This window comes from Brachyhypopomus gauderio, chromosome 18, assembly GCF_052324685.1.
Source record: "Brachyhypopomus gauderio isolate BG-103 chromosome 18, BGAUD_0.2, whole genome shotgun sequence".
NCBI classification, from domain to species: Eukaryota; Metazoa; Chordata; class Actinopteri; order Gymnotiformes; family Hypopomidae; genus Brachyhypopomus; species Brachyhypopomus gauderio.
The window spans coordinates 356,443-412,180 of NC_135228.1; the positions used below are offsets into that span (position 1 = coordinate 356,443).

Below are 55,738 nucleotides of genomic sequence, written 5' to 3' on the forward strand. Positions count from 1 at the left end.
TACTATCTATCTATCTATCTATCTATCTATCTATCTATCTATATTTGTGTTAGAAGCATTTGATAGAAGCATTTGTGTTTCTGCTTGTTTGTGATCTAAACAGCAGGCTTGAATCTTGCTCTTTGTACATTTCTTATACTATCTATCTATCTATATTTGTGTTAGAAGCATTTGATAGAAGCATTTGTGTTTCTGCTTGTTTGTGATCTAAACAGCAGGCTTGAATCTTGCTCTTTGTACATTTCTTATACTATCTATCTATCTATCTATATTTGTGTTAGAAGCATTTGATAGAAGCATTTGTGTTTCTGCTTGTTTGTGATCTAAACAGCAGGCTTGAATCTTGCTCTTTGTACATTTCTTATACTATCTATCTATCTATCTATCTATCTATCTATCTATCTATCTATCTATCTATCTATCTATCTATCTATCTATCTATATTTGTGTTAGAAGCATTTGATAGAATCCCATCTCTATCTAGCGTATATTGAATAAGTTTTGTTCCCCACCTCAAATTAAGTTACATTTATGTAGTGAACTTGAGAATAAACCTCCACCGCTGTGGTTAATGTTCATGCACTGTTTGAACAATATTTATTAATTACAGCCAGGTTTTGGAGGTTGTAGAACACAGCTACAGGCCAACAACGGGTGCATCCCGTCTCTCTTTAGCGTATATTGCATAAGTTTCGTTCACCACCTCAAATTAAGTTCCCTTTGTTTTGATTTGTGTGTCAGCTTCACACAACTCAACATTCAAAACACAGCTTAGGTGCAGTCTTTGCACATTTGCCACAGACCAGTCGCTTACATGTCTGGCAGATGTCATACGTTTTGTTCCCTGAACATCTGCCGACTTGGCATTGTTTTCTTTTTGAGGGCGGGCAAGGAGCTTCAGGTAAAATTCGCTTTTGTGCCACTGCCCTAGCCGCTTTCGCCATTTTCTGCTGTGCACACAGCTCCTTTACCAACTCGAGAATAAACCTTCGTCTGCTCAGGTTAACGTTCATGCACTGTTTGAACAATATATGTGCATTTATTGCAGCCAGGTCTAGGAGGTTGTAGAAAACCGCGACAGGCCAACGACGGGTGCCTCCCTTCACCGAATACAGTCGTGCCATTTGATCCATAACATCAACGCCACATTTAGTCGTGTTGTAATATGAAACAGTTTCAGGCAGTTTCTTTGCGCCATTATCAATTGAAACTGTCTGATGCATTGAGCTCAGGATGCATACATTTTTTTTAGGTTTTGCCTGGTAAATCGTTAGTTATTTTTCCAGCCCGCAACACCTTGGTGGAAAATCTTTCAGACTGTGCCTGTGTACATGGGGGCATCTCACGTCTCATTTTATTCATCGTACCAACAATAGTGGTTTTGTTCGCCAAAAGGGTGTTTGCAAGTGCCAATGAAGTGAAGAAATTGTCAGTCGTTACATTTCTTCCTTTACCCGTGAAAGGCTCCATCAAACGCAACACAATATTTTCAGACAACCGTTGACCAGCCGGCCTGCTTTCATCTTTTCCTAGATAGGGAATGGCGTTCAACATATATTTTGTTTCAACATCAGCGGCCACCCAGAACTTAATCCCAAATTTATCGGGTTTATTGACCATGTACTGAGTGAAACGACAGCGAGCTTTAGTTGGGAACAGTTGCTCATCAACAGTTATGTTCTCACCGGGCGTGTAAGAAGCAATAGGCCTACTGTTTTTCACAAATTTATCAAATATCTCCGAGATCATAGCAAATTTATCAGTCGCAAGGCGGGCAGCCCTTGTGCTCTTGTCATCAAAGCGCAGATAGCGCATGATATCTCTGAATGTCTGTCTAGACATTGTCTCTTTGAAAATGGGATTTCCTAAGTCAGCAGACCAGTATTCATCAAGTTTCATGCTTTTACCGGCTGTTATACCTCTCAAATAAACGAGACCCACAAATGCTTTCAATTCGTCAGCTGTTAGTTTGAACTGAGCATTATTTCGTTCAGCCTCTGCCTCTGTGTATTTCAGAATTTCGCCCCACATTTCTGTGTCAATCAAACACAGTAAGCTGGTCAGTGGACTTTTAATTTTGTCCTTGGCATAACACGTAGGCCCTGGGGTTTCTCTCACAATATTGCACTCTTGTGCTCTACCCCGAGGTTTGCCAGCAGTTTCAAACCACACCGTACCGTCTTTGGCCTGAAATGAGTCACCACCACACTCAGTTTCAGAGTCCGATTCTGAATCAGATTCAAGATTCAGATCCATTTCACTTTCGCCCTCTCCATCCGACACCTCACATTGTTCGCCCTCCGATTCCATCTCATCAATATTGCACAGCATGTCCAGCACTTGCTTTGGGGTGTACATGATTCTCTGTGCCATTTTTATAATGCACTATGCAACCTTTCAAACGCCCAAACCGAGGAGTCACGCAAACTGTGTTGCTGTTCGATCACACAAACCGAGCTTTCAAGCAAACTGTGTTGCTGTTCAATCACCCAAACCGAGCTTTCAAGCAAACTGTGTTGCTGTTCGATCACCCAAACCGAGCTTTCAAGCAAACTGTGTTGCTGTTCAAACGCCCAAACCGAGGAGTCACGCAAACTATGTTGCTGTTCAAACGCCAAAACCGAGCTTTCAAGCAAACTGTGTTGCTGTTCGATCGCCCAAACCGAGCTTTCAAGCAAACTGTGTTGCTGTTCAAACGCCCAAACCAAGGAGTCACGCAAAGTATGTTGCTGTTCAAACGCCAAAACCGAGCTTTCAAGCAAACTGTGTTGCTGTTCGATCGCCCAAACCGAGCTTTCAAGCAAACTGTGTTGCTGTTCAAACGCCCAAACCAAGGAGTCACGCAAAGTATGTTGCTGTTCAAACGCCAAAACCGAGCTTTCAAGCAAACTGTGTTGCTGTTCGATCGCCCAAACCGAGCTTTCAAGCAAACTGTGTAGCCGCGTCCCGACGAATTTATAGCTCACGTTGCCTCATGAATGCTATTGTTAATAAAGTGTTCATAACAGCACCGCCCATGCCATCATCTCAGTTTCGCTCGCAAAGGTATGCATTTACATACGTAACTTGCATTCTGCTTAATTCTTTTGTAATGCCAGTGTGTCAAAAGCAGCCATACATAATGTATGTATCTAACAGCTAGCCCTGGCGAAGAGGGATTATACCCGAGAGATCATTTCTTTGAGATATTGACTTGATAAGTAGGCTAATTACCATTCGCAGAATTCCTGCAAACTACTAAAGCATTTATTAGGCAAAGCAAGACGCTCTCACGGTTTGAAAACCATTGATGTAAACTTATATATAGTATATTAAATAATATTAATAAATAAAGTATATATTTTAAGACTTTGGAAAGTGAAACACTTTCACTTTCGTTCAACGGACGAATTCCGTTTTGTCTTTACACAATAATCAGTTTGAACTTTGAATAATTTAGTTTTGAAAACTATTGATCTTTATTTAGTTATACTAAATATTAAATGACATACGAATCTTTGCGACACCCGCTGGCAGAAAAGAGAATCACAGTCTTGAAGTGTAGGCGACGACGACAATATTACAGAGATACGAGCGAAATCGATTGAAACTAGCATGTGCAGGGTTTCTTTTAACAATGTAAAAATACTAGTTTATTAAAAGGACAATTCTGGGAAAAGTCATGAAAGGAGGGTTCTGAAATGTTTTTCTTTTCTTTTCTGAGCTGCAGATTTCTGTATTTACTTTAACTATCCACCACTGTTTTTCCCGCTGTTGGGCGGGTACCAGCCGGTTACGGTCGCTGGATCAAATCATTTTTCGGTGGGAGGTGGGGGTGTATGCACTTAATGGAAAATATGCAGATAGTTAAAAAACATATATATATTTTAGCCATTGAGCTTATTTTGAGTACAGAATTTTATATTAATGAAAGATTTCAAGATTATTTAAAAATTATAGACTTCAAATAAAAAATAAATTGCTGGGCTCTTTGATGCCCCCCCCCTGGCCCTGGGGCCCGGGACAACAGACCCGGTTGTCCCCCCCTGTCGACGGGGCTGGTAGTCACATATAAGAATGGCTAATCATCTGATATTTGTTTGTGGCGTTTAGATGTGAAAATGTGGTTTTGGAAAGAGTTGCAAGAGTTTTGGATGAAGTGTGTGCTTTTTCCAAAAGTGTGAGATGTTTTGCCTGTTGTGTGTGTTGCATTGGCTTCTGTGTGTTAAGTTTCGACAAAAGAGCCACAGTTTCAGAAATTGGGTCTTAGCGTCTGCAAAAAAACTAACATTATTACTGGTTTAAATTTGCCTGTGTCAAATATGGGGCACAATTATCTCTAGATCTCTAACTTCTCTGAGGTTGATAAGCTTAGCTTGTATGCTGACTTGGTAAAACACACATGTACAAACGCACAAGCACACTCTCATAGTCCAGATGGAGATTAAGATTTTCCTCTTCTGGTACCACGCAAACTCAAAAACTCATACTTGTGGGAAGTATGAAAGACAAAGGAAAGATGAATGAAGAGACATAGAAAGAATATGTAGTATCTATGTGAAATGTTTTTGGTTCCACTAACCTGGTATAAGAGACAGAAAACAGTTGATAGGTTGCTATAAACAACCTCCAAAAGTCAATAATTACCTCATATTACCATGCACAAATACCGTTTGAGTAGTGTGAGTAACAACTTATCACCTCCAAAAATCAAGTTGTCACTTTCACCATATTCGCACACACACAAACATGCACACACACACACACACACACACACACACACACACACACACACACACACACACACACACACTACTACACTACCCCTTGCTGGGGGACAAAGACAGCTATCCACCTTGGAAAGAGACCATTGTCAATATGGAAAGAGCAAACAGTAGCATACATTTCTGAATACAACAGCATATTATTACTGACAACATCACTATCAGCAACATTCATTCAGTGTGTCTATCCGCACTGGCCCGTGACTGCCACTGTGCTATGAATTTGCACAAGTATGCTCTGCTATCCACTCACTGATACTTTAGTCCAGTGCCCCATGCCACACAGCATTGACAACTTTATGCCTATTTCATACTGTCATACAGTACCAGTGATGGCTTAGTTACCTTGAAAATGTAATCCGATTACTGATTACTCCTTTAAAAAGTAACTAAGTTACGTTACATATTAATTGATTTTAAAAGTAACTACATTCGATTACAAATTACTTTAGCACATACATTCAGCAGCAAAATGAGTTTTTCCAATACTCCTTTTATTGGAAGTACATTTTTAACAGTAACAATGTATCTCCTGACATTTAAGTAATGTATCTCCTGACATTATGTTTGTGTCACTGCACGGTATTATTTGTAAATGTATTTGTAAACGTAATACAAGCGAACTATTCAGTCAGACAGCTATTTGTTGTGAAACTAAATACCATTTCAATTTCAAGCATTTTTAAGTACGTTAGCCAAAATTCCAGAACTTTTCAAACCTTGAACACAATGCAATATTAAAATTTGTCAGGTAAATGTTCCTTCCCCTGTTTTGAGGGGTGTTTGTTTACACTACCACATATCGTTACGGAGAACACTGCACAGAATGACGTGAATGCGCTCGCACTCTCACAGGTTTGCGCGCAGCGTGTGGATTCGAACGCTATGGTCAGACGCAAAAGTATAACTAAGCCAAGAATAAAGAAAAAAATCTGTATTTTTACTAAGGGAAATTAAGTAACTTTAATCTGATTACTAGACTGGAAATAGTAACTCGTTATATTACTCGTTACTGAAAAAAGTGGTAAGATTAGAGTAACACGTTACTAAGTAAAGTGTTACTGACATCACTGTACAGTACTGTAATGAACATCACAGCAACATCACAATATGTGCATCCATTTTCCAGATTGGTGTTCATCATCATATCTCTCTTGGTTCCTACAACACTGCCCACATCATCACTTTCCTCAACACAGAGCACAACTCACTCATTCTCCATCACTAGGGGGATGAACCAGAACTTGGTTCTGTTATTTAGTTCCTGTTTCATCTTGTAGTAGTTGTCCACTTGAGTTCTGTCTCATATTTACTTCCTGTCTTTGTGTTTTTACTTCTCATTTTAATTTCTTACACCTATGATTTTGTGCTACACCTGTCTTGTATCGTCTGTACATCCATGTCTCCTAGTGTTTTTCTCACCAATCTATGTTCTACTCCATTCTCCTCCCTCTCTTCATCTGTGCCCTTGTCATAAGGTGCCTGTGTTTATTGGTTATATTAAAGATGCTTTGTTCAAATTATCCCTGCCTGTTGTGTCTGCATTTAGGTATTCCTGCGTCGCCACCCTGAAAACCTGACAGTACGTGTGACAAAGTGTCAAACATGCTGCAAATACTAAATAAATGTTTGGCTCCACTCACTACTAAAGTAACTGTGACAGGGTGACAGCAGCAGCAGACACAGGAAACGGTGCCGTGGTTTCTTTAGTTTTTTGTAGCTGCTAAGGCACAAAAAGTCGTCCAATATTAACACTGAAAACCATGTGTTTCTTTTGGAAATTACTGCCACGCAACTGCTACACCCACCTACCAAAATCCATACCCAGTCCTCACAGGTTACAACACTTCTAGCTAATTTTTGCAAATCTTCAGACATCAAAGCCTAATCTCTATAAAGAGGCCACGAGTTGCAAATCTTGGTTTGCACATCAATGGAGTCGAATACTGGGTCAGTGACAGTGTAAAACAACTGCGCTATGAATTTACCACTCATCATAATGTCACTCTTGGCCCCTAAAACACTGTGCACATCATCACCTTCTTCAACACAGAGCAGAACATGATGCAGGGGCTTTGCTTAGGCTACTGCCCCCGTGCCCCGAACCCGGATAAAACGGATGACAATGGATGGATGGATGGATGGATGGATGATGCAGGGGGCTCGGACATAGATGCTGGTGTTGCTCTTTTATTGTGAAATAACGAACACAACACGTATGCGGCTACAGATGCTCCATTTATACATAAATGAACATGCCGCTATAGATGCTTCAGTTATACTGTATATAAATGTCACTTAAGCACTGTCAGAGCATTATTGAGATTATGTATACCGTTCTAGCAGCGAAGAAGAGCATGTGTTAACCTCAGCCTCTCACTCTAGACTCCACCGATTTCCCCTTCTCTCCTACAAGAGGTGTTGCACAATACATGGTTCTTAGTTTTTGCAGAGGCTAAGACCCAATTTCTGAAACTATGTCTCTTTTGTTGAAACGTAACACACAGTAGGTAATGCTACACACAAAACAGGCAAAACATCTCATACTTTTAGAAAAAGCACACACTTCAACCAAAACTCTTGCAACTCTTGCCAAAACCATATTATTGCATCTAAACACCACACACAAATATCAGATGATTAGCCTTTCATATATGTGACTACACACTGAAGTGACAAATGAAAAACACTACTACCATGTGTTTGAGTGTTCCATTTGTAGTCTGCTGTGAAAGTCTGTCAGAGGTCTCATATATACATGAATATTCACAAATATTGAGGTTATTTCTGCATATTCAGTACATTTACACCATAAAGTAAACCACAATTACAAGGGGAAGGTTGTTTTTTTATTTATTTGCATGACCACTACAGCAACACATGCTGTATATACTGTACTGTAAACACATCGACTACAAAAACAACAAAAAAAGAAAAACAAAAAGACAAAATAACCTCAAGCTTCCTCCATCACCTGCTGAATGTATTTGTACCGGTGGTGTACCTGATGTCACTGCAGTATGTGTCACCCCCCAAACACAAGCCCAGTAAAACAGGAAAAGGAATTTGTTTCATAAACATGTGGATCACATCACATTTTCCAGTCAATGCAACTGTTATATACAGTACTGTACTTGGCTTACTTGACACTTATGAAAACACAGTATATTTGCACCATCTTCTGGCAAATTATAGAACTGCGTATTGAAAGTGTGACGGACAGGGAATGCGAAAAAAAAGGAACTTCAGACCAACATTCAGTTCTGTTTGTCTAACATTTGACCACCAATAGAAACCAAGTCATACGTATCTCTAAATATAATCCCTAGTTGACAATGAGCCATAAATTGAAAAGATAGCCAGGAAGCTATAAAGGCTTTATAGATTCAGTTGAACAATGTTAAATTTGATATGTGTTGACCTTCTGAATGTTATAAGCGATCGTGGAAGCGATCACGCCAAGTCTCATGGAAAAATTATGGTTTAATTGTCATTTCTGGAGTGAGAGAAGTTCAGAGTTTGTGATCGTCAAATATAAAACATCTGTTTTAAAACAACATCAAGCTCATTTTAGCATACGTTGGTAATCTTAATACTACAACTACAGCTCCCTGTAACGTTCTGCGCTGGGCAGAACAGGGAGGCGGACAAACGCTGAGGAGAGCAAGATTTATTAAAGGAAATTCCAGAGGCAGAGTTGAAGTCGCGGGCATGGGTCATAATGGGCAGGCAGTCCAGACATGAAATACGAACAGACATGGCAACGGGCACGGGAAACAACAAGGCAGACTAATAACGGGAGAACAGGCAAAACACACGGAAGACAAATAACACGGAGGCGTAAACTTACGAGCAGGCATAAACAAAAAGACCGATACGGACATGGGAGACACAGGGACTTTTATACACAGGACTAGACAAGGATCAGGTGCAAACAATGACGACAGGGGCGTGGTAACAAACGAGGAATCAGAGACAAACAAGCAGGGCGGGATAAACAAGCAGGGAATACGGACATGAGGGAACCCAGAGTGACAGCTACGAGAGGGGGCGTAGCCCTACGTGACACTCCCCAATTTATTTTATACTATTTTATACCTAATAGGTATGAGAGAGGACAGACAGAAATTATCTTGGCGATCTTTACTCTATATTTTCAATTTGGCCATTTTTTATCTCACATTAAGATTATAAATAGATTCTTTTGTACATATTCAGATTGGATTATGCCCCTTAACATTGTCTTTTGTACATAACGTTGTCACGTTATGGCCCCTGATCCCTCCCTTTTGGGCGTGTGTTTATGCCGTCTACGTCTAGTCTTCTGCGTCTGTGGATCTTCGTGTGTGCGGTTATGTCTGAATGTGTTCATCCATCTCACCTGTGGCTTGTCTCGTCATCACTCGGGGCTTATGTGGTTTGTCTATTTAATGTGCGTTCGCGCAGTGTCCCGTGCTCGTCTTTGTTTGAGTCAATTCACGTTGTATGTCTTCATGTTATTTGTTCGCTATCTGCGAGATTGGACTCTAGTGTCTGCGAGATTGGACTCATGCCTCGTCCTTCTCGCCGCACCGCACGTCACAAAATTTCTTGGTACATGTGTTAATAAACTCATCGTGGTATGTCACAGTCTTGCATTCATTCATTCTTCTTGTTTACTTTGTTTTGTAATGTCCCATTTGGCCATGCAAATCTCACCTTTATCTGTTTTACCTGTTTGTAGTGTTGTTTTGTTAAACACGTGATAGTGGTAACCGCCAGAGGTGGAAAGTAACTAATTACATTTACTCACATTACTGTAATTGAGTACTTTTTATGAGTAATTTGTAATTTTCTGAGTAGTTTTTGAAATATGTATCTTTTACTTTTACTTGAGTACATTTTGACCCAAGTAGTTTTACTTCACTACATTTGAACGACCTCACATTACTGAGTAAAAAAATATTGATGGTGAAAAATTAAATGGGGGCAGAAATTTAAACTTCTGAGTCCCAGAACTGAAGGCCAATTGCATGGCCTTGCCTTGCGCGCCCCCTTTCCATTGTCTCATAATCAGGTCATAATCTGGTGCACTTTTTTTCCAAAAGGATGAGATTGTTCTATCTCTAAACCTTCTATCAGGTTCTGTGGGATCCTGTGGACATTTTATTGTGAAAAGTGGAATCCTGTGGGCACTGTATTTTGAATAGTTGGATCCTGTGAGCGTTTTAAATAGTGGAATCCTGTGCGCATTTTGTTTTATGTTGAGATGTGGGATCCTGTGGTCATTTTATATTTTATTTTGAGTTGTGGCAACCTGTGGGCATTTTATTGTGAATAGTGGGATCCAGTGGGCACTGTATTTTGAATAGTTGGATCCTGTGAGCACATACTTTTAAATTGTGGGATCCTATGAGCATTTTTTAATTTTTGATGTGGGATCCTGTGGGCATTTTATTGTGAGTAGTGGAATCCTGTTGCATTTTAGTTTGTGGCATCTTGTGGGCACTTAATTTTGAGTGCATTTTGTTTTTTTAATAATTTGTAGTTTAAATTTCTTTATTCTTATCATAGTGTTGTCCGTTGGACAATAGGACTGAAAATTGTTTGCACTTTATGGTACATGTTGTGACTGTCCTTGTACTGTGAGGAAGTATGTTCCTGAGCCCAGCTGATCTTTTTGCAAGTGTGGATGTGCACTTAAATACGCTTTGAAATCGATTTAAACAACTTGTACTGAATTTGGTTCATGATTCATCCATGCATTAAATAACAAAGTAACTAAGTAACTTTTTTACTCAAAATACATTTTAAAAGTAATTTTGTACTTTTACTCAAGTAAATTTTGATATGGATAATTTTTAGTGGTGGGACTTTAACGCGTTAATTTCGATTAATTAATTACAGGAAAATTAACGCACTAAAAAAATTAACGCATTTAACGCATGAGACACTTTTGCACCGTGGAATGTTTCTCAGTGCACGAGTTCCAAACATACAGATATGGACGCACAATAAGATAAGCATGATGGAGATGACTGAAGAGGCTACGCTGGTGGATGGGAAATTTAAATATAAGAAACTTCCAGATGGAAGTACAAAAATAGTGTTATTTACACTTTATGTAGGAAGGAGTTCGCTTATCACAGGAGCACTTCCACCCTTCGTTACCACCTCAATGCAAAACATGTTGGGGCTAACGCGCAGGTCAGTAATGATAACTTAGCTGATAAATGTATTCCTAGTACGATGTGAAGTGAGGAAATGAGTACGAAGTGAGGAAATGTCCTGGTTTTTAAATGACCTTCATTGGACCATTAAGACTGGATTAAACTTTCGCGAGTGGCCGTAGCGCGCGACTCCGCACGCGTTTATACATGACGCGTCACATTATTTACAGAGTTGTTCGCTCTCTGTGGTCGAAGATAAAGGCTTACAAGAAGCGCTGCACATCGTGTCAACTGATGCAAGTTACAAACTACCGTCCAGAAAGACAATGTCGAAGAAAATTCAGCAGCTGTATGATGAGGAAAGGGAAGTAAAACAGGTTATTGTGAAGAGTGCCACAAATGTGGCTCTGACTGGGAATCACTGGACCTCTGTTAGCAACAAGAATTATCTTGGTGTGACAGCTCATATTATAGATGATGAATCTATAGATGATGAAGATCCAGTCATTTGCTTTGAGCATGCAGAAGACCACTTCTAGGCACTATGGAGATGTCTGGGACAGAGGCCTGGGAAATTAAAGAAAAATATACCATCTAAAATGGTATTAAAAACATCTTCTGATTTACTTCAATTCTTCCAATATCCTGAGCAAAACTCCCAAAATTAAACAACATTTTTGGTCAGAATTTCCAGTGTTCTGAACTGTTTTCTGCACTCATCTATTGATCTGTGTAGTTTGAAGTTTATGCTTATGTTCATTGATTCATTAATCATTCAAACTTAAATTAATATTTCTCATGTTAAATACTGAAATGCGATTAAAATGCGATTAATTTAGATTAATTAATTACAAAGCTTCGGATTAATCCGATTAATTTTTTTAATCGCGTCCCACCCCTAGTAATTTTATTTTTACTCTGAGTAGATTTTAGGCAAAGTAATGATACTTTTACTCAATTACAATTTTTCAGTACTCTTTCCACCTCTGGTAACCGCCTGCCCAGCAGATGTAAATATGTCTGAAGCAGTTATTATACTCTGCTCAGCATATATTGTATTGTAGTTTCTTGGTCAAGTTTGTTTGTCGCCTTTCCAGGTTATTGGTCTACATGACATTTGTTTCAGTTTTGTTGCCTTGGATTTATTGTCTATGTTCTGTTTTCCAGTGATCTCATATTTTGTGTTAGTTTAAAACCTTTATTAAAACATCTTCCGCGATTGCGTCCTGTGCACCAACTCGTTTGTGACTCAACACCCAGAATTCCCAGCAACAGCTACCTACAGTTGTGATAAAATTTATTCAACCCCCACTGAAATAAAGTGTTTTGGCCAGTTTGACATTGATTTTGATCATTTCAGTCATCTTATTTACAATTATATCAAAGAGGCACTTATAAATTAGACAAACATAACATAATATTTATGATGGAATAACCACAAATGTCTTTACTGTGCTCACATCATTATCAGTTTTATTCAACCCCCTAGTGACATTATTTTTTAGTACTTAGTACAACATCCTTTTCCAGTTATGACAGCTTTCAAGCGTGAAGCATAGCTTGACACAAGTGTCTTGCAGCGACCTATGGGTATCTTAGCCCATTCTTCATGGGCAAAAGCCTCCAGTTCAGTCACATTCTTAGGCTTGCGCACTGCAACTGCCTTCTTTAGGTCCCACCAGAGGTTCTCAATTGGATTTAAGTCTGGTGATTGCGATGGCCACTCTAGAATGTTCCAGCCTTTCATGTTCAACCATGCTCTAGTGGACTTGGATGTGTGCTTCGGATCATTGTCCTGTTGGAAGGTCCAACGTCTCCCAAGCCGCAGGTTTGTGACTGACTCCATCATATTTTCCTCCAAGATCTCCTGGTACTGAAGGGAATTCATGGTACCCTGCACACGTTGAAGCTTTCCTGTACCATTAGAAGCAAAACAGCCCCAAAGCATAATTGACCCCCCGCCATGCTTCACAGTAGGCAAGGTGTTCTTTTGTTCATAAGCCTGGTTCTTCCTTCTCCAAACATAGCGCTGGTCCATTGTCCCAAACAGTTCTAATTTAGTTTCATCTGACCACAGTACACTGTCCCAAAACCTTTGTGGCTTGTCCACATGACTTTTGGCATACTGCAGTCGACTTTTCTTGTTCTTTGGAGTCAGCAAGGGGGTGCGTCTGGGCGTTCTGGCATGGAGGTCTTCGTTATGCAGTGCGCGCCTTATTGTCTGAGCTGAAACTTCAGTGCCCACATCTGACAGGTCTTTTTTCAGTTCCTTAGCAGTCACGCGGGGATTTTTCTCCACATTACGCTTCAGGTAGCGCACAGCAGTCGCGGTCAGGATCTTCTTTCTGCCACGACCAGGTAACGTTTCCACTGTGCCCTTTAACTTGAACTTGCGAATGATACTTCCGATAGTGTCTCTTGGAATATTTAACAACTTCGCAATCTTTTTATATCCATTGCCATTCTTGTGAAGAGCAATAACATCTTCTCTTGTCTTCTGGGACCATTCTCTTGCCTTCACCATGCTTGGAAACACACCAGTAGATGTCTAGAAGGAGCTGAGTATCACAGTCCTTTTAAATCTGCCTAATTGGTGCTTATCATGCTTGATTGCTGCTCGTTGACATCCACAGATGTTTTCAATACCTGATGGAAAACACTGGAATGAACCTCTGTTCTTAGGAGTGGTAGTCGTAAAGGGGTTGAATAATTGTGTCAATGAAGAACTCACAAAAAGGCCATTTAATACTTTATGACAAAAAAAATTGATGCTATCTTAGTTGCATTTAGTTCTTTAACAAGTCCTTGTAAGATTTCATTATGAACACAATTACAAATGTGCACTGAATTCCATAAAACCCTTCGCAGCATTGGGGGTTGAATAAATTTGATCACAACTGTAGATCCTCCTCTCCTAATTACTGAGACACCTGTTCACCATTTATCACCCTTTTAAATACTAACTACAAACATTCAGTCATTGAGATATTCCCCACACATATGATTCCAAACACTGATCTTCAGCATCAATTATTTCCGTGATTGCTTTCTGTTCTCCCCTGTTATACGCGTTGAGTATTTCCGCGATTACTTTCAGTTCTCCCTCGGCATCGGCACTGAATATTCAGCGCGACGTAGCTTTGTTTTCTCATGTTTGTAACAATGCTTGGTGCACGGACAAGGCGCTTGGGGCCGCTACCTTAAGAAATCCGCGGGGGATTTCGTCTCCTACATCCCCCGCTCTGACATTGAATTGCCATCCTTTATGTTATTATTTGGCTTACTGAATAAATATATAACTAAACAATAATGTCTCTATTTATTACATGCTGGTAGCATAATACAAATGTCTAAAGAGAAGAAAATAATATTATAAAGATATCTCTGATTGGTTAGCTCTGATTTTGCGGCTTTTACTATCAGTTGTACACTGCACTGAGGTCAAAGGTCAGTGCTGAACTCCTGAAAAGGACAAACAGAAGGTTGTATAATGTAATACCACTGACATCCAGAAAGGGCATCTTTGTTCAGTTCACAAAACCTGCAGTTACTACTGATCACTCATCATTATGGACCTCTGTTTCAAACAGTAAAATCTGTGTAGAAGCAATACAGTGCAAATGGCCCAAAACATTTTGCAATACCCATCAACATTTATGATACAATATATTTTCATTTTCGAGGGCCCTCCATTTTAAGGATCCTCTGACTATTAGGGACTTTGACCCCAGGGCCTCTTGGGGGCCCATGCCATGATTTTGGGCCATAGCCATATTTTTGGGTCCCTTATGAAATTGGATGAGTTGTTGTGGCACTGCTCTGACTTTGATTTCTTATCATGCATGACAATATGTCTGTCATGTAGGGCTCCGCACCCCCCTGCTAGCTGTCACTCCCTGTCGTCCTGTTCCGTGTGTCAGTGTTTTTCCATGCCTGTTAGTCACGCCTTGTTTTCTGTTACCATGGTTCCCCTTCTGTCTGTCACGCCCCTGTCATCACCTGTGTCCACGTTAGTTTCTGTGTATTTAATCCCTGCTGTATTTCACCTCCGTGTCGGTCATTGTTCTCTGTTCATCTTTCCTGCTTGGTCCTGCTCCTTCACTCTCAGGTATTTTGGGTGAGATCCCTCTCCCTTATTCTGGTATGTTTTGGTTATTCTATGTTCCCTCCGATAACCCTGCATCCTTGTTCAAGGTTAAGATACAATACAGATCATTCATAACAGAAAAATAAAAATGTCTTAGTAAAATGCTCAAAACCATGATACATTTGAATTTACCTTCAGCCTTACCAAATAGCATTTACTTTTTTTGACCATGCCAGCGTCTGCGTCTTCTCTTATACCCGTCACAGATGTCACACTGTGTTGACTGGTGTGGTCTGGTTTCTACTGTATTTCTGCTATGTGGGTTCAGCTGTGTAGGAGGGGGGAGTGTTGGGGGTGTGATAAGGGACTTTTAGAGGTGACACATAGTGACCTCTTTTTCCTGTTCCTGATAGTCAAGCATGTTTAGTATTACACAATCAGAATATACATAATCGAATTTCAAATCAATGCACAGACACACATACAAATATTAATGTTGATTTGTACCTCATTAGTACCATGTATTTGTGTCTGTTTAACCCATTGACATACAGAGTCATTTGTGTCCAAAAAGTTATTTCAGCCTAAAACAGCCACAAAATGTTTAAAGTTTATTTTGAATTTCTTAGGTTACAGTATTGAAGCATTTATATCTTATTGGTTGAATGATGAGAACTGGATACCAGAACATGGTGTGTGTCCCTGTGTGCCCCACAAATCGAGTATGAAAATCTTACTTTTGGTCTAGATTTCTTTTGGAGGTTATTCATAGCAATGTAGCGACTGCTTTCAGTTTCATTTCACACAGATAGTAAATGCTCTTTCTATGTCTTGTATTTTGCCTCTTCTTTTTATTTCCTACTTTCCACAAGGGCTGTGTTGAGCTTGTGTGATACCAGAGTGGATAAATCTAACTCCATATCTGGATATGTGTCTTTTGTTTGGTTGTGTGTGTGTGTGTGTGTGTGTGTGTGTGTGTTTGTGAATGCATGTACATGTGTGTGTAAAGAGGGAATAAGCATAAAAGCTAAGGTTATCAATCACAGAAAGATTTAGAGAGAATTTTAGAAATTTAGAGAGATTTGTGCCCCATTGTTGACACGGACAACGGTAAACCAGTCATAACATAGTGTAATTTTACTACTTGGTCTGGGTACATAGGAAAGACAGTGGAGATAATAAATATAAAGTGGAAACACTCCACTAGATTCTCTCTCTCTCTGTCTCTCTACATCTTTGCTTTTCAAATGCTTTCTTTCTCTCTCTCTCTCTCTCTCTCTCTCTCTCTCTCTCTCTCTCTCTCTCAAAGATGTGCTAGAACTGTGATAACACAGGAAGTCTAATGCAAAATGTGCTAGTCTGTCTTTCATGTTACTGAGGTAGACCTTGCACCAGTTCTCTCTACGTTTTGCTCTCCACTTCATTTCAGACTTGTTTTATTTTGTTTCTTCTCTCTCTTTTACGGGTTTCTGCTGTCAGAGTTGCGTGTTCCAGCTGTTTTGTTGTCAGAAGCACCTCTTCCTGCTCCACTGTTCCTGCTATATTTACATCCTTCTGCTGAGCTGTCAGTGGTGATTAGTGTTGTTTGTTGTCGATGATGAGCTTTGAGTTGTTACTCATAGAAACACTGGCAGTTATTGTGTTTTCTATATTTTACAGCAGTGAAAGGATACATATTTTAATTTCAATGGGAGCTATGTCTCATGTTCCCACTGGGTGAAATATATTTTATACATTATAATATATTAAATATATTATTGTGTTTTGTTCAGTCAGAGAAGATGCATCATCGGAGCACATTCACATTCTGTTTCAGGTGTCTTTCCTTCTGAGATCAAAACGTTATGTTGCTGGTATCAAATTCTACACTAAACATTGTTGGTAGAGTTTGGTATGGAGATCAAGAACTGTATGTTGTGGGGTGGTAGGGCGATCATGGTGATCATGGTCTCAGTCATTGGCCAAACCTCCACCTTTGTTAGGAAATATTGTAGTTTTGCATTTTGAGCTATGCAAGTTAACTGGCAGAGTAGCCAGGTCCTGTCTCTGAGCTGGTAGCTCCTTCCTCTTTAACTGCAAGAATACAGGAAGTATTGAGAATTTAACACTGGCAGTTGATCAGTCAGTCAGTCATTACTTGGACAGTATGGAGCTCAGTCTAGTCCTTGAGATGCTCTGTGAGTAAATGTTATCTTTCTCCTTATGTGTATGTGTGTGTGTGTATATATGTATGTATATATATATATATATATATATATATATATTAGAGGTGTCCAACTAAGGATTTTCATAGTCGAATCTGATTCGTCAGATTTTCCCTTTAGTTGACTAATAGTCGAATCAGGGTATTTTTTTTATCTAGAGCACCTTAAACGGGATCTCGTTCTCATTCAGGACTTTTTTCCACTTCAAAGTAAAAACCTAAAACACTCAGATAAATGAATAAACATGGTAGGTTGGCTTTATTCAGCTTTTATTTATTTTTAATGAAACATTCCCAGCAGGCATTTCAACGTTGAATCAACGTCAAATGTGATGGTTGAATCAACGTTGGATTTTGTGTTGATTTTGAAAGGTGAATCAACGTTGATATGCCAACGTCGTTTCAACGTCATACATTCAACCTTGAATAAACCATAAAATTCACGTTCATGATGCTCAAAATTGCATGGGAGAGAGGAAAAAAACAACTGTATGCTATAATGAAAAAAGAACAATTTTATTCTATCTGTAAATTTCTTCTCTGAGAACCACCACACAATCAGGCACCTCGGTCATGGCCTCAAGTCTGGGAATCGAACCCACAACCCTCCGGTCACAAGACCAGTTCCCTAACCGCCAGGCCACGACTGCCCTGCCCTACTCTATTTGAACTTGTTGATTTCAAACATTTCAAACTGTTTCATTGCCTGATGTTGTCTTCCTGGTTAATACATGCCTGTTTTTGACGACATTTTTGGACGAATTAATAAATAAAAATTATATTATTATTATTATTATTATTATTATTATTATTACTACTACTACTACTACTACTAATAATAATAATAATAATAATAATAATAATTAATACCTCTTTCAAAACCCTCAGCCAATGCCAAAGAGTTGTTTGTACTTTTTTATTGTATTGTGTTTTTTGAACTTGAAATGGTAATACAAAGGCAGGTTGAAGATATTACGTTGATTCACCATTAATAGTTCAACGTTTGCGCAATTATTTAACATTAAACGTTGATTCAACGTTGTTTCAACGTTGAAACAACAACAGACAGTATTTCAACTATATTTCAACGACATTTCAACGTTGAAGGTCGGTCGTGTGCCAGCTGGGTTAGAGTGTGACGTTCGTGGGTCAACGAAGGACGAGTCACGGAATCCTCCTTATGACAGACGTCACTTTTATTTTACTTAACATATAGCGCGTAAAGCGCACGGAGAACATGAAACAATCATAGAGACGTGTAAACTTTAGACAACGACGAGCACAGGACACTGCGCGAGCGCACATTAAATAGACAAACTACATCAGCTCCATGTGATGATGAGACGAGCCACAGGTGAGATAGATTATCACAGGACGAAACCACAACCACGTAGATCCACTGACGTAGACGAATAGACGCGGACGACGTAAACACATGCCCAAAAGGGAGGGGCCGTGGTCCTCAACGTGACATAGAGAACATTAACAAAAAAGTCACCGTCAGTGCGCAGTGCGCATATCGAACTGTCAGACAGGCACTGTGCAAAATGTCCAAAATATTTTAAATAAAATGCCTGCCTGAAAATATAAAAAAAAATTGCCACACAACAGCAAAAAAATTTATAAGTAAAGATTCAAGTAACGGGGTTTTAAAAGCAAGCAACTAAAAATGTTTATAGGCCTAATTGCCGAGACGCACCACGATGAGACGAGACGACACAATCAAAACAAAGTAGACATTCATTTGACATCTGTTACATGTCATTTGATCTATTATCAGTTTAAAGTGTTATTTGTTTGTATTAATAATTTAATGTTGATTGTTTGCATGAGCTTTTACAGTGCCAAGACAAGTTGGGGCATGTGCAGTAAAGACTTTCTTCTTTTTGTGAAGAAATTCTTTTGGGACTGCTGGCGTTTCATTAAACATGGAAAATTACATACATCTAAATAATTTACATAACTAATTAAATGAACATTACACACTGCAGCAGGCCCATCCCAATGACCATAAAGGAGGGGCATTGCTTATCTCCTGATAGCCTAGTCTCTTTTTGTGTATGAGCTGAATTACTGTATCTATGCCTACACATACCTGCATGATGGTCTTATGCCTTATTGCTACGTGTTTTACTTCTATTTTCAGCTTGTCTGGTGTGTGTGTTTTTTACAAAAATAAATTGTTCATTACATGTTGTTATGTACCTTTTTCCCTTATTTTTAGTACTGAGTTCACTTCTTCGAGTTTGGCCAGCTGAAGGTGACTTCTACTTGTTTACTACAAGTCTACTACTCAAGCTTTTTGTTGTCTGTGCGAATTTAAATAATATAGATGTTTTCATGCATGGATAATGAAATTTTATCACACCTGTGGAGGGTCAAACAAACACCTGAATTAGAGGAGAAGATGGTTGTCTCCACGAAGTGTTGTGTAAATAATGTTCAGATGAGGATGGATTTACACACTTATGATCATTACGAAACGCCACGTATTTTGAAGACGTGCAGTGTCCTCAACAAATACTGACTGTGGTAAATGTTACGCTTCCTTGCTATAGATGCCCACCTACTTCCGAATCTTTTCACAGTGTCCGTTTCCTCATTAGCTCCAGCTGTTCCTCTTTTGTTTATAGTCTGTTTTCCTGTTTAATCCTCGAGATCCCGTTTCATTTTTGCTGGTTATCATTTTGTTTTTTCTCTCGCATTTAATTTCTTCCTGCTTCCTTTATTTGTGTCACGGTGAGGCGGCCCCCTACCGGTCGCCTCCGTCCACAGCGGCTGTTGTTGTTTTGTTACGTCGTGTGTGTCCCTCAGGTGGGCGGAGCCCGTGATCCGTCTCACCTGAGGGTCGTTTGTTTGCCTATATATGTCTTGACTTTGTACCAGTTGACCGCTGGTCATTATATCCTTCATTTGGAACTATGTCACGGGTTTTTGGTTTGCGCACTTTCAATTAAACCATCCTTTTTCCCTGAGACTTGGCGTGATCGCTTCCTTTTTATTCGCTCACCCTGCCCGTCACAATTTGGTTCCTAGTTGTTTGAGCAGAACACAACAACAGCTACAATCTGATACTGGCTCGGCAAGAATCCAGAATCACAGCGTACTATGTTCATGGTCACTTGCCCCAACTGCCAAGTACTCAGACCACAACACCGCCCTGGACAGACCTTCACGCAAAGTAACAGCGACGCCCACAACCACTTGCAAGCTCTTCACTGGGGTCATCAGGTGGGCACCTCCCTTTGTCGGTGTTTCATTGATTTGAGCCCACAACACCTCAAGGAGGCTCAACGGTGAGGGCTGGCGTCCCAGCCGTACCCCCCTCAAAGCTTGCTGTTCACGTCTCACCCATAAGACCAGACAAGCCACCTTTATGGGACATGACCCCACGTAGTCTGTGCCCTCTTAATCCACAGCCATTGGCTAGATCTTTCAGCTACCACTGACAGCTCCTTCACAGCTGATCTTAACTTTCTCCCTCTAAGGCACAAAACCCCTAGCACCTACTTCTACTGGTCTTATGTGCGCCTGCCATCCGCGTTCTCGCACATTGGCCACCAAGTCAGCGTATTTCAACTTTTTCCTCTCAAATGCTTCATCAACCGCATCTTCAAACGGAACCGTTAATTCGATAAAGTAAACAATCCGTTTACTTTCCGAGTACAACACCATATCGGGCCTCAGTGAAGTTACTGCTATGCACTCTGGAACCTGTAGTTTTCTCCCTATATCTACTAGTTTCCAATCTCGTGCTTCACCCCACCTGCCAACATTAACGGCACAATCGCGTTCTCCTGCACATTGACCCTCCCTCACAAACCTACTTGCGTACCAATTACCAACACTAGTCAATGCATTAACCTCTAAGCACTTCTTATCAAATAAACACGCTAGCACACTTAGAACTTGATTATGCCTCCATGTATATCGCCCCTGTGACAAACTAACATGGCATGCGAACAAAATGTGCTTTAGCGAGCCAACTCCCGTGCACAACTTACATTTAGGATCTTCACCTACCCACTGTGCGAGGTTTTGAGGAGTTGGAAGGACGTCATATGTTGATCCAAGTAGATCAGTATTTAGGGGGACACTGTAATTACAATGTTTTGACACACAAAGCCTGAAGTAGGCTGAAACCTATCAGGGGGTGATTTAGCACCTCTTCGGTGTATTAATATTAATACTGTATGTATTATTAATACTATTCTGCAAAAGACCCATTATTATTTGGCTTTTGTGAACACAGCCACACAAAGATTGATATAAAGTTATATATAAGCAAGAGAAGTGACTCCCAGAGCTTTGTGATATCCATCACTTTACTCATTAATGAAGGCCAGGTTAATGTGTTGTTCAATTGTGTATGAGTGAATTTACAGACTCAGCATTTGTTTTACAGAGAGAACCCAGACAGTACTAAGTGTGTCTCCACAGAGCTGGGTGACTGAAGGAGTCTCAGTGACTCTAAGCTGTGAGGTCAGAGACTCCTCTACAGGATGGACATTCAGCTGGTACAGAGCTGTTCCCTACAGAGATGACTTAACTCCAGTAAAAGACACTAGAGGCTATATGATGTACAGTGTAGATCTTCTCTCAGACAGCAGCAGAGGAGCTGGAGGCTCCTACACTCTCAGTCCTGCTGCTCTTCATCACACAGGAGTTTATGTGTGTAGAGCAGAGAGAGGAGAACCAGCCTATCGGACACAGTACAGCAACCTACAGCCACTATGGATCACTGGTGAGGAAATACAACAGTAATATGGGGCGGACTGTAATGTGTATGTGAAAAGTCAGAACAAACTAAATACAACCGAGGAGCAATTTATTATATATTTATTAATCTATAACAAATATAAATATATTTGTTATTTGTTGTGACTTGTGTATTCATCTGTAAAGTTTGGTAATTTGTGTGTTAACAGGCCGCCCAATGGGGGATGGGTTCCCTTTTGAGTCTTGGTCCTCCCAAGGTTTCATCCTAATCCTGTCACGTTGTGGGGGGGCCCCTGCCGGTCGCCCCCGTTTACAGCAGCAGATGTTCTGTTTTTGGTCACGTGATGTTCGTCCCTCAGGTGGGCGGGACCCGTGATCCGTCTCACCTGAGGGTCGTTTGTTCGTCTATATATGTCTTGTCTTTGTACCAGTTGACTGCTGGTTATTATTTCCTTAATCTGGATCTATGTCACGGGTATTTGGTTTGTGCACTTTCTATTAAACCATCCTCTTTCCCTGAGACTTGGCATGATCACTTCCTTTTTAGTTGCTCACACTGCCCGTCACAAATCCCCACCATCATAGGGAGTTTTTCCTTGTGTAGGGGTTTCACCTACTAATCCTTTAAAGTAGATATAATTTGTTTTACCTTAATTATTAATCAGTCTCATTAATTTTAGAATCAGTCTCATATTCTAATTATACCAGAACCACAAGTTTAGTTATCAACTAAAGGTAATGAATGGTTTGGTATCTGAAGGATTTAACAATGAATTCTTTGGAGGTTTTGGCAACAACCACTTTTGAATGACATCAACACAGACAATTTGTTGAAAATAAATGATACATTTATTTAAAACCAACTATTCTAAAACACAAAGAGCATCAACATGGATCAGTATATTTACAGTGAAGACTCAGCATCTAGTGTGTGTGTGTGTGTGTGTGTGTGTGTGTGTGTGTAAAAAAAAGGGGAGGAGTAAGTGTGCGCGCTTGTGCGCGTGTGAGGAGGCGGAGTTGTAATCTCAGTTCTCCTATGGAGAACAAAGCAACTAAAATGGCGCCGACTTTAAACAGTAGAGCAGCGCAACTATGTTAATGAGCTCAGCTGGTTTATTCCAACGTGGTCAGAACAAAGAGTAATGGCGCTGGCTTACTAACCAAAAATTAATGTAGTGTGTCTGAGAATGGGAACTACAAGTTGTCAAATATTCAGAAGATAAAACATGGAGATTGCATGCCAGGTGGAGAACTTGTGTGTACAAATCTTAACGAAGTTTATGACAAAGTTAAACATTCAGAATGTATTAACAGAAAACTTGGTTAACTCTGCAGTTCAAGTAACTTTGCCCTTCTATAAACTATGCCCAGCGGTAAGAGTCTCACGTGTTGAGTGTTTTGGGTGGTTTCCTCGTCCTCCCTGAATTCTCCTGGAATTCTCTCACCGCCAACTCCTCGTTGATTAAAAGCGATGTCGTCCAGGTGTGCTGGGGAATCGTCCAGGAATGAGAGTCTCGTTCACGGTTTAACAACAGGGAATTGATCGCCTTTGTTTCAGTCTGTGTGGCCGCGTTAGCAAGCTTGATTGAAGTAGTTAGGTGAATCTGTTGTCGCGGTACCGTTGATCGGTTACTGGTTAGATTGCACCGTAACTCGGGCTCGTTAATTAAGTAGTACGACTTTCAGCTGTTTGCTGTTAGTCGTTGCAAAGTTCGCGTGTTCTCAAAGAAAACCGGAGAGAGAGAGAAGTGGCGGAGCCTCTCTTTAATAGGTCTAACCTCGGTGTCAGTCAAACCAGAGAGAGAGGGAGATATTACGGAGCCTCTCTTTAATAGGTCTAACCTATGTGTCGGTCAAACCAGAGAGAGAGAGATGAATGGCTGTTCAGGGTATTTAAACACCTGAACTGTAGACACACCCTTACTTCCATCAAAGCAAGCTTGTTCCATGTGTTGCCAGTGGTACTGCCACCTGCTGGTTTAGCATGGTACCTACATTCCCCCCTTGGTCTTCAGACTGGGGCTGATGTCACAGTCCTGAAGAGCACAAAAGGTTATCCATGCAGTCCATGTTCCCTGTAGCATCCACTGGAAGGTGATCAATTCCATGAGTCAAGTTGTCCATCCTGCTCATAGCATAATCCATGAGATGGCTGGGAGACGCTGTAGACACACATCTGGGCAACAAGTTCACTACTGGGCAGTTCTTGAACAGTAACTAAGGTTAACCAAATCAAGAAAAACAATGAAAGGATACTAATGCATGGCTTAGATTTCTCTTGGCTTTACAATAAGAAAACAAGGTCACATGCAGGGTTAAATGCCTTTGATGGAAAAGAGGAAATACATCAGGCATGGAGAAAGGTGTGGAGTTAGCACATGTTGGTGTTAGTCTGTTGGCTGAAACAAACCTAACAATGCTTTAAAGGAAAGATCTTGCTGGACTAAAACATTTGGGTTAATGTCCAGTTAGAGTGTGGCTTCTTGTGAGATCTAGTAAAATGTAAATGGGGGTTTAACTGAGGTGTAATGCCTCATCCTATCCTGTGGTAGACAAGTATTTAAGTATCTCACACTTGCTATACTGGTAGAGGAGCGAATAAGATCTGTGTGAGGGGTAAAATGTAGAAGTTAGGAGGTAACGCCGGGTACACCCCCCTTAGTAAAGAACCTATTGCATTGAGAATGCAGAACTGTGAGCGGAGATGATGCCAGGAACATCTCCCTTTAAAGGGTTAGAGATCTGGAAACATAGCTACATGTTTACAGGCTGAAGGTTTACATGTAACTTCGTATAAAGTCAGTTCTACCTCCTCCTGGCTCAGGCTGGAGGTCCACTAACTGATCTTTATCTATGGCTGTCCCCCCTTCCACTGGTTCTGCCTCTCTTTCCACCTCTTGGCTCTGTCCCTGTGGCGAGAGTAGTGAGAGGGGCCTGCAGAAAGAACAGTGTCTGAATTTACAGGGAAATCATAGGGAGGATCTTGGAGCTCTTTGGAGTCTCCTTCAAGCATACTGGGCTGCACAACAGTCTCCCAAACTGTCTGCATGGTCTTTCTGATCTCACGCATCGACAGGTCACCTTGGCGTGCTAAAAGTGTGACATGGGTTCTCACACAAGGGTGGAGATTGTGCAAAAATAGGGATTTGAAGGTTCGGTCTTCTGTGAGACCTGGTCCATTTCTTCTCTGGAAAAATGTTTGTTTCAAGCGATTAAAGTAATCCCTGGGATGCTCTGAACGCTTGTGCTTAATTTTAATGGCTGACATGAATGCTGACGCTTCGTCAAAATAAGGGGAATACTCCTCAGCGAGGGCTTTGCATAGCTGAGTGTAACTGTCCCTAATGGAAAACGGCTGTGATTCTATGAATGTGCGAACTGATCTAGAGGTGGTTTTCCAAATTAGCTTCACTTTCTCTCGTTCTGTTGCATAAGGCAAGTCAGAGAGGCTACACTCATTTTCTTTGAGGTAGTCTTCAACATGGTAGATTGACCTTGCTGGGTCGAATGGCTCCATGTCCTTGGCTAGTGAATCTAGTAACTTTAACCGAGGGAAATGTTCAAGGACATGTCTATTAGAATAGGAAGGTGGACCTTCACTATCCAAGTGTTGTAACTCTTGGTCAATATGATGCCTACTGCCTCCTGTCTCTCTGTGCCTAGGTGGCAGTAATGAGCCTTTATGCATCTCAAGTTGAGAAATATCTGTATTTCTCCTTGAGGAAAAAGCTGTAGCATGTACGTCACTGTGCCAGCCTGTGCGTGGGTCAGTGGAATGATGCTCAGCGTTTAAGTAAGGCCTGTTATCTGCTCTATCTGGTGAGACGTCCCTTGTCTGTACGTTCTGCCGGTGGTGTACATCAGCATGCCTCCTGCCGACCTGCTCTGTGTGCATAGGGGGCAACAGTGAGCCTTTGTGCATCTCAAGTTGGGAAATTTCTGCATTTCCTCTTGAGGAAATAGCTGGAGCATGTACATCACTGTGCCAGCCTGTGCGTGGGTCAGTGGAATGATGCTCAGCGTTCATACAAGGCTTCCTAACTGTGGTACCTAATGAGATGTCCCTGGTCTGGACATCGCACAGAGGATAATGATCACCAGCATGCTTTCTACCTTCCTGGTCTCTGTCCATAGGGGGCAACAGTGAGCCTTTGTGCATCTCAAGTTGAGAAATATCTGCATTTCTCCTTGAGGAAGAAGCTGGAACATGTACGTCACTGCGCCAGCCTGTGCGTGGGTCAGTGGAATGATGCTCAGCATTTAAGTAAGGCTTCCTAGCTGTTGTACCTGACGGGATGTCTCTGGTCTGGACATCATGCAGAGAATAAGGAGGGCCAAAAGACATAGCAGGATTAGTATTACTCTTTTTGTTACTCAAGAGTAAGGGGGCAGAAGCTAGGGACGAGTATGAGGGCTCTGCTGACTCGTAGCAAGAGGATGCAGACAGAGCATCTGCTCTAGGAGGGTGATTCTCCACAGAGGCTTCACTTTGAGCTTCAGAAGCTGAACAGTCAGTAGTATCATATGGATACTCTGAGGAAGAACTAGTTACATCTAACCTAAGACTCGTGGGGACTGGAGCCGGGGCCTTAGGATGTACGACAGGTGTATCATCACCTGTGGAGTGCTGACTATATTGGCTTTCTACTGTAACTAATAAAGAAGGTCTAGAGGTGCCAGATCTAGTTGCAAGGAAATCTTGCGCACTCGCACGAGCAAGCTCACTCTCCCTTTGGAGGCGGGCAGTTTCTGTTAAGCCCGTGTGACGTTCACTTACGGTGAGCACGTCATTCAGCGCATGAGTGGTCAGTTGGAGGTTGTGGCGAAGGCTCTCAACCTCAGAACTGAGCTTAGCAGTATCCTGTTTGAGGAGTCTATTTTCCTTGCGTAGTGCCTCTACTTCTAAGCGAGCCTGCTGCTGACATAGAAGGAACATTTTAAAAACATCTGGAACGGTAGGGGTCTCCTCAAAGTAGTCCTTTAGAGGTTTGTCAACATCCTTCCTACCTGGTTCAAGCATCTGAAGGAGCTGAAGCAAAGATTGACAAGTATTCTGTTTTAGAAAAGCCATGGTTAGTCTAAATGTACTTATAGACTAGCTCAAAAAAAAGGGACAAAATCAAGTCAGCTTCAGTACAATCTGGCTTAGCTATTGTGCCAGGACCTTGTGTCTGGGCAGGTAAAAAGGGTAATTACCTAGGTAGACAAGCCAAATTGAAACTGGTGTAAAAAGAATTGTGCCAAAGGTGATTATGGTCTCTGAAACTAAACACTAGCACACTGGACCAAAGACTGCAACAGTGAAGTTATACAAAGACAGTGAAGTCTGATAACTGTGCTAAATAATTATCCCAATACTTCTGCAGTACAGGGGAAATCAGTGAGATGCCACACAAGTTAAAGCAACTGAATTACTATTGAAGTAATCAGAAATTAAATGAGTAAAATAAATATACTGATCTTCAGTTGATTGCTCAATGAATGTGAATAGTAACCAAATGGTAAACAAATTAGAACAAGATATCACCAAACTAAAGTTACCAAGTATTAGCTTTCCTCTATAGGAAGACTTGGGAAGCGCTCTGGCGCCCTCTTCTGGCGAATTTGGAGATGGTCCTATTCTAATGGCTTGAAAGCCTATGATATGAAATTATGGTTGATATCAAACAAATATGGTTGAGCCAGAAATCTCCCTCACACGGGGCACCAGTTATGTAGGGGTTTCACCTACTAATCCTTTAAAGTAGATATAATTTGTTTTACCTTAATTATTAATCAGTCTCATTAATATTAGAATCAGTCTCATATTCTAATTATACCAGAACCACAAGTTTAGTTATCAACTAAAGGTAATGAATGGTTTGGTATCTGAAGGATTTAACAATGAATTCTTTGGAGGTTTTGGCAACAACCACTTTTGAATGACATCAACACAGACAATTTGTTGAAAATAAATGATACATTTATTTAAAACCAACTATTCTAAAACACAAAGAGCATCAACATGGATCAGTATATTTACAGTGAAGACTCAGCATCTAGTGTGTGTGTGTGTGTGTGTGTGTGTGTAAAAAAAAGGGGAGGAGTAAGTGTGCGCGCTTGTGCGCGTGTGAGGAGGCGGAGTTGTAATCTCAGTTCTCCTATGGAGAACAAAGCAACTAAAATGGCGCCGACTTTAAACAGTAGAGCAGCGCGACTATGTTAATGAGCTCAGCTGGTTTATTCCAACGTGGTCAGAACAAAGAGTAATGGCGCTGGCTTACTAACCAAAAATTAATGTAGTGTGTCTGAGAATGGGAACTACAAGTTGTCAAATATTCAGAAGATAAAACATGGAGATTGCATGCCAGGTGGAGAACTTGTGTGTACAAATCTTAACGAAGTTTATGACAAAGTTAAACATTCAGAATGTATTAACAGAAAACTTGGTTAACTCTGCAGTTCAAGTAACTTTGCCCTTCTATAAACTATGCCCAGCGGTAAGAGTCTCACGTGTTGAGTGTTTTGGGTGGTTTCCTCGTCCTCCCTGAATTCTCCTGGAATTCTCTCACCGCCAACTCCTCGTTGATTAAAAGCGATGTCGTCCAGGTGTGCTGGGGAATCGTCCAGGAATGAGAGTCTCGTTCACGGTTTAACAACAGGGAATTGATCGCCTTTGTTTCAGTCTGTGTGGCCGCGTTAGCAAGCTTGATTGAAGTAGTTAGGTGAATCTGTTGTCGCGGTACCGTTGATCGGTTACTGGTTAGATTGCACCGTAACTCGGGCTTGTTAATTAAGTAGTACGACTTTCAGCTGTTTGCTGTTAGTCGTTGCAAAGTTCGCGTGTTCTCAAAGAAAACCGGAGAGAGAGAGAAGTGGCGGAGCCTCTCTTTAATAGGTCTAACCTCGGTGTCAGTCAAACCAGAGAGAGAGGGAGATATTACGGAGCCTCTCTTTAATAGGTCTAACCTATGTGTCGGTCAAACCAGAGAGAGAGAGATGAATGGCTGTTCAGGGTATTTAAACACCTGAACTGTAGACACACCCTTACTTCCGTCAAAGCAAGCTTGTTCCATGTGTTGCCAGTGGTACTGCCACCTGCTGGTTTAGCATGGTACCTACACTTGCCACTGTTGACTCTGGCTTGCTTATTAGGGATTTTGACCCATTGTATTGTTAACCTTGTAAATCCTGTAAAGCTGCTTTGAGTCAACATGTGTTGTGAAAAGCTAAACAAATAAATTTGATTTGATTTACAATGCAGAATAAAATGAAGGTGCTGCTTAAATTTGAAAATGGGAAATTTAAGACAAATATAAGTTAAACATCTTAAATAGGTCTCACTAAAATTGTATTCTTGAATCAAAGATGGTGTAAAATTGGATGTTATTTTTCCATGTTAAATGTATTCACTACACTACTGCTACAATAAGAAAATAATATATCTGATTTGTGTTTTCTTTTTTTTTTTTTTTTTTTTTTTGATCAAATATTTTTATTGTTTTTCTTTTTGAATGGATGGAGGAGGATAATACAACGTACATTCAAACATTATGGCTCTTACATGAGTTTCCTTCCCTCCATTCCCCATTCCCCCCCTCCCCGAATTCCCACATGGCACGAAGAAAGATAATCTATAATAAACATAAATAATTCAATGAAACAAAAAAAATGTTTGTAAATGAAAATAAAATAGTCAAGAAATGAGTACATATGCCGCTGGTTATTCCAAAAGTCCAGAAAGCTTCTTCGCAGTATTTGACCATGTGTCCACTACGGAGTCTGTAGCACCTTGAATTCTGGCCGTTGAGAGCTCCAAATAAATGATGTCTAAAAAAGTTAGTGTCCACTGACGCCAGCACAAGGAATGTGGGGGTTGCCATCTTAGCGCCAGTATTTTTTTTGCAGCAGTCAGCCCCGCGAGCCAGATCCTCTTCTCGTTCCTGGATAGGTTGTAGCCCGAGTCATCATTAAGGAGGACTGCTTTTGGAGAAAGGGGTGTCTGTTTGTTGAGAAGATCTGAGATAGTTTGTGAAATCTCAGTCCAAAAAGTGGTCACACTGGGACATTCCCAGTACATATGCATGAAAGTACCAATTTTGTCACCGTGGCAGAAGGTACATAATGGAGTGGGTGAGAGGCGCATGAGAAATCTCTTGTATGGAGTCAGATAAAATTTGTGAATAAATTTGAAGTGAATGAGCTGATGATTAGGGTTTCTAGATGAAGATATAGTATTTGTCCACACCGTTTTCCAGTTTATCGGGTTGTGAGTTGTTTTTAATTCCTTTTCCCAGATAATTTCCAGTGCCAGTGGTTTGTAAGAGGACCGTAGTAATGTGAGGTAAATCGTTAATACCAGACCTTTCGTACCAGAGCTGTTGGTAAACAGTTTGTGCAGAGGGTGAACCGGTAAGGTGCCGTGCCATGGGACACCATATGCACGCATGGAAGAGCGAAGACGAAGGTAAAGAAAAAGTGAAAAGCCAGGTAGATCATAGGTAGATTGTAAATCTTGGAACGTGCGAAGGCCTGAATCATTCATTATGTCATTCATGACGTGTATGCCCTTCTGCTGCCACAATGGAAAGGAAAAAGGTTTATTGCCAGTAAGAAGTTTAAAATTATGAAATATGGGAGAATGTTTGTGCCAACAAGTAGACGATTTGGTCATTTTCTCAACAACCCGCCATACTGACAGCAAATAAGTTATGATTGAACCGTGTTTAGTATTATTAAATTTGCTGGGAACAGAAGCATAGCATAGATCTTGTAATCTTAATGGGTAGATTAGCTGTTGTTCAATTGGTCTCCAAGATACCTGGATATCTGGTTTAAGCCAAGTCGAGAGGGGACGAAGAACAAAGGAGTAATGGTACAATTTAAAATTTGGAAGGGATAACCCACCATCATATTTATTACGCTGAATAGTTGTTAATTTAATTCTGGGTTTTTTTCCTTTCCATATAAAGTTTCTAGTTATAGAATGTATTTTGTCCCAGAAGGTTGGAGGCGGAGACAATGGGATCATAGAACTTATAAAATTAATCCTCGGAAGAATGTTCATTTTTATTATAGAAATTCGCATTTGCAGTGATTCAGGGATATGGGCCCATTTAGTTAGGTCATTTGTAATTGTTGTAAGTATTTGTGAAAAGTTCTTCTTGACTAATGTTTGGAGTGAAGGATATATGTCTACCCCAAGGTACCTAAAATGTTTCACTATGGGGATTGGAGAAGAAAGGTTTGAGCCATGTGTGGCATCATTTAGTGGGAGTAGTGCTGATTTGTTCTTATTGACCTTGTAGCCTGAATGTGTACTGTAAGTGTGTAGAATGTCAAAGAGAATTGGAAGTGTTTGAGAGACATTGCTGAGATATAGCAGAATATCATCCGCGTAAAGAGAGATATAATGGTGGGAATCGTTAATTGTGATTGGTGAGTATAGAGGAGAAAGTCTAATTGCCTGTGCTAGTGGTTCCAGGGATATACAAAACAGTAAAGGCGAGAGTGGACATCCTTGTCTTGAGCCACGGGATATTGGAAACGGGGGAGAACAGTTATTACCAGTTATGACTTCTGCAGAGGGGGAAGTGTATAAAGTTTTGATCATATTTATAAATGTTTGCCCAAAGCCCATCTTCTCAAGAACAGCCCATAGGAAATTCCATTCTAATCTGTCGAAGGCTTTTTCAGCATCCAGCGAGATAATGGCACAAGGAGATGATAGGTCCGGGGCTAGGTCAAGAATGTGGAGCAGACGTCGGACATTATCAGAGGCAAGGCGATTTTTAATAAAACCTGTTTGATCGTGATGTACCAATGTAGACATGTGTGGTTCTAATCGCATGGCTAGTATTTTGGCGAATAGTTTGATATCCGCACCAATCAAGGAGAGAGGACGATAGTTGTTGCATGACAATGGATCTTTTTCTGGTTTTAAGAGAAGAGAAATTAGGGCAGTGTTGGTGTCTCTGCTGAATGATCCATTGTTAATTGCAGTATTCATCATATCTAATAATGGAGGTCCTAACTGAGAAAAAAATGTAAGGTAAAACTCCGGCGGTATTCCATCCAGACCTGGAGCTTTGCCTTTTTGCATTGTCTTTAATGCTGCTTTAAGTTCATTTAAGTGTATGGGTTTCTCCAATTGATTCGCATCTTCCTTTGATAGTTGAGACAATTTCAGATTATTAAGGTAACCTGTGTGATTTTCCTGTTCAAATTGTGATTCGGTGCAGTATAGTTGGGTATAAAACTGCTGGAATATAAAGTTAATTTCTTTTGGTTCTGTAACCGTAACTCCCTGCGAGGTTATGGCAGAAATATTTGAGAAGTGTTCGTTACTGCGGAGTTTAAGAGATAATAAGTGGCTGGGGCGGCTGCTGTGAAAGTAATAATATTGTCGTACCCTATGTATGAGAAATTCAGATCGCATCCTGAGAAGAGAGTTAAGTTCACTCCTCACTACTTCAAGTTTATTTGCGGTTGATTCGTCAAATGATATTTGAAGTTGATGAACTAGTGAGGCCACTTGTTTTTCTAAATCAGCTATTTTCTTCATTTTAAATCTTTTTAGTTGGCAAGCAAAACTTATTGAGGTCCCTCGAATATAACCTTTAATTGCCTGCCATAGTGTGCGAGAGTCATTTACAGAGCCTTGGTTGATGTCTATAAAGTGTTTTAATTCTACATAAAATTTTTCTATGAATGAATTATTTTGAAGCAGAGTAGTATTAAAGCGCCATCTGCATGCACGTGGGGCAATATTATCCAACGTTAATCTGAAAAAGTTAGGGTAGTGATCAGATAAAGAAAGAGGTATAATTTCTGCCTTATGAGCCTCTGATAGTAAGGGACAAGAGATAAGGATATGGTCTATTCTGGAGAAGGAGTGATGTCTAGCGGAATAACAGGTATATTCTCTAGATGTTGGATTTAAAGTGCGCCATAAATCCAACAGACCTAAATCATTGACAAATTTAATTAGACATGTAGTGGCTCTAGGATATACCGTGGAGTGAGTGGTTTTTGAGCGATCGCAATTTAAATTAAAAACCGCGTTCATGTCTCCCCCTATGATTAATGGATATTCAAATCTTGCTACGTATTTTGTTAATAGATAGAAGAATTCTGAGTCAAAATTAACAGGAGCATATACTGATAGCAAAGTTAAGTTTTTGCCCCTAATATTCACTTCCAAGTGAGCAATACGTCCTAAAGAGTCTGAACCTGAGTTATGAATTGTTATTTTCAATTTCCTATGAAGAAGAATCAGTGTTCCATTTGTTTTAGATTGGGCAGCAGAGTAGGCTCCAATAAAGTAATACTTATTGTTCATTCTATGTACGTCGCAATGTCGGAGATGAGATTCCTGAATAAAAGCTATGTCAATTTTTTTCCTGTGAAGTACATCAAGACAACTAGCGCGCTTAGATGGAGAGTTCAGGCCTCGCACGTTCCATGACAAAATTAACACATCATCCATAGTCATTTACACATAGTAATCTTGAGAGTGAAGCAACCAGTAGTGGCAAAATAAAAGTAATATACATAGAGAACCAGCTATGTTTGTAGGTGTCTATTAGAAATAGCAAATAAAAGTGATAACTTGGTGCCATGTACCAAAATTCCCAAACGAAAAGTAAACCCATCAATTTTTCCAAGGTGAGAGGGAGCCCTTGACACTCTCTCTCTCCACCCTGGAGCCCACCCATAACAGATTCGTGGTTCGTCTGCCGGCGTTTGTTACAGGGCGCGGCAAGGTGCTGCATCACACCCTCCTTTGTAATACTTGTAACTCACTCAGCTAATAGAAAATAATAATAATAATTAAAAAAAAAAAAAAAAAAAAAATGTTCATATGAAAATGTAAGGAGAAAGGATAAGATCTAGTGGATAGTATCCTACAGCCCCCCTATAGAGGGACAAACGAAACCGAAAGTGAACTACGCACATTGATTATATGTGGAACCGAAGACAGAAGGAAAATAAAGATATTGGAGCCTTACTGCATCCTAGTGTCCGAGTCGTTGTGAGGGGAGATAGAGGAGAGAAAGCTCTCTGCCTCCCCGGTGTTAGAGAAGGTGTGAGTTGTACCTCCCCTGGTAACCTTGAGTACAGCGGGATATAGGAGAAAATTTTCTATGCCGGCCGTTCTAAGAGATCTCTGGATCGGGAGAAATGCGGCTCTTTTCCCCGCAGTGGCTGCACTGTAATCAGCAAAGAACCGGAGTCTGGAGCCGGAGCAATCGACCAGGTTAGGCTGTCTACTGGCTTTGAGAAGGGCTTGCCTGTCTTGATAGCGTAGAAGTTTGAAGATGAACACTCGAGGTGTATTGCGATCTCCCTTAAGTCTTCTGTAGATGCGATGAGCTCTCTCGATCTCAATATCTTTGTGTGCCAGTGCAGGGAACCAGCTTTTAATCATTTTCTGAATATAACCAACCGGGTCATCACCTTCCGAACCCTCTGTTAGGCCGACAAGACGTATGTTACAGCGGCGGGAGCGGTCTTCCATCTCGGCTAGCTTAGCCTCAATCGCATCCAACCGTGTAGCGTGAGAGTTCAGGGTCTTTTTTTGTTCGCGTTGTTCCGCGACCATTCCATCCATCCTCGAGACCAACGCAACGATCGACTTTGTTTGTGTTGAGAAGTCCTCCTTAATCTGAGTGAGCTCCGCTTTAAGCTCAGTGCGCATCGCATCAAATTGTGATTTGAGATGAGTTAATTGTTTATCCATGAGTTCAGTTAGCAGCTCCGCCATGTTAGCTGGTTCCATGGAATCACACTGCTTGATTTTTTTCTTGATTGGAGAGGCTGCAGGTGACGAATTTACTCTTCCGCGAGTGCTAGACATTTATATGTTTTTCTATTTGCGCCGTGTAACATAAAAGAGTGAGTAAAACTAATATAAAAGCTGAAATGGAGGGAGTGTGAGCAGGAGCACTAGCCGCGAACTGCCATTCCGGTGAGGCGGTCACGTGATCCCCCTTCTGATTTGTGTTTTCTGTTTGTTAGGTGAGTCTCCTCCAGTCTCTCTGATCATCAATCCCAACAGAACTCAACAATTTTATGGAGACTCTCTCACTATGACCTGTGAGGGACAGAATAACTCTACTGGATTGAGACAATACATACAAAGTAGGAGTGTGTCAGAGTGTTCATTTGGCTGGGGATCAGTTACAGGATCTACATGCACCATCAGCTCCCTCTACCCATCCCACACTGGAGTGTACTTGTCAGGGCTGGCTCGGATGCCACTCCCTCCACCACCAGGAGGGGCACCCGAGTCAGTCCTAGACTTGCGGGGCGTAATCAGCAATGATCTGTTTCAGCTGTCTGAAGCCTTCTTAAGGAAGCTGTGGGAAACAGATCATTGCTGATTCGTTCGGTTTTGCCCTCGCGCTATCAGCCTGCTCCTTCATTCCCCGAAGTTGCACTCTCCAAGTTACAAGGTGTCTCGTCGCCGCTCTCTCTCTGTCTCTCCTTCTCTTCTTCGAGATTCTATCTCCTGCGTCGCTCTGACCTACCTCAAGTTTTCCCAAGTCTGTTTTTTTCTTCCTGTCTTTATTCTGACTTTATATTTTAGGAAGGGGTTTTGTTTTGCTGCGGCGTTTTTCTGCCTGCTGGCCAGCCACCTTCTCTGGCATCTTTAGTTTTGTTTTCACGTTGCCTGTGTCTGCGCTGTTTAAGTTACGTTTGTTGTTTTGTTTGTTTCTCCCGTCTCCTTACGGTTGAGCTTTATTTTTCACGCGTTGAGTTTTCCGCGTTGGGTTTTGTTTGTCGTTTTGCCGTGCTTCCACGGCTTTCCTTTTATTTTCTCGCGTTGACTTTTCCGCGTTGCTTTCGTTTATTCATTTGGGTTGTGTTTCGTGTTTTAACTCTCGCACTCGCGTTCTGTTCTGACAAACGCGGTTGTGCTGTTAAACGGCACTTGGATCCTCCTTTCTTCTATCACTATACGCGGTGAGTACCTCCCAGTACTCCCGCGTTACAGTACTGGTGTCAGTCTGAATATGGAGGGAGCAGTAATCCTGTCAACATCACCGTACACTGTGAGTCTCTATGTAGTGCATTTACTTATTAAAGGGAAACAGAAATGTATATGAACTAATAGTTTCTAAAACTCAGTTAACAAGAATTATGTAATATAATTGGTTGATGATCTGAACACATCAGTGCTTCTGCACTGAGTTTATTTATCTGAGGTGAGCTGTAGTGAAACAGGTCTGTACTGGGTCGTACAGGACACCACTGGTTCAAACGTTTGTTACAACTCCACAAATCAACCCCCAGTTTTACTTCTAATACAGACGATATCAAAGCGTCGTTTAAGAGAGTGATGTGGAAGCAATGAAACAATTCCCAAAGTTAAACAGACAGTGTTGGGCATGAGCAGCAGGTGTGTGAGGACGGTGCTGGTAGTCAGAAGACCCAGGAAGTGGAGGACTGATAGGTGTGTACAGAGGACGGTGAGACAGTTCTGTCCAAAGACTGAACATTGGACAGATTCATTCATCAAAACTACACAAAAGAGCACAGATTTGACCACCTGGAAAATTTGTATGTACTACTCCATGTCTGATTCATGAAACTGTTGTACAACAGTAGTAATACTTCTAGACACCAGAGGTCTTTGTCCCCTGATTAATCGCAAACACACAATAAACACGAGTTTCTGCTGAGTGTTGTTCCTCAAGTTTTGGTTTAATTTTGTGTTCTGTGTCAAACATCTCTTACAATCACTCTACTCTGTGTCTTCCTCCTCCTCAACATCACAAAAGTGATTACCTCATGCCACTTTGATGAATGTTCATAATTATGGGGCAGTGTAAGTATTTGTGTTGCAATTTGTCTCACTATAAATAATGAGTAAAGTTTTCCCTGTTCTAGATGGTGATGTGATCCTGGAGAGTCCTGTCCATCCTGTAATTGAGGGAGATCCTCTGACTCTACACTGTTTACTTCACCCCACTGTCACATCAGACCTCAGAGCTGATTTATATAAAGATGGATTACTCATCCAGAACCAGACTGCAGGAGAGATGACCATCCACACTGTCTCAAAGTCAGATGAGGGTCTCTACCACTGTAAACACCCAGAGAGAGGAGAGTCACCACACAGCTGGGTCTCAGTCAGAGGTGAGAGAGCAATGATATCACATCTTTATCATATTCTTAACACACATCTATGCTCACATGAAGACCTGCATTTGATAGTGATGACAAAGCACCAAAGCACTTCTGTATGTCACTCTGGACAAGAACATCTGACAAATCCTGTAAATCTAAATTATCATAGAATACAAGGAACAGAATACAAGGAAAACAGAGAAACTTATGCACACACACTAGTTACATATGGCCACTCCAGATATGTAAAGTTACTGCTACATTATAAAGTCTCTATAAATGTTTTATAAGTGGACTTTACACAGCAGGGTAGAATATTCTTCTACCTTCACCTGAAATCAGAGTAAATAAAACCCCAGGAATGTGAGGGGACACTGCCACCTTGTGACATGAATCTGTAAAAAAGATAAACATAATGTTCACATGCAATCTTAGAAAAAAGCTTAATAATCCTATAAAAGCAAACCACAGTACTATTTCACTGCACAATATTACTGCAAGTAAATGACTATACAAGCTAGTGCAAACATCCTTTCATATTCTTATTAAACAGGAGAGTTTGAACTCTGTAAATAACTGAAATGCATAATGAATAAATTGTACACAGCATACTCTCTAATGCAGACATGGGCAAACTACGGACCGCAGGCCATATACGGCCCGTTAAGCTTTTTAATGCGGCCCGATGAACTTTATTACATTTCAATTGAAAGTGCAAAGTTAATGAAATCAACATTTACTGGAAAAAGATCAATGGAACACTTTCAACATTCAAAAAATATTATTACCCAACAAAATACTCAAGCTCAATGATTTCTAATTGTTTTAAACCCTGCAAAATCATGTATGGATTGTCCAGAGAGACAGACTGCATTAAATATACTGTCTGCAACAGAAACTTGAAAGGGGTCTTTAAATTGAGAGTGATGTGCAGCATGTTAATTAAGCTACTGTACCCCTGCTGTGCATGAATGCGCACATTGCGCTTAATTAAAAGACGCTCTTCCAAGCTCTTCTTTCCATATGCATTTTTTTCATAGCACAGTAGAGAAACTGCCAAACTCAGTAGCCGCTTGTTCTTCTGTTGACTGCTTGTTAGTGTAGTTTGCATGCTTTGTAGCAAAGTGATGGCTGATGTTGTTCTCTCTGAAAACTGCAACCGTTTCTTGGACGTTGAACCTCTGTGAAAAAATATTTTGTCCACTCCTTTTTAAACATTCGGCCCTCCGTGTACACTTTTCTTTGGTCTGCTCGTTTTGCGAAAACGGCAGCGGGATAGTTATATTCCAATAGAGGTGAAATGAATTAGGTTTTTACTATAATTTGGACAAGTTCGGCAGTCCGGATATGGCCCGCAGTTTGCCCATGTCTGCCCTGGTGGCAGAGCACCATCCACCACTGGGCAAATAAACACACAGACATTCAGAAACACACAGTCACACACTGGAGAATTTGTCAGGGACTGCCTACTTACCATGTTTTTGGACTGTGGGAGGAAACCTACACAGACACAAGGGGAACATGGTTACTCCTCTTAGATAGGGTCTTGAACCCAAGACCTCAGGGCTGAGAGGAAAACATGCTAACCACCAAGCCACCATATTGCCAATTATAATTCTAAATATAGCCGCAAGCGGCGATTGGCGGGTTCACACAAAAAAAGGCAAAAAAGCCCAAAGGGTCTTTTAGACCAACAAATTGGCCTCTTGGCCTCAATAGGCAAAAAGAAGCCCAATAGGTCCTTTAGACCCAAAAGTGAATAGAAGCTGTTTGAGTGGAAAAAATGCATAAGTAAATCAATGTGACAAAACATTCAATTCAACTGAGGCACTAAAGGCCCAAAAGGATCAAAATAATGTGTATTGGCAAAATGATTCAGATCACAGAACTAAATCACATGCTGAGATCAGCTTTGTGTGCGTTTGTGTGGTGTTTCATGTGAGCAATTGTTTTCAGTCAGTTTCGGTGTTTGGCCACTAGATGGAGCCCAAGTACTATGATACTGATATCTCATTAATCTCAGTAATGCAATGACATTTTGGAGAATTAAAAGGTTCATTTCTGGTCAGGCAGTGCACTTTTTGTTATGAGATGTAATTGCAATGTTATAGATCTCATTGATCTGAATCATACAAGCCCCATTACTTGTCTGTATTCTGCATAACAAGATTGCTGCGTGAGTTTTTATGATTTCTCAGGTTTTTGGGTACTGTAGCGCCTCCGACAGGCCAATTTGAACCAAACTTGGCCTACCTCACAAGGACCTCAGTGTATAAAAGCCTTTCAAATTGGGAGTTGATCACTTACATGGTTTATGAGTTATAGCAATAAAGGTCATTTATGGCATGGCCAGAAGGATATAATGGAAAAATTGACCAATCAGACAAATAAAAATGCAACATTTTTTCCTTATTTAGTTAACTACAGTGTCTACAGATTATGCCTATGCCATTTTTGCCATCATTGGATCAAATTCCTAGGACTAGTTCTTAAAGAGCTATTTTCAAACAATTGATGAATGTGACAAAAGTATGCATTTTTTAATAGGACTTGTAATTGCAAAGTTGTCAGGTCTACTGCAAGGTATAAAAAGAAACAAGTTGCATGTTCCTAAGTGAAAATTTGGAGGAGTTATGCATGATTTTCACAAATAGCGCCACCTAGTGGCCAAATGTTTCAACACTGCACAGTATGACACATAGTCCTGGGATATGCACAGTGATGAGGTTTCATGTTGATTGGCCAATGGTAAGTCTGTCAAATGGCCAATTAATTCAAATAAAAATTAATTGGCTCATGGCGGCCATGTTTTTTGAGTGATGAGGTCATCATTGTGTGCCTTGATACTACTTGGGCCCCTGATGATGCCTGTAAAGTTTGGGCTTGATGTGACTAATGGTTTCTGAGAAACAAATTTCCCCATGTTATAGCGCCCCCTATTGGACAATCGTGGCCAGCTTTGACCTGTGACCTCTGAGTCATGTGCCCTAACAACTGATACATTTTCATAAAGATAGGTCAAAGCATTGCTGAGATATAGCTGCTGAAGTGAATTTGGCCACGCCTCAGAGCTATTGATTGACATGTCACAACGACACTGTATGCAAATGTAACAATTTTGTTCAAATTTATTGATAATGAGATTCTTCTGAATATTTTGACACCAAGATTGAACAAATCCGATGAAAAACCAGGGACTAGTATAAAAAAGTAGGTTTTGCATATTATGCAAATTAGCAAAAAATCTAAGTAGGCGGAGCTTAATGGTTCTTGAGGCTTTTTTGTTTGTCTGGAGCCAAGGAATGCACCTGAAGTGGAATTTTGTTTCTAGGACCTACGGGGTGGGAGATATGGACCAAAACGCAAAATGCTGCGCTATAGCGCCACCATCAGGCCAATGTGGGTCTCTGTACTTTAGCACGGTCCCGCAAACAGACTACACCAGTCTGCCAAGTTTGGTCTCCCTGGGCCTTACGGTCTAGGCTGCAGTATGCGTTTTATGCGGAGAAAAATAATAATAATAATAAATATAGCCGCAAGCGGCGATTGGCGGGTTCACACAAAAAAAGGCAAAAAAGCCCAAAGGGTCTTTTAGACCAACAAATTGGCCTCTTGGCCTCAATAGGCAAAAAGAAGCCCAATAGGTCATTTAGACCCAAAAGTGAATAGAAGCTGTTTGAGTGGAAAAAATGCATAAGTAAATCAATGTGACAAAACATTCAATTCAACTGAGGCACTAAAGGCCCAAAAGGATCAAAATAATGTGTATTGGCAAAATGATTCAGATCACAGAACTAAATCACATGCTGAGATCAGCTTTGTGTGCGTTTGTGTGGTGTTTCATGTGAGCAATTGTTTTCAGTCAGTTTCGGTGTTTGGCCACTAGATGGAGCCCAAGTACTATGATACTGATATCTTATTAATCTCAGTAATGCAATGACATTTTGGTGAATTAAAAGGTTCATTTCTGGTCAGGCAGTGCACTTTTTGTTATGAGATGTAATTGCAATGTTATAGATCTCATTGATCTGAATCATACAAGCCCCATTACTTGTCTGTATTCTGCATAACAAAATTGCTGCGTGAGTTTTTATGATTTCTCAGGTTTTTGGGTACTGTAGCGCCTCCGACAGGCCAATTTGAACCAAACTTGGCCTACCTCACAAGGACCTCAGTGTATAAAAGCCTTTCAAATTGGGAGTTGATCACTTACATGGTTTATGAGTTATAGCAATAAAGGTCATTTATGGCATGGCCAGAAGGATATAATGGAAAAATTGACCAATCAGACAAATAAAAATGCAACATTTTTTCCTTATTTAGTTAACTACAGTGTCTACAGATTATGCCTATGCCATTTTTGCCATCATTGGATCAAATTCCTAGGACTAGTTCTTAAAGAGCTATTTTCAAACAATTGATGAATGTGACAAAAGTATGCATTTTTTAATAGGACTTGTAATTGCAAAGTTGTCAGGTCTACTGCAAGGTATAAAAAGAAACAAGTTGCATGTTCCTAAGTGAAAATTTGGAGGAGTTATGCATGATTTTCACAAATAGCGCCACCTAGTGGCCAAATGTTTCAACACTGCACAGTATGACACATAGTCCTGGGATATGCACAGTGATGAGGTTTCATGTTGATTGGCCAATGGTAAGTCTGTCAAATGGCCAATTAATTCAAATAAAAATTAATTGGCTCATGGCGGCCATGTTTTTTGAGTGATGAGGTCATCATTGTGTGCCTTGATACTACTTGGGCCCCTGATGATGCCTGTAAAGTTTGGGCTTGATGTGACTAATGGTTTCTGAGAAACAAATTTCCCCATGTTATAGCGCCCCCTATTGGACAATCGTGGCCAGCTTTGACCTGTGACCTCTGAGTCATGTGCCCTAACAACTGATACATTTTCATAAAGATAGGTCAAAGCATTGCTGAGATATAGCTGCTGAAGTGAATTTGGCCACGCCTCAGAGCTATTGATTGACATGTCACAACGACACTGTATGCAAATGTAACAATTTTGTTCAAATTTATTGATAATGAGATTCTTCTGAATATTTTGACACCAAGATTGAACAAATCCGATGAAAAACCAGGGACTAGTATAAAAAAGTAGGTTTTGCATATTATGCAAATTAGCAAAAAATCTAAGTAGGCGGAGCTTAATGGTTCTTGAGGCTTTTTTGTTTGTCTGGAGCCAAGGAATGCACCTGAAGTGGAATTTTGTTTCTAGGACCTACGGGGTGGGAGATATGGACCAAAACGCAAAATGCTGCGCTATAGCGCCACCATCAGGCCAATGTGGGTCTCTGTACTTTAGCACGGTCCCGCAAACAGACTACACCAGTCTGCCAAGTTTGGTCTCCCTGGGCCTTACGGTCTAGGCTGCAGTATGCGTTTTATGCGGAGAAAAATAATAATAATAATAATAAGAAAAGAAAAATCCGAGCAATAACAATAGGTTTCCCACACTATGTGTGTGAACCCTAATAATAAGAAAGAAAAATCCGAGCAATAACAATAGGTTTCCCACACTATGTGTGTGAACCCTAATAATTATTATAAAGGCAGTTTGCTTGTTGATGCACACAAATAACACATGAACGCTATTATCTTTAGAGTCTGTGAACCTCCACAGTGTTTCTGACTGAAACCAGGTTCAAACAGGGTTCACCTGATGCATGTCTGTCACATGAGTGTTTAGACCAATCAAAATAATTTCCTCTATTTCAGCAATGGAGGGAACATTTGGTCTCAAAATATAAGTGGATACATGTTTAACTAAGGCTGTTAAAGAAGTGAGACTTTATCTGTGTGTAACTGGATGAAGACCTGAACACAGTAACACTACATCCTGTTCCTCATTAAAGAGGAAGAGGACATTATTAGTCATGTAGACATATTGACATCACAGTGTGGTGCAGAGATTTCATTGTACTGTATATGTATATATGTATGTACTGTATGATGAAATAAAGGCATTCTGGCCTAGACATGGATGTTATAAGTGTGGCTATACTGACATCTCTGATATTTTTCAGTGTTTTCACTGTGTGCATATATGTTTTGTCAGGTCTGTCACATTCAGAAGCTTCATTCTCAGTTCTTGGACTGCTTAGTAATCTACTGGCAGCATCTCCATATCTGCTAGTGTCCATCATACTGGGGGTCAAATGCTACAGAGCTCGTGGTAAGAACTCTTCATCTTTGCCTGTACACATCACACACACACTGGAATAAAAGCTCAGCCATCTTGAAACAGTCAACAGAAGATTTGCCTTAATACACTTTGACAGCAGTAGAAAGCAATTTAACATGGCAGTAGATCATGAGATTGTTGTAATAATTATCTGAGGGTCACTGCCCCACAACTGTCACCAAAGATCATGTTGTTTCCAGAGTTCTGTGTCTGAAACATCTCTCACCACATCGGTACTGTGTGAATCTCACAGAAACAAGTAGCATAACCCAAATGTAAAATGTGTATCATAGTGAGACATTCTGACTCCTGCACTTTTAATCAGTTCAGTCTTTTTTTCTACAGCTCAGACTGGTGAAAACCAAAGTCAGAATGCAGTGATGGAGGAGTGAGAACATGAACTAAAAACTGGACACACAGTGACTTCTGTTTGACTTAAATTTGTTCAGTTCTAGTTTACAAAATAATGTTTAATCTCTGCCAACCAACTGCCAACAAAAATATTTTGTGCACAAATGTTTTAGACAAAAGAAACCACATTTATCTGCATTATATTATGTGTGTAACTTCATCAAATCTGTAATAGTTTGTTTATTTTTTCTGTGATGGGTTCATTTAATTTCGATATGCAACCTTATGTGTGCTGGTGACATAATACAAATGTCTTAACATAAGAAAATAAAATAAGAAATATAGCCGCAAGCGGCGATTGCGGGTTCACACACGAAAAGGCAAAACAGCCCAAAAAATTGGCAAAATGATTCAGATCAGAAGTAAATCACATGCTGTGATAAGCAATGTGTGTATGTGTGTTTGTGTGTTTTTTTGATGTAAGCAGTACATCTTGGCTTGAGCCAAGGAATACAATAGAAGTAGAATTTTGTTTCTAGGCTCTACAGTGTGAAAGATATTCATATGCATCTATGTGAACAATATAGGAAGGCCTGGATGTGTCTATACATGATTGGGACTGTATATTACCAACAGAGAGAGATTGAGGGAGCCAGAGATTATGCTTTGTTAATTCACTCCTTGCACAACTAGCACGCATAACATGACTGCCCGTGTATTCAAAGTATGAATGTAGTCTGCAAAGCCTGCCATAACATGACTGACATGACTGGCATGACTGACATAACTGATATGACTGGCATGACTGGAATGACTTCACTGGCATGATGAACAAAAATAACATGACTGATATGACTGACAACTGGCATGACTGGAATGAGTGACATGACTGGCATGACTGTAATGACATGACTGATATGAGTGACATGACTGGCTTGACATGACTGATATGACTTATGTCTGACATGACTGGACTGACATGACTGACATCTGCGTGAGTCAGAAAAGGAGACACAGAAATAGCACATCTGGCTAGGGTTGCATCTATGTGAACAATATAGGAAGGCCTGCATGTGTCTATACATGATTGGGCCTGTATATTACCGACAGAGAGAGATTGAGGGAGCCAGAGACTATGCTTTGTTAATTCACTCCTTGCACACCTTGCACGCCTAACATGACTGTCCGTGTATTCAAAGTATGAATGTGGACTGACATGACTTATATGACTGACATAACTGGCATGACTGTAATGATTTGATTATTTGACTTATATGACTGACATGACTGATATGACTGGACTGAAATGATTGGCATGACACGACTTACATGACTGGCAGAACACGACTGACATGACTGGCATGACTGACATGACTGATATAACTGACATGACTGGACTGACATGACTGGCATGGCATGCCTGATATGACTGATACGACTGACATTGCTGGCATGACTGACATATACTATACATATACTATAAATATGCATACAAACTATACATACATTTAGGTAGAAGTGTGTGTGTGTGTGTGTGGTAGTGTATGTTCTGACATTAATCAGATTAAGCAAATAAAGTCACCCAATGTCAAATGTCTTGAATCTCAAGAAGATATGCAGGGGCCCATGGGCCATATAGGATATGAGCATTGTTTAGAGTAAATAATTAACCCTGGATTTGAATACATGTAGTGTGCTCTGAAGTATCAGTGTCCATTTAACTGGCTTATGAGTCACCAAGGCCCAAAAGGTCACAAAGCATTGTAATGGCAAAATAATTCAGATAATAGATCTAAATCACTTGCTGAGTTTATCTTAGTGTGTCTTTGGATGGCAAAAATAAGCTAAACATCAGTTAGTGTGTTGGAAATGGCTTGAGAACTGTGTATATGAAGCATAATTGTAGTCCTGTGTGTGAATGTGTATGGAGAAAAAAGTTAAATATCTGTGTGTGTGTGTGTGTGTGTGTGTGTGTGTGTGTGTGTGTGTGTGTGTTTTAGTCAAAGAGTAATGGGTATACATGTCTAGGGCAGTGTGTATGTTAAACCTATAAGTAGGTGTGTGTGTGTGTGTGTGTGTGTGTGTGTGTGTGAGAGAGAGAGAGAGAGAGAGGGAGAGAAAGTGTGTATTTTCAAAAACAGAAGCTAAATGTATCTGGGTTACTCATAGAGAAATGGGTAGGTATGGCAAGGGCAGTGTGAAAGCTACAGAGGCCTGTGTTTTTGTAAGTGCATGTGAAAGAGAGGAGGGGGGAGGCAGAGCCCATGGGTTGTAAAGTGTTGGAAGCATGGGGGAGTGTGAGGGGAGTGGAGGAGGGGGGGGCAGCCTGTGAGAATGGCACGTGCGTGTGGCTGAGAGCAGCTCTGTACTTGTCCCTGCACTGGTCAGTATGGAAAATGAAAATATTCACTGTAGAGCTGTTTGCAGGCGGATTTGGCTCAAACTTGGCACACTTCACCACAATGGTCATGTGAATGTGGATGTCAATTTTCATAACAATCAGACATACTATGGCGTAGTTATTGAACTGTGAATTTGATGTGTTATGATGGTAGCATTGTGATGCATATGAAAAATATTAATTTGTCAAAACCTTAGGATTTTTTCGCTAATCTTAGCATTTCAGAGTCTGCTGAGTATTACAAGGTGTGATTTAAGGTGATGGAGTTAAAATGCTAGGACTAGTATGAAAATGACACGTTATATATATTTGATAATAGTGAAAAAGTGGTAAAGCACATGTAAAGCACATGTAATTACAAAGTTGCTAGGAATTCTGCATACAATCATATGAGTGCAAGCATTTCTTGATAAGTGAAAATATGTAGGAGAAATTCAGGATTTTCTAGTATAGCGCCACCTAGTGGTGCAATTCCCTTCTAACATGAGTATGTCTTAGAGGGTGTGTACATGAACATACCATGTCAGTTTCATGTGTATGTACCTATGGTAAGTCTGTCAAATGGCCAATTAATTCAAATGAAAATTAATTGGCTTATGGCGGCAATGTTTTTTGAGTGATGAGGTCATCATTGTGTGTCTTGATACCACTTGACCCCATGATGATGCCTGTAAAGTTTTGGCTTGATGTGACTAATGGTTTCTGAAAAACAGTTTTTCCCATGTTATAGCGCCCCCTATTGGACAATTGTGGCCAGCTTTGACCTGTGACCTCTGAGTCATGTGCCCTAACAACTGATAAATTTTCCAGGGACCTGGAGGGACAGACCAGAGACAGACACAGGGACGGGCACAAGGACACGAACAGGTACACACACAGGGACTGGGACCAACACAAAACCGGGGACAGAACAAGGGAGCAAGGGGAACATGGGCAAAGAGACGGGGGCACAGGGCAAAGCAGGGGGCACAAAAAGTCCAGGCCCAATGGAGGGCAGCACAGTCTCTGGGGACACAGGCGCGGCCGGGCGGCGGCCAGCGGGCACAGGCGCGGCCGGGCGGCGGCCAGCGGGAACAGGAGCCGGCAGACAGGCAGCGGGAACAGGCAGGGTCTGCTGGCGTGCAGCGGGAACAGGCAGGGTCCGCTGGCGGGCAGCGGGAACAGGCAGGGTCCGCTGGCGGGCAGCGGGAACAGGCAGGGTCTGCTGGCGTGCAGCGGGAACAGGCAGGGTCCGCTGGCGGGCAGCGGGAACAGGCAGGGTCCGCTGGCGGGCAGCGGGAACAGGAGCCGGCATGGACGACCTCTCCTGGGTCGCGGGGACAGGAACCGGCGTGGACGACCTCTCCTGGGTCGCAGGGACAGGAACCGGTGTGGACGACCTCTCCTGGGTCGCAGGGACAGGAACCGGCGTGGACGACCTCTCCTGGGTCCCAGGGGCAGGAACCGGCGTGGACGACCTCTCCTGGGTCCCAGGGGCAGGAACCGGCGTGGACTGCCGACGGGCAGCGGGGACAGGAACCGGCGTGGACGACCCCTCCAGGGTCGCGGGGACAGGAACCGGCGTGGACTGCCGACGGGCAGCGGGGACAGGAACCGGCGTGGACGACCCCTCCTGGGTCGCGGGTACAGGAACCGGCATGGATGATACACCCTCGGGGGGCGGAACCACCGGGCTGATGTCCTCAGGGGGCGGAACCACCGGGCTGACGTCCTCAGGGGGCGGAACCACCGGGCTGACGTCCTCAGGGGGCGGAACCGCCATACTGACGTCATCGGGGGGCGTGGCCGCCATGACGACGTCATCGGGGGGCGTGGCCGCCATGCCGACGTCCTCGGGGGGCGTGGCCGCCATGCCGACGTCCTCGGGGGGCGTGGCCGCCATGCCGACGTCGGGGGGTGTGGCCGCCATGCCGACGTCATTGGGGGGCGGGACCGCCATGCCGACGTCATCGGGGGGCGGGACCGCCATACTGACGTCATCGGGGGGCGGGATCGCCATACTGACGTCATCGGGGGGCGGGACCGCCATACTGACGTCATCGGGGGGCGGGACCGCCATACTGACGTCATCGGGGGGCGTGTCTGCCAAGCCGACGTGGCCAGTACTCCCCCCCAAAAAACACTTGGGGGTGTCATGTGGAGTAGCCAGCGGGATCAGAGGCGGTGGGTCCTCTTCCTCAGGGTCCTGGGTGAGCCTGGCAGAACACACAGACACACAAGCTCCTCGGTTGCTCTCTCTGCTGCGGCTCCGCCTCCCTTGAGGCGCCGGGAGCTCGCGGTGGTCAGAGAGAGTCAACCGAGGGTTAAGCGAAAACTTGTCTGTGCGCTCAGACCGTCTGCCCGCTGCTTGCACTACAGGGGTTTTTTCCCCGTCGTGTTCGCAAAACCGGGCAGACACACAGCGCTCAGATGGAGTCTCGTCGCGAAAGCCAGTAGAAAGAGACTGCACTTTCGTTGGTCGGCGACGAGACTTCCTTGTACCCGCAGCGCCAGGGGTATTCCTGTCTCTGGTTTGGTCGCACTGAAATACCGGAGAGTCGAACCGGATTAAACCAGCCGACATCCATTCACAGTGTTTGAACTCACCAGAGTCTCGCTCTCTCGCTGTGTCCTTGATAGGTCCGGTATTATGTAACATGGCTCGCGCCACGGAGCGAGAGGACGGACACAAGTGCTGAGAAGAGCGAGATTTATTCAGGGGAATACCGTAATCCTCATCCGAAAGCCAGGCAGGGTCGATAGCAGGAGGGCAGTCCGTGAAACAAGCAAAGACAGGCATTACAAAGACAGGGAGCACGGGTAACAGGGGAAACACGAATACGGTCAGGTACAGAGAACAGCGATGAAACAGACACGATCACAAATCAAAATACCGGACGAAGGACAAGGGAGACTCAGGGGCTTATATACACAGACATTAAACAAGGGGCAGGTGACGGTAATAACAAGGGGCGTGGGAACAAACGAGGTAATCACAGAGACAAACGAGCGGGGCGGGGTAAACAGGTACGGAACACAGACACGAGGGGTTCGGAGTGACAGCTAACGGAGGGGGACACGGTCATACGTGACAAGAGGTTTTGAGGAGGCATTTCTAGACTGATTTATTTGAATCTTAAATACATACATGGACTTATTTGTGTCTACTCTTTAGTGTCACATTTCTGTATGGACATTTAAGTAGTAATTATTTTTGAAAATGTGTAAAGAGAACTTTCTAAAATAATGTAAATGTATGAAAATGCCTTGCACTGATTAGTGTGGTAGTGTTTTTAATGCTGTACACTAAGAGTCTGACATTTTATAAATTAATCTGCAGTGTCACCAAACCTTACTGTTTTCATTCAAGAATAAATTCACAGTACACTCACCTGAGAATCTCCAGTTTACAGTGTGAACTCTTCAGTCCAGCACAGAGCTGCTCCACTCCTGAATACAGCAGATCATTATGATTAATCTCCAGCTCTCTCAATGGGGAGTTTTCTGTTTGTAGAACTGATGTAAGAGATTTGCAAAACCTTAGTGAGACCACCAGCCCCGTCGACAGGGGGGGACAACCGGGTCTGTTGTCCCGGGCCCCAGGGCCAGGGGGGCCCATCAAAGAGCCCAGCAATTTATTTTTTATTTCAAGTCTATAATTTTAAATAATCTTGAAATTTTTCATTAATATAAAATTCTGTACTTAAAATAAGCTCAATGGCTAAAAATATATGTTTTTTACCTATCTGCATATTTTCCATTAAGTGCATACACCCCCGCCTCCCACTGAAAAATGAAACTTTCTTGTCCTGGGCCCCAGCAAGACTGTCAACGGGCCTGGAGACCACAGCCAGACAGTCTGCAATTAAGGAGTAGGCTAAATACATTTCAATCAGAGGATGTTTACTTTCCAACATTGTAATTACTGAAAAAATATTAAGATATCCAAAAAGAGTTTTGTTTATACTGTAGACAGTTCAGTCAAGGGACACACTGCAAAAAGTAGTATGATCAGGCAAATGACAAACTATTCATTGATAATTGTGTTTGGGAAGGATGTGGGTACGTCCATGATCAAAATCCATTTGTTTATATTCAACTATCTGTAACGGCTCATAACTAGGGGATGTACACAAATGCAATACAAAGTGTGTTTTATTTTGGAGTGAAGGCAGGACTGGTTGAATCACAGCCACACCGATTCACGCTACACGGGAACGACGCGGCATGTTGATCTTTCTCACACACAGTACACAGAAGACTGGGTTGTTACAAAAACAGCAGGATTAACTGTTACATCGGGACAGAGGCAGCAGGAGTCGGAGGCTGTGGGCAAGCGGCTTTATTCTCCATGATATAAATAACGAAAACACTCAGGCCACAAGGCAGAAGACACTCAAAACGTAAGCAATGACTAGTAAGGCAACTAAAAAAGAACAGGATGAGGATGTCCAGTACAGCTCAAGAGATCCCTCGACGCGAGGCGAAGGTGCAGGTTGAATGCGCAGCACTGGACAGCGCGACCTGTGGGAATACACCCCAGAACTGATTAGGTGCAGGTGTCAGTATTCTGGGGAATGAGAAGGTAGGAGTGTCTGGGAATGAGAGGGTGTGCGCTGTGTGTCTGTGGGCGTGCATGTGCGAGATGTAGTGCCTGTGCACGCCCTCTGGTGGCGTCCAGGCCGACCCACCGTGACAGAACCCTCCCCCAAGGATCCCTCCACCCGAACTTTCCTCGGGCGTCCCGGACGACGGGGAGCAGGAAGACTGGGATGCTCTCGGTGGAAGGAGGCGAGCATGGAGGGGTCCAGCACCAGCAGGAAGCCGGGACCCACGACCGTTCTTCAGGGCCGTAGCTCTCCCAGTCAACCAGATATTGCAGCGCTCCGCCCCGGTGTCTGGAGTTCAGCAATCTCTGAATGTGGTGCGCAGGTCCGTCTGACAGCTGTAGCGGAGAAGGCGGTCCCTGCCTCGACTCAGCACTCAGCGGACCCTCCCGAACTATGGGAGGTAGATTCTGCCAATATTAAAACTGAAATGAAAACACTAAAATGAAAATGAAAATACCGTTTTGCCATTTCTTTTTCCATACATGTGTGAAAATATTATGACAAAATTAAAAATAAAATGAAATCACTTAATTTGCAATTTAATGTTTCACTCGAGCACGGGTCATATGTGACAAAAATAAAGTGAAAATTAAAAAGGAGGATTGGCGCTACCTGCTGGTGATTTTCTTTTTCATTTCCCACTTTTCATTTTCATTTTCCACTTTTCTTTTTCGTTATCAACTTCACCAGCATGCAAATACATGTAAATTAACAGTAAGTGGAGCTACAACTACAGAACCTCCCGTGAAATCCAAAGAGGGCAGCACACAGCAACATGGCTTACGTTTTACGACGAAACGGCAAATGAGATTATGAGGTTGGCAAATTGCCAGGACGAAGATTATATATTGCTTAAATGTGAAGTAATCTTAGACAGGCTTGGTGATATCCAAGCTGGTTACTTATTCGCACTTTCAGATTCATTTGGTTTCTTATTCGCAGCTCCTTATTCGGCGGCTGAAGTTGCACACTTTGTTTAAAAGAGATAAATTAAACAAACGAGCATAGGAGCATACATTAAGAGGTTATTGTTTCCCATACTGATTTTGTGAATGTAGAAAAAAATATTAAAATATAATGAAAGCATTCCTTTTTGTAAAATGGTTTCTATTTCAAGTCTTTACAATTGCAAATCAGTCGGAAGAAGACATACCCAGCACACAACATGGCATATTGAGCAGTCGGCATATAGGTGAACAAATTTAAATAGGCAGTTTCAGAGGCTTACTGAAGGCCTTATTGATGGTGGACCAGAGAAATAACAAATGAATCATAAAGAACAGGTCACTCCCTAAGAGAGAAACTTGATTTTAGCCTAACCCTACATAATTTTATACCTCAAATCTAACTGGAAACATGGCATATTGAGTAAAGGTGAAATGGTTCAGAGGGGCAAATTCAGAGGCTTGCTGCATGCCTATAAGGTGTCGGGCCAGACAAATAACACATGAATCATACATAACGCGTTACTAACTGTAAGAGAAACCTGATTTTGGCCTGGCTCGACATCATTTTAGCCCTCAAATCTAACTGGAAACATGACACATGCAGTTGTGCGCACAGGTGAAATGGTTCAGAGGGAAAATATCAGAGGCTTCCTGTATACCTTTAAGGTGCCGGGCCAGGCAAATAACATATGCATCATACATAACAGGTTCCGACATCACTGTAGCCCTCAGATCTAACTGGCAATATGGCATATTGTATATTGTTGCGCCCATGTTACATGATTCAGGAGGTGAAATTGAGAGGCTTGTTGTATGCCTCTAAGATGTCAGGCCAGGCAAAACTCATATGAATCATACATAACAGGTGCCTGTCTGTACGACAAACCTGATTTTAGCCTGGCCCAAAAGATCTAAATGGCAATATGTGCACACTGATGGCAGGCCAGATTCATGGCAGGTCAGATAAACCTGTTTTGTGCATATCACGTCCAGCCCCTCCCTCCTTCCTGGTCCCGCCTAGCTCCCGCTCCCATTCGTCCCTCCGTCTGTCTGTCACGCCCTCGTCGTTAGTCTCGCACACCTGAGTCTTGTTTCACCGTCTTGTCTCTGTGTATAAAAACCCCCTAGTGTTGTTCTCCGTTGTCGGTCATTCCCTGTACGTAAGTTCCTCATTGTTCCTCGGTTGTGCCTTGTGATCTGTTCATGCATTTGCCCTTGTACCCTCTCTGTTTTGTTTCTAGTCTTCGCATGTTGATTTGGTTTCCCCCCTGTGTTCCGTGCTTGTGTTTACTTCGTGCATGTTCCTCGTCTTGGGTATCTCTTGTAGTTTATATTTCTTTGTCTGTTTAGTCCATAGTCTACGCTATTGTTATCCCAGCATCATTGCTCCCCTCGTTGTATACCTCCCCTTACGTAGGTTTCATAGTTCTCGGTCCCTTGTGGTTTTTGTGTTTACATTTTTCCTGTAGTTTAGCTTACCCGTGTAGTTGGTGTCCTCTCCCTATCGTTCAGCTTAGCTCCCTCTGTTTTCTGTGTTTTGTCGTGTTTATTACTCTCTCCATTAAAACCCCTTTAAATTCTGCATCTGCGTCATGCCTGCCCGTCACAAACGTTACAGTGCAATTTGCATGAAAGTTTAGTGATTTTTGTATCAAAAGTTTAATATTTTATTTTATATATATATTAGGGGTGGGCATAGATTATTTTTTTTATCTAGATTAATCTCACTGAAATCTTGAAGATAATCTAGATTAATCTATATTAAAATGGCTCATATGCGTGCTACCCAAGTAATGACAAAGTCAGTTTTTGTCAGGCGTGGCCAAGAGCGAAAGGCGTGCTGTGAATGTTCAGCGTCATCAGTTGAACTGTCACACAGCGCGGCAATTTGGTTACTGGTATCATGGCAGACGGTCGCCCAGCTGGACCACAGGTATATGCGTGCAGACATAGACATCAGGTGCTAAAGCACCACCAACTCTGCCCTTTATCAACGAAAGTGCCCTTTTAAAACTTTGTTTAAAAAAATATATATTATTATTATTATTATTAACATTTTACTGAGGTCGGTTTGAAATGATCTTTTGAAAACCTGAGCGATTAAAAACAATGCCCTGAAATGCGCCACCACCTCGCACACACCCGACCTCTCTCTTCCTTTAACACCAGATGCGCTGCAGCAGCAGTTCAGTTCAGCGAGTGGAAGGAAGCTGAACTGACGTGGATTATTTTGTTCGTTTTTATTCTGATTGTGGATACTTTTGAACATCACAGAAAATAAAAGGATTACTTTTTATGGAATATATGAGCAATTTTCTGAATTTTCGCCAACCCAGAAGTGGGAATGAACACCGGCTACGACGCGATTCTACGTACTCGTCAGTAAAAATGGATAATTTTTCATAAGCGATTTTGTACAAAATATATAATCTAATACTAAACATGAGATTATACACAGTATTGGAGCTTTTGAGTGCTGGAGTACTCGGTATCGTGTTGGATGCTACCGGAGTTGGCGACATAAGCTTACCTTAGCCTGTCGGACTATATTGGACATAAATATCATAACGTACAGTTCATAATTGGAACATTTTAGAACATTAGAACATTTTATTTTACACTTTTCCAAGTCATGAACATCTTTGGGTGGGTTGCAGAAACTGAGTGGGGGACTAGAGGCTTCTCTATGTATTAATGTCTAACTAGTGTCTATTAGCAGGTGATGAGTTTAGGGAACTTCTGCGTTACATGCCTTGATATTAGAGTGCATTTTTGTCCTAGGGGTTTGTTTTACAGGTCATGCACTGAGAGCGATGTGAGAAGAAAACATAGGAGGCACCAGAGGAAATGTGATGCATACCTCTGACGCCTTGGCAATGGGATTGGCCACCTCAAGAAATTAGATGCCCTTTTAAAAGAGTGTCTGCTCATGTCATGGTGGACCATATTATGTCGTTCCACAGTCACCATGCAGTCCTTTTCCAATACACAGCCTAGTTTTTCTTTTTTTAGTTGTTTTTGGTTAAATGTAATGTGAACTGTGCAGTAGAGAATGCCAAAAAAACTTTCCATTCCAGTCACCCCTCCCCTGGGGACCCACAAACAATGACCTCAGGAGTGACCTGCCCTCATAGGACCTTTTAGAAAGTCCTATAGAGTCGGTAGCACTTAGCGTAGCAGGCCCGGTTTGCACAGCCGTAGCTAGCAAGCAGGGTGAATGGGTGACATCTCGATGGCATAGCCGTAGGGCTGAGCACCGTTCGACTCAGGTTCCCCTCAGTGATACACTGAGCAACCTGTTAAGAGTTCTGGTTATAGGAGATTCACAGCTTCGACACGTGAATGTAGCGACTCCTTTAGAGACACCAGCGGCCATAGTCAAGTGTATCCTGGGGGCTGGAGTGCCTGACATCAGGGTTAATTTAAAGGTGCTGGCTAAACGTAAATACTCAAAGACAGTTTTACACGTCGGCACCAATGATGTGGGGTTGAGTCTGAGATCACTAAGGATAACTTAAAGAGGTGTGTGAGTTAGCGGGGACGATGTCAGACACCGTAATATGATCTGGCCCCATTCCAGTTCGGCGTGCACCGAGACCTACAGCAGGTTATGGGCACTACACAGCTGGATGTCTAAATGGTGCTCAGAAAACAAAGTGGATTATATAGATAATTGGACACGTTTTGATGGCATGCCTGGCCTTTTGAAGCGAGATGGCATTCACCCCTCTTGGGAGGGTGCTGCTCTCATGTCCCATAGCATATCTGCTAGGTTTAATAGTGGTAGTGTAGGAGTAGTTAATGGGGATTGATAAACCAGAGCCGAGGCCAGGCAGCAGACACACAGACTAAACCGACTGTCTGCGAGCTGCAGGGAGACGTCACCTAGGTCACACCAGATTGAAACTGTGTCTGTTCTTCAAGTGCCAAAAAATAATTCTCGCAAAGTTAGTAGACAAAATTTAATCAATTTTGAATTCAACTATGCTCCCTCAGAGAGTAGTTTAAAACCTGAAACTAGGACTGCTAAATATTAGGTCCCTGTCATCTAAAGCATTGCTTGTTAATGAAATGATTACCGATCGTAATCTATGCATGCTTTGCTTGACGGAAACCTGGACCCGACCAGACGACTATATGGCCCTAAACGAAGCCTCTCCCTCTATCTATAGATATGTTCATAACCCCCATCCAAATGGTCGAGGAGGTGGT

At 41.8% G+C, this 55,738-nt stretch overlaps 1 protein-coding gene across 1 annotated transcript; it reads left to right on the forward strand.

Moving 5' to 3' along the window:
• Positions 1-17,145: 17,145 nt before the first annotated feature.
• Positions 17,146-50,911, forward strand: LOC143482345 (uncharacterized). Its single transcript, XM_076980690.1, has 8 exons — positions 17,146-17,176; positions 19,427-19,462; positions 21,608-21,946; positions 22,131-22,280; positions 36,796-37,044; positions 43,113-43,229; positions 46,801-47,099; positions 50,669-50,911. Exons 1-8 carry the CDS (start codon positions 17,146-17,148, stop codon positions 50,909-50,911), a joined length of 1,464 nt encoding a protein of 487 aa, XP_076836805.1.
• Positions 50,912-55,738: the final 4,827 nt, after the last annotated feature.

Bases quoted from the DNA above. Each gene is read 5' to 3' on its own strand.
- LOC143482345 (XM_076980690.1), top strand. From the start codon at position 17,146: ATGGAGCTCAGTCTAGTCCTTGAGATGCTCT. The intron at 17,177-19,426 runs GTGAGTAAATGT...CCTTATTTTTAG, and splicing joins TCTAGTCCTTGAGATGCTCT to TACTGAGTTCACTTCTTCGA. The intron at 22,281-36,795 runs GTGGGCGGGACC...TCCCTGTTCTAG, and splicing joins ACGTGATGTTCGTCCCTCAG to ATGGTGATGTGATCCTGGAG.